At 36.2% G+C, this 60948-nt stretch overlaps 3 protein-coding genes and 3 long non-coding RNA genes across 13 annotated transcripts; 1 reads left to right on the top strand and 5 right to left on the bottom strand.

Moving 5' to 3' along the window:
• Positions 1-553: 553 nt before the first annotated feature.
• On the bottom strand, positions 554-1990 carry LOC130742734 (uncharacterized). The gene is made up of 2 exons (XR_009021257.1): positions 1721-1990; positions 554-825 (listed from the first exon to the last, which is right to left on the bottom strand). It is a non-coding gene; the product is annotated as an uncharacterized LOC130742734 (long non-coding RNA).
• Positions 1991-16442: 14452 nt separating this feature from the next.
• On the bottom strand, positions 16443-19903 carry LOC130746238 (uncharacterized). Of its 5 annotated transcripts, none has more exons than XR_009022065.1 (5): positions 19773-19903; positions 18018-19635; positions 17628-17712; positions 16925-17080; positions 16443-16738 (listed from the first exon to the last, which is right to left on the bottom strand). It is a non-coding gene; the product is annotated as an uncharacterized LOC130746238 (long non-coding RNA). The 5 variants fall into 5 exon arrangements; XR_009022063.1 differs by having other exon boundaries at positions 18018-18149; positions 18239-19828; XR_009022066.1 differs by having other exon boundaries at positions 18018-18149; positions 19439-19827.
• Positions 19904-21695: 1792 nt separating this feature from the next.
• Positions 21696-23695, top strand: LOC130746237 (uncharacterized). The gene is made up of 2 exons (XR_009022062.1): positions 21696-21948; positions 23402-23695. It is a non-coding gene; the product is annotated as an uncharacterized LOC130746237 (long non-coding RNA).
• A 973-nt stretch (positions 23696-24668) lies between these two features.
• LOC130746236 (protein trichome birefringence-like 25) lies at positions 24669-27475 on the bottom strand. The gene is made up of 3 exons (XM_057598795.1): positions 27059-27475; positions 26538-26815; positions 24669-25654 (listed from the first exon to the last, which is right to left on the bottom strand). The coding sequence occupies exons 1-3, from the start codon at positions 27330-27332 to the stop codon at positions 24881-24883; spliced, it is 1326 nt and encodes a 441-aa protein (XP_057454778.1). The 5' UTR covers positions 27333-27475; the 3' UTR covers positions 24669-24880.
• A 3520-nt stretch (positions 27476-30995) lies between these two features.
• Positions 30996-35996, bottom strand: LOC130746234 (uncharacterized). The gene is made up of 5 exons (XM_057598794.1): positions 35503-35996; positions 32999-35240; positions 32696-32756; positions 32382-32605; positions 30996-31370 (listed from the first exon to the last, which is right to left on the bottom strand). Exons 1-5 carry the CDS (start codon positions 35615-35617, stop codon positions 31316-31318), a joined length of 2697 nt encoding a protein of 898 aa, XP_057454777.1. The 5' UTR covers positions 35618-35996; the 3' UTR covers positions 30996-31315.
• Positions 35997-48679: 12683 nt separating this feature from the next.
• Positions 48680-53430, bottom strand: LOC130746233 (jasmonoyl--L-amino acid synthetase JAR4). Of its 4 annotated transcripts, none has more exons than XM_057598790.1 (5): positions 53271-53430; positions 51640-51954; positions 51294-51395; positions 50281-51089; positions 48680-49252 (listed from the first exon to the last, which is right to left on the bottom strand). In XM_057598790.1, exons 2-5 carry the CDS (start codon positions 51945-51947, stop codon positions 48711-48713), a joined length of 1761 nt encoding a protein of 586 aa, XP_057454773.1. In that variant the 5' UTR covers positions 51948-51954; positions 53271-53430; the 3' UTR covers positions 48680-48710. The 4 variants fall into 4 exon arrangements, with proteins under 4 accessions (XP_057454773.1, XP_057454774.1, XP_057454775.1 ...); XM_057598791.1 differs by having other exon boundaries at positions 51640-51951; XM_057598792.1 differs by lacking the exon at positions 53271-53430 and adding an exon at positions 53099-53247.
• Positions 53431-60948: the final 7518 nt, after the last annotated feature.

The following is a 60948-nucleotide window of genomic DNA, read 5'->3' as shown; positions in this document are numbered from 1 at the left end:
TGGTTGAGCTAAGGGTAATTGTAAGTGAAGGGACCCTGAGGAGAGATAATTTATACTAATTTACTAACAACTAATTAGATTTAGTTTTTTTTTTTGTTACAACAAGAAAATTATTAGATTTAGTTTGGGGACTATATATTTTAAATTTGTTTTTTCATATTTACCATTATTATAGATTTTCCTATTCTTATGCAATACCCCTTATGGTTCTTAACTTCTTACACCTCTGTTCTTATTTAATTATCCAAGGAGAGAAGAAACACACATATTAAGGAGCTCAATTAATAATATGGGTTAAATAATTTTTTCGTCCCTGAACTATAGCGAGTTTTTGGTTTCCGTCCCTCAATTAAAATTTTGATGGTTTTCATCCTTTAACTTAGTGAACCGTTTGATTTTCGTCCTTTGATCATGTTGACCGCTGATGTGTGCTGTGTAACGCTCCAATTTCTCAAGTGAGGAGTCACATTAGTAACCTAACAAAGTTTAAGGACTATTTCGTAATCCTAAGAAAACACGATAATTTTTTTCTTTTCAAAACAACTAAACACAGTTTAATACATAACATAGTCTTAATTAAACAACCCGTTCCCGACATATAATAATAGTGTCTTACAATAGCATAAGCAAGTTTCCAAAATAAGTACGCACACTTAAACAGTGGCGAAAACAGGGTTTTAGTAACAAAGTTTTCAGATAACAAAGAAGACTCAAGCATAAACTACTAAGAGGAAAACTATACAGCTTCTTCCATCCTTGCTCCGTCGGTTACTATCCCTCCTCCATCTCAGCATGGCTAAGCATCGCCAGAAGACTCTTCATCGCCTAATAGCGTTAAGCGCCCAAATAACAAGTAGCAAATAGAAATGGTTAACTCCATGCAGCTACCACATATAAAGGAGAAAATCATGCTATTCAAATTTAATTACCTAGCATGGTAAATAAACTAACAACTTAAGTTAATCCAGATATCAACAAAACCTGCAATATAACTAAACTCATATATCAACAACTTAACATAGATTAGCTCAGATAATAATAACCTCAACAATATAACATCAAATCAAATATCAATAAACCAATAACTAAAATCCAACAACATAGGGTCAGGTGTTAGTTCCCTATAATGCAACTATATGCTGCTACCAAAATGGATCGATCAATAACGTCTCACAAGACGGGACAATCACGCGGGACCACACCCACCTCATGGCCACTTTAGAACATCTCGAAAGATGGGACAATCGCGTGGGATCACACCCACCTCATCGCCACTTTAGAACATCTCGAAAGATGGAACAATCACGCGGGACCACACCCACCTCATTGCCACTTTATAACGCCTCGAAAGACGGGACAATCACGCGGGACCACACCCACCTCATTGCCACTTTCCCTATATGCCAAGTCAGTCAACGATAATTTCCAAACCAATAATCAATTCAGAATAACCTTATGTTATTCATAATTTCAACAATAATCAATGGCCGAAGCCCCAGAAAACGGAGACGCATGCCTCTATTGTTTAACAACAGCCTTAGCCTCATAAAATATTTGGCACAAGTCTCAGAAAGCATTCCAAATAAGCAAGTATACAACATAGCAAGCATACCAATATTTCAATTAATTGTCAATCAAATTAAACACATTCATCTCAAACGCATGCAGTGCGATAAAAGCATGCAAGACTCAAAGACACTCTATACTGAGTTACCCTTACCTTCGTGAGTAGTAGTGCATAGAAGTTGCGAACCTCGTGATCTTTCAGATCTCAAAAACTAATCGTTGTAGAAAATACTAAGCTTCAAGATCCTAGCTTCCGCTCTAAAACTCAAGAATCTCCTCACACTCAAGATAAAAACTCAAGAATCTTCACCAAAATCTAACTCACTCAAGTAGCATTTACTCAAAAGCTAATTCTATTGAATATTGTGTGAGAGTACAACCTAGTGCGTGTGTTGCATAGATGATGAATTGCCATCAAAACTCACTACTTCTCTTGCCTTTTATAGGCTTCAAAAAATAAAAAAATAATGGTACTTCATTGTGAAGAAATCTGAAACGGGAATGCATGTGAGGGAAACAGAAATTGAGCTGTGTGGATCATGAAAGCTAGAGTTGGAGGTGTCAAATGGTGATAGATAGTGGAGTATGTGTTGTCAATAGAATGGAAAATGATTCAGCAATTTGATTCATGTGCCATGCTTGAATAGGTAGATGATTCACCATTTGAATTGAAGAGTCATGCTCTAGGACACTTAGTGGACGTGGTTCTCTGCCACGCTAGGGAAATGAAAAAGCTGAAGTTATATAATATATTTGTGGTATGAGATGATTTTGGTAGTGCAGGATTTAACTCATAGAGCTAAAGAAAAATATTAGGAAGATGAAACATTATCCTAAAAATGATTAGGAACTCTATGATATAATTTAAGATCAATTTGAGCAAGTTTAAGTGATCAAGAAACAAGGTATTAACAAGTTATATATACACATATACAAATCACATAAACATTTTCTTCAATTCGTTACTTTCTTCTTTATCTTTTTTTTTTTTCATTTAAGTCACTTTCGTGACTTTCTTTCTTTCATTTTTTTTTCTGTTAACTAAATTTTAAATTTTCTTTTATTTCAATTCAAGTAAGAAAATAATAATACTTAATTATACAATAATTTTTACATAAACACAGAAGACACAATAAATACATCAACTTAAACTTAATAGCGCTTATCGCTATTTAAATAATAAATAACTAGTTAATTAATCGCATAAATTATCCGGGTCTTACATGCTGCCAGCATGTAGGTAAATGGTGACGTGTTATTTTTTTTCTAGTTTTCATATATTTTTAATTACACCTGGGATAACTTTATCATTTCTAATTTTTTTTTAATTTCACTTGAGATATTACTTTCCCCCAAATTGTACCAAAAAAAAATTACTTTCCCCCAAATCATTCTAGGAGGTTACCGGCGTCGAAGGAGAGGTAGAACAAGAAGAGGACAGGAGGCGCCGGCCAGAACGATGGCAAGCCGCTCACTGTCGAGCCAAAACCCCACATCCATCGTTAGCTACCAAGCTTGAAATTCTTCCTCTTAAACAAATAGCAAACCCCCACTGCAGCAACCTTCGCGAACTCACCATTGACCTCCGTTAAGAGCCGCCGCATCCTTCATCTTCCAATCTTTGATCTCACTCTCTCGATCGAGATGCTCTGTTGTGGTGAGGGTTGAGAGATGGTGGTTCTCTCTATCGAGGTGCTCTCTTGATATTCAGTTTGTGTGTGTGAGGCAAGGGTGGCTGGGGTTTGGGGTTATTGGGATTTTAGGGATTTAGGGATTTTAACTTGGGGTTTGGGATGAAGCAACCTGTTAGTGTTTTTGCTTTGTCCCTTAGTGTTTGCTTCATCTGCCAAAAACAATCAAAGGGATGAAGCAAGACAGATTAAAGGCGTTAGTTTTTGCTTCGTCCCTTGATTAACTGGCTTGTTTCCCTCTCTTGTTAGCGGTATGGTTTTCAATATATCCTAATTATGCAGTTAAAATATGTAGGCAACTTATGATTATGCGCAATTCCTAGTATTAGAACACACTTGCATCGTAGTTTATTTTTAAGTTTAATCTGTCTTGCTTCATCCCTTTGATTGTTTTTTATTTTCTAAAGGACCATATCCAAATTCATCTGATGGTAAAAAATAAAGGAAATATGGAATAAAAAAATAAATTAGTAATTTCCTTCATGTAATTAAAAAAAAACCGGCTAAACCTATTAATTTACTGACACGTCAGTAGTCATCTACATGCTGGCAACACACATCAACGGTCAACATGGTCAAAGGACGGAAATCAAACGGTTTACTAAGTTGAGGGATGGAAACCATCAAAATTTTAATTGAGGGACGGAAGCCAAAATTTTGCTATAGTCTAGGGACGAAAAACTTATTTAACCCTAATAATATTAACTCATATATTTTTGCTACATGCACTATTAATAGAGTGATGTTGATTTTCAATCACCGTGGCGATCTTAGTGTAGAACGCGAGGAATCGTTGGATCATAACACAGGACGTCCTCAATCGTACCACATTATATGACCTAAATGAACTCCCTGGTTGGTGTTAATATGTTTTCTCTATCACGTAAAAGGTTATAGACCATTCTCATATAAAATATCTTCAATGACCAAGTGAGAATTAGAGCACGTTTGATATGTTGTATAGTATAACGCCTTATATTATAAGATCTGATAGTATTAGGCCTGATAGTGTGAGGCCTGATAAAATTTTAACACTATACAACGTTTGGTTACACACTGTATAGCTTATCATTTCGAAAATTATTATAAACTTATGTTTTGTGAAATATTGAACAATGATATATATTATAAAATGAAGCTGGTGTTAGTGGGTGGTAAAGATGGCGGTGGCGGCCAAGGTAGTTGCGGTAATGATGATGGAGGGTGGTGGTTGTTGAGGTGGCAGTAGTGATGCTGAGTGGTGGTTAGGGTGGCGACGACTGTTGTGTTGGAAGTGATGGTGGTGGTGGCGGCAATGGTGGAGGGTTGTGGTAGCAATAGTGGTTTAGGTGGTGGCAGCGGCGGCGTTGGTGTTAGAAGTGATGTTGATGATGGCAGTGGTGGTGGCGGCAGCGACAGAGGGAGGTGGTTGCGGCGGTAGTGGTGGTGCGGGGTCAATGTGGTATGTAGTGGTAGCAGCGATGACAATGGCGATTGAGGTGGTGGAGGCGGCGGTGGTGGTGGAAGGTGATGGCGATGATAATGGTGGTAGTGGTGGGCGGTGGCAGTGGCGATAATGCTTACGACAACGACGATGGTGAGTGGTTACAGTTGTGGTGGCAGCGACGATTGCGATGGTGTCGGCGGCTGAGGGAGGTGGTTGTAGCGGTAGTGGTGGTGCTGGGTCAAGGCAGTATGGAGTGGTTGCAGCGATGACAATGGCGATTGAGGTGGTGGTGGTGGTGGAATGGGATGGTGGTGGAAGGTGATGGTGGTGACGGTGGTGGGTGGGTGGGTGGTGGTAGCAGTGGCAGTGGTGATAGCGCTGGCGACAATGACAGTGGTGGCAGCAGTGGTGGCAATGGTAGTTGTGGAGGGCGGTGGTGGAGAGTGGTTGTAGCAATAGTGGATGGTGGAGGGTTGTGGTTGTGGTTTATACACATTGTTATCATGCCTAATCCATCATCCATAAGATAGATTAAATAATCTGTCATTTTAATGTATAAGAGGAGATTAATGTATAAGTTTATAGAATACAATGTTAGCACCAAACAATGAATAAGTTCATAATGTATTACTAGTGTTTTTACCCGTGCGCTGCACGGCGAAAAATGATCATAAATTTCTTACATTATTAACAACATCGTTTCGATAATGAAAATAAAAACTTAAGATTTGAACTACATCATATTTGTTTTGTTGAACAGAAAATACAATTGAACCAAATTGAAACAAAAAATTTAAATATGATCTCAATTGAATCCAACAAAAGACCAATATTACAGCAATATAATTCAACAATAAGAAGACCCAATTACAGTATTACAGTTGTTGCTTGTTCTCCCTCATTGTACCTGCAATAATTTGAAAAATTATTAATAAAGACAGAAAAAAACAGAATGCTAATTACGATGCGCATGATACAAAGAATTATAAAATCTAAGATAAAGAATCTAACCATTCATATGTTCTGGAATACTTCTTCGTACACGACATTCCGAGTGCAATTAAAGACTACCCCTTTGCCATCCACAATAAGTATTTTCAACATTTTTCTAGATTTAACTCTCTATAGGGCTACATATAGCTGACCGTGCGTGAATACAGACCTAGGAAGATAAAATCCAACATGTGATAAAGAATGGTCTTAGCTCTTATTTATAGTCATAGCAAAACACACAGTTATAGGGAACTGTCTTCTTGAGAACTTGAATGGAAAGCTAGTGTCAGAAGGAGTTAAGCTCAATCTAAGAAAACAAACCGGTTTACCTGATTTTGTATCTGATAGTGCTGTAGCAACCATAATATACAGCGTCAAAGCAGTAACCATCAATCGAGTGCCATTACACAATCCAGCAGTCTGATCTAAATTATGAATCAGCATGATAGGAACCCCAACTTTTAATACAACTTGGTGGTTTGGAATACCAGAGCATTTACTATCATTTAGAAATTCAGAAGTGAACCATTCATCATCTATATCAGAATCTTCATCCGATCTACATGGAGTATCATAACTCAAATATTGTGTTTCCTCTCCTGGAATCATAGACATCTAATGTTTTTGCCCGTGCGCTGCACGACGAAGTTTACTATTTTATTTGATACATCAATAAATATTTTAATTATAAACAATTTAAGACACTAAAAAATGAAAGAACAATCGTAATAAAGATGTAGATATTCAAAAAACATAAACTCAGACACTCAATTATAGTGTTTTGTACTCGATCATACACGATTTAACAGATATAATATTTTTGGAAAAAACTAAACTAATTAGCCAAAATCTTCAATTCTACACATGTGGTGTATAAATGATTTCTGCCTGAAAGATGAAAATACATAAATTTGGATCTATTAGGTTTGGAACTTACAAAGTGATTCCAAAACACATAGCTAATTTGAAAATAAAATTTTCAAATAAAATAATGCACTTAAAATTATTTTAAAATTATGAGCAGCGCACTTAAATAATTTGAAAATAAATTTATCTATTATCTTTAACATGAAAGTGTTTTCATGTAGAATTTTACTACCCTGCACGGTGGATTTTGCTCTTATTATTTAGGCATGTATCAATACAATGATTCAAAACAAAATTGATATACCAAAATCAATATTTGCCGATTTTTTTAGCAGCTAGAATGAAGAAATTAAAAAAAAGATGACCATTCAACAAAACAAAACCACACCGAATATCATCCAACCTGCAAAATTTCACACAACTTATATATATATATTTATATATATATATATATTTATATATATATATTTATATATATATATATTTACTCTTAAAATTATTTAAAATGTTAAGAAAATATCTTTTAATTATGGTTAAATTTGATTTTCTATTAGCTCTAACATGATAGTATTTTATTGTTAAAATGTTGATCCCGTAGGAGAATATTACCTTAGAAAATTGAATTAAAAATGAGAGTAGACTATATAATTATGTTGTACAATTTAGCATGAAAGTATATTGTAAACCAGGAAAACTTATTAAACTTTATTTGTATATTAATTTGTATGTAAAAGAATTTTCATTCAAAATGTTCTTTTCCGTCTCAGTCATTAATCTAGTAATTGAAATATAAATTATATATGCATTAATGTCTTCTAATCTCGGTTTTAAAAAAGTCGCATTTTATTGCGTGACATATTTCCATCATCAAATTATCATACTCATACATAATTATAAAATTATGAAAAGTACTAAAATTGTATTAGAAATTATTATTAAATTAATTTTGACATATATTTATTTTCATGTAAAATATTCCTCCCGTGAAATTTTTTTATCATGTAATTTAAACAAAAACAATTGTGAATATATACATATTTTAAGAAGTATCAAATTTCCATATTTTAAGTATCGAATTACTACTTTCTAATCTCTGTAAGACATATTTAAGTATCAAAGTTCCATATCAAGTCCATTATTAATCTGTTGCAAGGAAGCAAACTAAAGTTTGATAACTTAATGCAAACTTATGATAATGTTTTTCAGGTACCCAAAAAAAAATCTCATCTTTCTTGCTTTCACATGTTCTCAATTGAGCTCTAAGTGTGAAGCAAGCACTCACAATTTATATCCCAGGAAGTTCACTTTTTGAAGCTACAGAGCAAAATGAGCGTTAGCCCTTTAGTTGCACTTGGTAATGTTCAAAGAAGGGACTAATTGGAAATGGCCTTGCATCAAACATTCTTAAGACTAAGATCCCTAATAACTAAATTTGTTGCCAAATTCTACTTGTTAATGGGATTCAACAAATTAGAATAGCTAATGCAACAAAAAATTAGCATGAAAGTATATTGTAAACCAGGGAAAACTTATTAAAATTTATTTGTATATTAATTTTTATGTGAAAGTATTTTCATTCAAAATGTTCTTCTTCGTGGGAGTCATTAATCTTGTAATTGAAATATAAATTATATATGCATTCATGTCTTCTAATCTCGGTTTAATCTCGGTTTAAAAAAAAGTCGCATTTTATTGCGCGACATATTTCCATCATCAAATTATCATACTTATACTTAATTATAAAATTATGAAAAGTACTAAAACTGTATTAGAATTTATTTTTAAATTAATTTTGACATATATTTATTTTCATGTAAAATATTCCTCCCGTGAATTAATTTTTTTATCATATAATTTAAACATAAACAATTGTGAATATATACATATTTTAAGAAGTATCAAATTACTACTTTCTAATCTCTGTAAGACATATTTAAGTATCAAAATTCCATATCAAGTCCATTATTAATATGTTGCAAGGAAGCAAACTAAAGTTTGATAACTTAATGCAAACTTATGATAATGTTTTTCAGGTACCCAAAAAAAAACTCATCTTTCTTGCTTTCACATGTTCTCAATTGAGCTCTACGTGTGAAGCAAACACTCACAATTTATATCCCAGGAAACTCACTTTTTGAAGCTACTGAGCAAAATGAGCGTTAACCCTTTAGTTGCACTTGGTAATGTTCAAAGAAGGGACTAATTGGAAATGGTCTTGCATCAAACATTCTTAAGACTAAAATCCCTAATAACTAAATTTGTTGCCAAATTCTACTTGTTAATGAGATTCAACAAATTAGAATAGCTAATGCAACAACAATTTAGCATGAAAGTATATTGTACACCAGGGAAAACTTATTAAAATTTATTTGTATATTAAGTTTTATGTGAAAGTATTTTCTTTCAAAATGTTCTTCTCTATGGGAGTCATTAATCTTGTAATTGAAATATAAATTATATATGCATTAATGTCTTCTAATCTCGGTTTAAAAAAGTCGCATTTTATTGCGCGACATATTTTCATCATCAAATTATCATACTTATAAATAATTATAAAATTATGAAAAGTACTAAAACTGTATTATAATTTATTTTTAAATTAATTTTGACATATATTTATGTTCATGTAAAATATTCCTCATGTGAAAACTTTTTATCATGTAATTTAAACATAAAATAGTGAATATATACATATTTTAAGTATATTTTATGAAGTATCAAATTTCCATATTTTAAGTATCAAATTAAAGAATCAAATTACTACTTTCTAATCTGCGCAAGACATATTTTAAGTATCAAAATTCCATATCAAGTCCAAAATTAATATGTTGTAAGGAAGCAAACTAAGTTTGATAACTTAATGCACACTTATGATAATGTTTTTTAGGTACAAAAAAAACTCATCTTTCATGCTTTCACATGTTCTCAATTGAGCTCTAAGTGTGAACCAAGCACTCACAATTTATATCCCAGGAAACTCACTTTTTGAAGCAACTGAGAAAAATGAGTGTTAGCCCTTTAATTGCACTTGGTAATGTTCAAAGAAGGGACTAATTGGAAATGGCCTTGCATCAAACATTCTTAAGACTAAGATCCCTAATGACTAAATTTGTAGCCAAATTCTACTTGTTAATGGGATTCAACGAATTAGAATAGCTAATGCAACAACAATATGATTAAATACTCCTTGTTGATTGATGCCAAATCATCTATCTCACTTCTTCTCATATAGAACCAAAGGCCACCAAAGTTTACTCGTTTAAGGCTTTCATCCATTCAAACTCCTATAAAATTCAAGAAATTTGTGAATGCTTTCATTCATTCACACTCCTATAAATTTTCACCTTATTTTAACCTCGCTTTTTATCTACTCGTCTTCTTTTATTCTCTTCTAATCACATAACTCATCACATATTTTACATACTCACTCTTTTCTTTCTATCGCCCTCCTCTCCTCTCAACCTACACTTATTTTAGTACCTTCTCTTACATATAGAAATTTATTCATAAACTACATATGTCTAATTAATTGCAGCGTTGAAATTATACACTAAAGGGTGACCATTTGGTAATATTTTAGGTATAAATTATACACTAATAAGGGACCACAAAAAAAAATTAGCATAAGCTAGGATGCCATAGCATTTACGTCTTGAAACATTTTAAAACAAATTTTAGAAAATGAACCGCGAACAAAGACAAAAGACAGCTAGCAGATCGATCCTAAAACATGTTCCACGACAAATAGGAATAAAAATACACTGCATACTGGACCACGCGTACCAGATTGCAGCATGAGGAGTGTTTAGCAAACTTGGTAAAAGTAATGAAATGCAAATAAAAGTTAATAATACATTTAGATCAACTCAGGACCATTTCAAGTGAAGTTACTGCTGAAGTTTACATGCGTGCGTGTATCATAATAAGCACTTGAAAAACCTTCCTCCCTTGTATCATCAATAAAGAATTTTGAATTAAAAAAAGGGAAAAAAGAAGTATACCATGTTTCCATTATATATCTGTATATTTTACATTGAAACAGACAAAATTTACACTTGCTTAAGAAGTTCTTATATATGTAGCCTCTTCTACTTGTTGGGGTTTACTTGACTTGAGAGGAAGATAAATTTTTTAATAAAGCATCCTTGTCAAACTGCACATAAAACAATGGATATACAAAAAGTATCATGATAACAATGGACACACATTTTATATCCACAAAGGACCTGTAAAGAATCAAGAAGGTTCCATTTTAGAAACACACATAAGAAAAACTACATGAGTAGAGCATGAATGCAATGTAAGTATATATTTTTTCTTATTTTTCTTAAAGTCTCGAGTGAACATACAACTTAACTGTATATAACATCAAAGATATTTCAGCTCTTAATAACTGTAATAAATCCTAATAACTTCAGTCTCAAAAAACTCAAGTATACAAATGCTTGAGACTGAAACAGGAGTAGAAATGCTAGAACTTACATGAAAAATAGACCATAAGGAATATCAAATTAGAATTCAGACTTCATTATGAACTTATCTAATAAAATTATTATAGTCTTTTATTTTCTACTTTGTCAATGACTCCATGTCCTTCACCTAAGCATGAAATTTACCAATTCTGAACTAAGAAATCTTGAAAACGAACCTCCAGTTCATTATCTGTTTCCCTTGTAACAATGAATGACATTAAAAACCTCTTCCTTGCAAAGAGAAATGAAAATAAAAGATAGAATAGAGTAAAAAAGCGGGGGAAAATGAGAGCTTCTACCTAATTTAAGAATTTGTTAGAGATAACTAGGCATAATATCCTATAGGATATTCTCTTTATTTATTATTTTCTTTATTTTGTAATATGCCTTAGAATATTCTTAGCATATTCTGTACCTTTATTATTATAAATAATATTGTCTACCTCACACACAATTTGTGGTGAGAGTTAACCAATCTTACATGGTATCAGGTTTTAGGTTCTAAATCCTAGCCTCCAAACCTTGTGCCGCCACCGTTCTTTCTCTCTTTCATTTTCTGTTCTAATTGTTGCTGCCGCCAGCCGCCATTAATTTTTTGTGCCGCCGGTGTATTCTTATGTGCTTGTGCAGCCGTTGAATTTTTTCGATCCCATTGACTTCCGTATTGCTGCGTTCTCATTTTCTGCACAAAGTCTCTTGCTGCACCCGCACACTTTTCTGCTACTGGAATCCTCCTTGACGTCATCACTTTTTGCTCCCTGTGTAGTCGCCATTCCCATATTGAAGTGCTACTACAAGATTATTATTATATTACTTTTGTTTTTGGGATTTTCGTCAGTTTTGATTTTCTTTTGCAGCACCATTGATCTTTGACTAAGGATACTTTTGAGTCAAAGTTGAATTAATCTTTTTGGCAGAATTGATATTTACCCGGCTAATTGACTTTTCTCACCAGTTGCTTTTTTTTTTCTTTTTCCCTATGGCTTCTGATGCTACTCCTTCGTCTCTGTCATTTTCCACCATGGTGCACATGATCACAGTGAAGCTCAAACCTGATAATTTTCTTCTCTGGCGTAAACAAGTTACTGCTCTTCTTCAGAATCATAACTTATTTGACATTGTTGATACTACAGTTGATCCACCGGCGGAGTTTGTGTCACGGATCATTTCTCCAGGTTTGCGCAATGGTGTTCCTATTCCAAATCCTGCTTTTGCTCAGTGGCAGGCTCGTGATCGCAATGTCAACAGTCTCATTCTTTCCTCTTTGACTGAGGAGGCCTTATCTGAGACTCTTAGTGCAGTCACTGCTCGTGATGTTTGGATTGCTCTCCACTCTGCTTATGCTTCACGAAGTAAAGCTCGTGAACTCCATCTTCGTGATGAGCTTCTACTCACGCGTCGTGGTTCCCTTTCTGTTTCTCAGTATGGGAGCAAATTTCGCACCATTTGTGATCAGCTAGCAGCTATTGGTGCTCCTGTGGCTAATGATGACAAAGTTCACTGGTTTCTTCGAGGTCTTGGCCCCTCATATGCGACTTTTTCCACAGGTCAACTTGATCAGGTACCTTTACCTCTCTTTTCTGACATTCTTTGTAAGGTCGAGAGTCATGCTATTTTTCAGGCCTCTCTTGAGGAATCCATGACCCCTCTTCCTGCTGCCTTCAATGCGAGCACTCAGACCCGTTCTTCTGGATATCAGTCTTCAAATGGAGGCCACCATGGTAATTCTAGTGGTGGCTCTCGTCAGCGTCGCAACAATGGTTGCTCTGGTAGTCATGGCTCTTATACTCCTCATTGTCAAATTTGTCGTGAGCAGGGTCACTATGCTGATAAATGTCCGGTTCGCTGGAATCGTCTTTCTGAGTCTGCCAGTTTGGCACAGTCATTTGCTGCAGGTTGTTCGTTGGACAACTCCAACCGTTCCGAATGGTATATGGATACAGGTGCTACCTCACATATGACTCATTCTCTATCTCAGCTGACAGATTCTCATGCTTACTCTGGTCATGATCGTGTTCTTGTTGGTAATGGAGCTGGTTTACATATTTCTCATATTGGTTCCCGTTCTGTTTCAGACTCTGTTCCTTTATCTAATGTCTTGGTTGTGCCTCGGCTAACCAACAATCTTGTCTCTGTTAGCAAATTGACTCGTGATCATAATGCTCGAGCTATTTTTTGGATGATTCCTTTGTTATTCAGAACCGACAGACAGGTGTCGTTATGGGAAAGGGTCGATGTGATAAAGGGCTTTATGTGCTTGACCAAGGATCGCATGCTCTGCTTACTACTACTTCTCCATTACCTCGTGCCTCCTTTGAGTTGTGGCACTCACGGTTAGGGCATGTTAATTTTGACATTATTCAACACTTGCATAAAATTGGTTGTTTCAGTGTTTCCTCTATTTTTCCTAAGCCTATCTGCTGTACTTCCTGTCAGATGGCTAAGAGTAAGCGTTTAGTCTACTATGATAATCATAAACGCGCTTCTGCAGTTTTAGACCTCATCCATTGTGATTTGTGGGGACCGTCTCCCGTTGCTTCTGTTGATGGTTTTTCTTACTTTGTTATTTTTGTGGATGACTTTTCCCGGTTTACTTGGTTTTATCCATTGAAGCGCAAGTCTGATCTTTATGATCTCCTTGTTCGATTCAAAGCATTTGTGGAAAACCAATTCTCCCGGTCGATCAAAATTTTTCAAAGTGATAATGGCACCGAGTTCACTAATAACAAAGTCCAGGATTTATTTGCTTCTTCTGGTGTGCTTCATCGATTTTCATGCCCTCATACTCAGGCACAGAATGGTCGGGCTGAACGGAAACATAGACATGTTCTTGAGCTCGGTCTTGCTATGTTGTATCACTCGCATGTCCCTACTAGCTATTGGGTTGAGGCTTTCAGTACTGCAATATATATTATTAATCGTGTCCCTTCTAAGGTCCTTTCTAATCAGATTCCATTTCAGCTCCTGTTTCAGGTTGCGCCTACTTATGCTAATTTTCATCCTTTTGGATGTCGAGTGTTTCCGTGCTTGCGTCCCTACATGAAAAATAAGTTTAGCCCTCGAAGTACTCCTTGCATATTTTTGGGATACAGCGGTCACCACAAGGGATTCAAATGCTTTGATCCGGCTACTTCTCGGACTTATGTGTCCCGTCATGCTCAATTTGATGAATTGTGCTTCCCTTTTGCAGGTTCCCACTCTTCACACAAGGACTTGGTAGTTTCTACATTTTATGAACCAGTTGCAGGATCTCTTACATCTCTACAACCTGTTCTCCCTGTCATTCCGGAGAGTTCACCGCCTACTGGTTCTCTACCTTGTCCATCTTGTGATGACTCAGATGCCCTACTAGCTCCGCCGGTTCTTCCTGCTGATGCACCACCTTCGCCGGCTCCTGCTTCCCCATCACCGCCGGCCACTCCTACTGTTGTGGCTCCGGCTACGCCTGCTTCGCCGCCGGCTATTTCTCCTGCTGAGGCTACAATACCCCTTGCCCCTGTTGTTCCTCGCCCGCAGACTCGATCTCAAAATGGTATTTTTCGACCGAATCCCCGTTATGCATTGGTTCATGCTCAGCCTACTGGACTTCTCACTGCTTTGCATACTGTCACCGAGCCTAAGGGATTCAAATCTGCTATGAAACATCCTCACTGGTTGGCAGCCATGGAGGATGAACTTTCTGCTCTTCATAGGAATTGCACTTGGACTTTGGTTCCTCGTCCTTCCACTACAAATGTTGTTGGCAGTAAATGGGTTTTCCGCACTAAATTCAAAAGTGACGGCACTGTTGAGCGCTTAAAAGCGCGTTTGGTAGCTCAGGGTTTCACGCAGATTCCGAGTTTTGATTACTCTCTTACTTTCAGTCCTGTTGTCAAAGCTACTACTGTACGCCTTATTTTATCTCTTGCCGTGCTTAATAATTGGCAGCTTCATCAGTTGGATGTCAAAAATGCTTTCCTCCATGGTCATCTAACTGAAACTGTTTATATGGAACAACCTCCTGGGTTTGTTGATCCTCGTTTTCCGACTCATGTGTGTCGTTTGAACAAAGCCCTTTACGGCCTCAAACAAGCGCCTCGTGCTTGGTTTCAGCGCTTGAGCTCGTTTCTCACGAGCAATGGTTTTATGTGCAGTCGGGCTGATCCATCCTTGTTCTTCTTCTATAAAGGACGTATCACTCTCTATCTTCTTGTGTATGTGGATGACATCATTCTTACTGGTAGTGATCCCTCTCTTTTGACTCAGTTTATTGCCCGTCTCAATGCTGAGTTCGCCATTAAATATCTGGGTAAGCTTGGCTACTTCCTTGGTCTTGAGATCACTTATACCGCCGATGGCTTGTTCTTGGGACAGGCTAAATATGCTCATGATTTACTTTCTCGTGCTATGATGCTTGAGGCCAGTCATGTTTCGACACCCTTGGCTGCTGGTTCTCATCTTGTCAGCTCTGATGATGCTTACTCAGATCCTACGCACTACCGCTCTTTGGTTGGGGCCTTGCAGTATTTGACCATTACTCGTCCTGACTTATCGTATGCTGTTAATACTGTGAGTCAGTTCCTACAGGCTCCGACTGTGGATCATTTTCAGGCTGTCAAACGAATTCTCCGTTATGTCTGTGGCACGCAACATTTCGGTCTTACTTTTCGTCGTACCTCTTCCCCCGCTATTCTTGGTTATAGTGATGCTGATTGGGCTAGATGCACGGACACTCGCCGCTCTACTTATGGCTACGCCATTTTTCTTGGTGATAATCTGTTGTCTTGGAGTGCCAAGAAACAACCTACTGTTGCTCGCTCTAGTTGTGAATCTGAGTATCGAGCCATGGCTAATACTGCTTCTGAGCTAGTTTGGTTGCTTAATCTTCTTCATGAGCTTCGTGTTAGGTTATCGACGACTCCTCTTCTTCTCAGTGACAACCAAAGCGCTTTGTTTATGGCTCAGAATCCTGTTGCTCATAAGCATGCCAAACACATTGACTTGGACTGTCACTTTGTTCGTGAGCTGGTTGCTTCTGGTCGATTAGCTGTTCGCCATGTGCCTACTTCTCTCCAGCTTGCTGATATTTTCACTAAGGCGTTGCCTCGTCCATTGTTTGAACTTTTTAGATCCAAGCTTCGAGTTGGTCTCAATCCAACGCTAAGCTTGAGGGGGGGTGTTAGAGATAACTAGGCATAATATCCTATAGGATATTCTCTTTATTTATTATTTTCTTTATTTTGTAATATGCCTTAGAATATTTTTAGCATATTCTGTACCTTTATTATTATAAATAATATTGTCTACCTCACACACAATTTGTGGTGAGAGTTAACCAATCTTACAGAATTAAATGAAAATAAAGTTAAACTTCCAAACTTTCTTATCAAAGATTCTATAATAGAAGCAAAAAATTTCCATCCTTGATATAAAAAGAAAATAGTTCGATTTTAGCATGAAATTGTTCTTTTTTCTGGTGGATAAATAGATAGTCAAAGAGAATTAAAAGCATGTTGTTCTCATGCTAACAGTGACACCTTGCATAATAACAAAGCATAGAATCAGTTTACACAAATCTTTTGATCTGCAGCCAGATTCAAAATATTTTCCAGCCAAGTTGCTACAAATGTTTCCAGCCAAGTTGCATCATAAATTGTTGTGTATATTACGTTAATAGCTCTATCCATGCTCTGCCTCTTCCCCGACGTTGCCCTGCCTGGAATCTTGATTATCTAACATTGTCCCTGTCAGCATCAGTGAATTAGCATGCCTACTAAATTGCATAAAACAATTATCTGTAAAAATCTCCCATCTAATAAGATTTCCTTTACTCTTATCTGAAGCATCAATGTTCTTTTGGTGTAACTACTACAGTTGAAATTAGTCATCAAATATAACAGATATAATTTTATTCAACTAATTTCACATACCAAAAATTTTGTAGGTTATGCCTAGTAGCAGAGATCCCCACAGCAAGTTCAAAATCAGAACCTGACCTTCAACATCTATCCAATTTCCACAGTAGACTGCGTAGACACCTTTTGGATAAAGCTTCCTCAACATATTTCAGTATTTCTGTGTCCAGACTGCATCAGCAATTGCAAGCATAAGGAATGAGAAAGATATAGAATAGCCATACTCAAGCATAAGGTATGAGAAAGATAAAACATAGTCACTAAATATATATAAAAGTAATCACAAAGAAGCAACATCACAAAGATCACCATTGTATAATAGAACACTGATAGGTAGATTGTACAACTCCAATTCTCAATCAGGATTCAAGTATGTAAATGCTACATCTGCTACCTTTTTCCCGTCTCTCAATTTTCCATAATAAAGTATGTAGTAACTTCATCCATTACATTTCCACCCCAATCAAATGATGCTAGCATGTTTTTTAGGGATAGTTCAAACTTCTAACTTCTAGTCTCTACTTATGAGAATTTTTTTATTCAGTTGGAAAATAAGTAAGAGGTAACCCAAAAAACATGCTAGCATCTAAGCTGAATGATAAAAAAAGCATGCTAGCATCTAAACTAAATGATAGAGATAACCTTATAAGGTTAAAGCTTTAAATATTCCTTTAAACCGAATATAAGATAATAACTAAAATATGAGCATGAAATTTACCAATTCTGAACTAAAATTCTGAAAATAAACCTCCAGTCCAGTATCTGTTTCCTTGTAGCATTGGATGACTTTACAAACCATTTCCCTATAGAGAGAAATGAAAACAAATTACAACAAAAGATAGGATAGAGTTAAAAAGTGGGGGAAAAGGAGAGCTTCCAACTAATTTAAAAATTAAATGAAAATGAACTAAAAATTTCAAAGTGTCATCACCTTCATATCCATTCTAAATGTAAAGAACCACCAAACAAAGAAGAAACTGAGAAGTGGCAACATCAATTAAAAATACTACTTGATAATAAGTTCAATCGAGCAACACCAAAAATATGTGAAAATTCTAGCTTGAGTATAAAAAGACAACTAATGTAAAAGAGAAAGTATGTTGGTTACCTATTGCAACGCCAAAAAATCATCTAGCAGCACCCAAAATGCTAAAACCGTTGTCTAACCATGACTCATTCTGAAAACAGCTGATGTAATCGAATTTCAATATATGATAAATTAAATGTAATACAGATTCTTCTGCAATAAAACAAATAGAGCAATATCAGATCAGATGATCAAATAAAAAATAGTTCTGTCATTTAATTGACTACAATCAGTACACTTACGGTGACAAACGTTTTCATAAACTAAATGTAACACGCTTTCAAGTTGTTGGAGAAAGTGACTGCAATGCATCTCATTAGAATTGAAACCTATTCATTAATCTTTGCAAACTTTGACTAAATTGGCTCACCATCTATTTACCAAAATGCCAAGAAAAGAAAAGGATTGAAGAGAAAGAGGAAAAGTTTAAGAGAATAAATAAAAAAGATACACTAAGTTGCTCCTCTCTCGAGTTCCAAGAGTGAATTCAGGTGAAGAAAAAAAAATTCACTCAATTAATCCACTTGCTATATTACAGAGAATTTATAGAAAAAAAAATTCTCAACTCTGTTGGAATTTCCATGAGAAAATACATGCATTTGGGAAGCTTTCAAATGTCATTCAAGAGTTAAAACAGATCCCAGTATGAAGAAATTCAATAAGATAATGAGAATAAGAATGCAGAAAAATGGATTTTTGGAATGGGATGAGTTTAGGGTCCTCCACACTATAAAACTTACAATCACGGTAGTTAAAAACTTAAAATTAGAATTATAATATAGTCATATTAAGAACTCACTTGAAGATCAATGATAAAAGAGAAAATTCTCTTTTCTAACGCAACCTATATAGGCACCCATAGATTAAATCAGGATAGAGAAGCAAGCATAAGAGAAAAATGAAACATGTAGAAGGAAGGAAAACATGATAAATCACAACCACATAAAGCAGTGAAATAAATGTATAAATACATATAGCGGAAGAATTCATCTCCTCCTCCTTCTTGCAGATATTCACATGCAACAAATCAAGGAGATGCAATAATAGTTTGCACAAAGTTGAACCCACAAAAGAAGAAAAGATATTATAATAAGTTCTGTAATTATAGTTTGCAGAAAAGTTCTGCAGTCCTTCTCTTAGTTTTCTACATGATCAAATTAAAATAAGTTCTGTAATTAGAAAACTATCTCTTGAAGCCTTCCACAGAAAGCATAATAGTGGAGATGATTAGGAAGTGAGGTTAGTGGCATAGACAACTATATTCCTGCATGAAAGGTTAATATGAATTTGGGGAGTCAATAAATGAAACCACTGAAGACAGAGAAGGAGGTCAGAAAAGGGACATGTGAAATGATTTCATTTTTGCTAAATCACTTAAACATAGAATGTCCCAGATCACAAAATCAAATATGAAATATCATACATTAGAAAAGAGGACATACCTTAAGTCTTGAGAAAATGCACCCTTTGACTCACTAAACTATGTAAAAAAAGGTACAGTAGGAACCTCTTTTTTCTTTTCATCGGGGCTGGGGTTTTCTTGCTCTTTAGAATTTTTCTCCTCCTCCGCCAGTAGCCTTTGATCAAAGGGAGGAAAAAAGGAACCACCTTGTGAGCCTCACAATCAGTGAATATATATCTGCAATGAAAGCACAATTTGAGTAAAGTAATAAATCATCACTCCTTTCCATTTTCCAAATCATGTTCTTATTTGTGCTACTAATCACACAATGGTAAAGCCAATATCAGATGAGTGGTTGTATTAAAGGGAATAACCTCATAGCCTAGCATAAGAATCAATTAAAACAACTTTTTCTACAGGTTTTTAAAGAGCAACACAAATGATCGAAGGGATATATAAAGTAGTTCAAATTGATTTCTCTTTATCCACCCCCTTTTCTTTGTAAATAGAATTGGTCAAATCTACAAATGATGACATGTCACATTTTCAAAAAGATGCTCTTACGTTGGAAGGATAATGCTTACTTAAGGACACCACATACCAAACATTATATATATATATATATATGTATATATATATATATGTATATATATATATATTTCATTTTTTGGATGGAATGAACTAAAAAAACTAAAAATAAAAGAATGGGCGAGGGAAGGCCAGGATGGGCGGTGGAGCCATATAGATTACATGAATCATCAATTCAGCATGAAGAATTTGAAAGAGTTTCATGGAATAAAGTTTGAAAATGAGGAATTTAGTTAGAGGAAAAGGGAATAAGTCAGAGAAAAGGAAGGAAACAAAAATTAATTGCACATTGAAAAAAGAAAGAATTAACATTCAGAATAGAGAATTAATGAGGCAGGCTGAATGGGGGAGGAAAAGAGTGATGGAGATAGTGGAGAAGAGGGAGAAGGAAGAAAGGATATAAAGGTGTAAAATAACATAAATAGGCACATATATAAGGTTTTGGATATACTCAAGGAGGGAAGGAATGTATCATCTGAACTCTGAAGAACTACGAATTATTAAAATATGCAACTGATTTGAAAGGAATCTATGTTATATTTTGTTGCCAGGTTAATTGATGATAATGAAACACGTCCTACACCATCAATGGAGACCGAAGAATTTGAAATTTTTTTCAGAGAATAATAAAGTAAGATTCGGATATATTAAGGAGAAAAAATAATAGGAGAAAGGGGAGGAATATGAGTAGAGAATTGTTAAGAAAATACATTGGAGAGAGAAAAGGAATGAAATGAGAGTTAATTGCGAAAACAAAACAGATAGTATTAAACACTCAGAATAAATAGTTGAGGAGGCCGAGAAAATGGGGGAGAGAAAAAAGGATGGAGATAGTGGGGGAAGAGGAGAAGGAAGAATGGATGAATAAATCTGAATATAATAATCCAAATGGGACACGTGTCGAGTTGTGGTGCAAAGGAAAGGGAATAAAATATTGCAAAATATTCAGGAGCTGAGGTTTTTGATAATGACATGCTTGGAATGTTACTGCTTTAATATATATATATATATAGATATATAGATATAGATATAGATAGATACTCCCTCCGGTCCCTTTTATAAGAAAAACTTGGATAAAATCACACAAACCAAGGAAACTACTCCCTCCGTTCCTAATCTTTTGTTGTTTTAACTTTTGGCCTAAATTCCAAAACTTTTGTTGTTTTACAAATCCAATGCATTTTTTCTCAATTTATTCCATGTTTACCCTAATTTAATATTATATCTCTCACCTACCACCACTTATTTTCACCAATCAAAACCATAACAAATTTTTTAACCAATAACTATCATTCTCTCTCTTCACTCTAACTCAACATTAAATAGGGGCGTTTATGTCAGCAAATATATCAATAATTGCACTCTTAAACAATGTGCATAACCTTAAACAACAAAAGATCAGGAACGGAGGGAGTAATATTTTTTAAAATTAACTACTATGCTAATTCCATTGATGTTTTTTTCCTTTTTACAAGAACAATCATGCTAATTACCATAAATGTTGATCATACCTATTGGGTGCTAGCAATTTCCCTCCATATTTTTGTATTGGGAATAAGTCCCTTTGCATTGATATTGATTATTTGACTTAATTTTATAAGAGTGTTTTTTATAAAAAGGACCAAGAAAAATCTCCAAAGTGTTTCTTATAAAAAGGACCGGAGGGAGTATAAGTTTATACTATCATGTCTAATACAATATATCAAATAAGTCCTTTTTTTCATAAAACTTGGCCCATAGAAAATAATATGGGCTAGCTTATTGGGTCACATAAATTATGATTTCATTTTTTTGAGTCCAAAATTAAATTGCTTTCATTTGGGAGAAAGAGAAACCTGAAAGGGGAAGAAGAAGAAGAAGAAGATGATCCATCGCAAGTGGAGTCTCCTTACAGGCCCGGTCACCATCCTCGGCGGCGTAGTCGCGGCCATTGCCGCCGCTAATTTAATCTTCGTTAAGAATGTATGTTTCTTCCTCTCTCTCTGTCTTCTTGTCCCCGTTTGTGCATTCAATCCACCCGTTCTAGATTTGTTCAAAAATTTGCGATTTTGATTGAATTTTCTGGATTTACGTGCTGATTTATGATATGGGTTTTCACAAGTTTTATCAGTTTCATAGGGAGAAGGGGTTTGGAGATTTTTTTTTCTGCGTTTCCGCTATATTATCTGCGATTAATTTATGATTCATTTTATTATTTTGATTTGTCAGTAAAACTGAAATTTCAGTCTTAATTGATTATTTTTGGTTCTTCCGTATGGATCATGGATGTTAATTTGTTTGTTCTGAGGGCTAGAAATTCCTCAAAAGAAGAATTAAAATTCTGTTATCAATAGCTGGGTTTGGATGAAGTAGCTTGTTTTTTAGTGATTGATTTAGAGTTTGCACGGAGATTGTTAATCATGAATGTCCTTGCGGAAGTGCTTGTTTGGCTACACTAGATTTTCACATTAGAAGGAAAATTGATTTTGGGAGAAGCTACTCCTAGACCCTAGTAGCTTTTTATGTGGCAGAATTGATTCTGGAAGATCAGAATGTGATTCAAACATGCTAGAAGTATTAATGACCATAGAGCTTTACTCTTTTGAAATGGATAGAGTAATTTACTCCTTAATGGAATTGATTACCAGAAATGATTAATTATTTTGCCTTCACACCCTTGGACTTCGGGGGTCCTATCATAGATGTAGTGTGTGTGTGTGTGTTCTTTGGTGACTGTTGTGTTGGTGTGTCATCCGTGTGAGTCATATTTACTCGTTGAAATGTTTAGGATTTCCCAAATCAACTATCACTTGTTGAAAAAAAGGGCATTTAGGATGTGTGTGGGTAAACAACTTGAATAAGCGCTTATCGCATAAGCCCCTATTCATATGCTAATTTGAGAACTTTATTGAAATAAGCTGAAAATAGGTTATAGCTAAGCATAAGCTCTTGTTTATAAGGTAATCGGACAACTTATGAATAAGTTCAAAACAGTTTATAGGTAGGTGATAAGCTATTTACATAAGCTCTCTCAAATACTTGCATAAGCGTTTATGTTATAAGCCTATAAGATGAACTCAAATAAACTCTTTCAAACGGGGCCTTTCTCTATTACTTTGTACTTGTAGTTATAGTATCTTCTGCTCAATCATATTTTTACTCCACATTGCGATCGGCTGAACAATAGGCTATTAATTTGCAGTGACAACAACAGTAACAGTTATGTGGTATACAAGTATCAAGACTATTGTGCTCTATCAAAAACAAAATTCTAATAGAAGTACAAAACCATTTGTAAAAACTAATTTTTAAACGGTTTATGCTAATTTTTTAGGTTATGTCCCTCACACTCACTTATGTTGCGTGTTGCTAGGTGTTGTTATAAGTTAGTTAAATTTGTTGGTTGATTGTAATTTACTTCTATTGTATTTTGCAGGATCCATTCACTAAACCACAACAGCTGAAGTTTGAAAATCAACCCGCAACCAAGTAGGAGAAAAGATGTAACAGTAGTTTGCATTTTTATGTCATCCAAACTTTGATTTATGAGCACTGTTTGCTATACATGCTCTCTAGTTAATAATACTGAGACCTTGGATGATGTATGGACTCTGGAGCAATGAACCTTATATTAGAACTAACCTAAAGTTCTAGAAAACTGGTTCACATTTCAGAGATCCTTGCTTCTCTTTTCTGTACAATGTCAAGAAATGTGTATTGTGGTTTCTAATTTTTCTTTTCTTTTCTTTTCTTGTTTCCTTATCAATTTGCTCTTAAAGGTTGCCGCTTTGGATTATTATGCTGAAATTCTCACTTTTCTCTGGTTAGTACCTGTGCTGGCTGATTCTTATATCTCATAGAAATGGCTTAGAAAATTTAAATATGTGCAAGATATTTTAGTGTCTCGCATATCTGATGAACTTAGCTTCAGACATACAGAAGTCTTACCCCCCCAAAAAAGCTACATATTTTTTTTTATATTGGGCAATTAGAGTGGCAGTAAGCTACAACTGGTTCAGCTAAATGTTTTATTTACAAATTGGATGTCACTCAATGGTGTAGCGCAAAATTACAGGTTCAAAATCCAGTTTGCAATGAGACAATAAGTATGTGTTTTTTTATTGCCTTAAACAAGAAGTCCATTTCGTTCGTATTTTGTGGTGTATTTGGAAACTCATCCAAGAACCACATGGAAGCCAAAATCATGAAGAACAGATGCAACTTCCTCTAGGTTAACTTCCTTTAGCTTCTGTAAGTGTAGAATCGATTCTATGTATCTACATGCTAAACTAAATATACACTTATTTCCATGAGTATGAAATTTGTCATATGTCCAGAACCTTTTTATTTCTTTCTCAACTCCTATGTACTTAGATGTTATCACTGTTTGCAAGAATGGTGGCTATGAAACTTGAATTGTGAGATTTGGACTGGGTGTGTGCACTTTACCCAGCGCAACAACTGCAGCATCATTCAATACCAGACTTTCTTTATCTAAGTGTAAAAGAAAATAGGCATGTTCTGTAGAAAGACTATGATGTAAAGGACGTGAGTTTAGAATCAAGTGCTGCGGTTTACACCTTTGTTCTGTAACACAACAATTTGTTGTGTCCTCATTAGTGCTTTACAAGCCTTGCTTATGCTATACAATTCCGTGCATTGAATGGAGCTCAACTTAATGGACTTGGATGAAGAAACTACTCTATAGCAAAGAATCGTGAACTTTAAATTATCATTGTTGTAAACAATGGTGATCTATTGACAAATTATTCTCATCATGAATTTCTAACATTACTAAATGCATGTTTGGGTACACGGCGGAAAACCATAGTGAACTAAAATCACAGTGGACTGGACACTTCTCTTAACTTAGTGGCTGTCCACTGTAACTTTTCATCGTGTATTCCAACGTACACTAAGAATTGACTAGCATTTCCATTACTATGTCATTCCATGAGTCAATTGGTCCCGGCAAACACCAATGTAGACAATCATTTTGAACTTTAGCATTCTTATCTTTTGCAAATGGCTGGAACTGCCGGTAAGGTCCTGGGTGTCCATCCGGTCTTAACAATGAAAGATGAGTTGTGTCCAAGAGTTTCAACTTCACCCCTTGTTCAGATCCTTGCGAATTCGCCTTCTCAAATTCTTCTACTTCGATACCTCGCATGATGGAATCTACATCAACCATATCTATCTGACCCTCTTTGAAGGGCACGGTTCTATTACAATACCCTCCACTAAACCACTCCCCATTCTCAAAGTGGTCAGGTGTGGTGGTTCTGAAGAAAACAGTGGCTTTGTGATCAGAGCTTGTGAAGAAGTTGAAAACAAGTTCTAGTGCTTTGCGGTATGCGTAGTCGAATCCTAGCTCTGTTAGATTCTTCCCAGGACAGTAATGGCAGCCTGTGACTGTGTTGTTTTCATGGTATATTGCAGTCTTGAGAAACCATTTTCCCCCACCAATTACCGCATAATCGAAATTCTTATATTGATTGGTCCATAAGGTGTCGAGATTGTCAAGAGAAAGCTGAATCTCTGAAGAGGTTACCCCATTCATGTCTTCAAATATAGCTGCTTTGATAAGGAAAGGGGTCCAAATTACTGAGAGTGTGAAGTTGTGAGAGGGGAATTTCCATATCTTTGATCTATATTCCTTGTCATGGTAGACCTCAACAGCTGGTTCCACCTGTAGAATGAAATCATTAGAATATGAATATATGATCTAATACTCAATTTGTAGGACCAAAATAATTAATGATTAACCACAGAAAATGCACCATGCCACAAAAAATCAACAGAAAATGCTTGGCAAAAGACAACGAGCCTCTATTTGGTTTACCATTAGAAAGTATGAATATAAGAAAATAACACATTTCGAAACACTATTTTTTTTATCAATGTAGCAAACAAATAATCAACAGAAAATGCTTGGCAAAGAACCTAAGAGTTTGTTTGATTTACCATTAGATAGTATGAAAATGAGAAATAACACATCCCAAGGCAAATTTTTTTTTGAAATAACAACTTGCTACTTCAACAAAAGTGCCATGAAATATGTTATTTTCCTGTTTCCATACTTTTTAGAAGCTAAATTATTTGAAGACAATGGACCAACCATATGATATAATGCACCAACTGTCTTCCACCAATGAAATGGCGTGCAATTTAATCTGTTGAATCTTAATGCTCATAACTCACAAGTCATAATCTGAAAACAACTCTTACATGATTGATTTTCACTACGCTTCATGATCAATGGACAAGAAACTCCATAAACAATGTATGTGCCTCATATCATACAATCAAATGGCCTCATGAGTCATTTTAAATTCTTGGAATCTGTTTTTACTATATTTAAATTCAAAAAAAAAACCCCAACAAAGATCTTGTCATACTGATATATTTCTAAAAAATTGGCAAGCCATAGAAAGTGGAGTGAAGCAAAAGCAAAAAAAAAAAAAAAAGAGTAGGCCAACTCACACTAATCAAGAAAAGAATCTTTCAAACCAAAAAGCTATGCATATTATCAAAGTTGTGAATTGGTTAGCAGACAGAGAAATTCACCATACCTGTGAGAGAATGCAAAGTAGGGACTGCACATGGTTCCTGGAGATGGAATCACCAACAAATGCCATTGCTTTATTTCTCATAAAATTGAGAAAATTCTTTGGATTGAACTTTGGTAACTCACAGTGTCGTGGCTTCCACCTCCAGTAAAGGTACCCTGAATCAGTGCGTCCATTCTTCATGCAGTTTTGATGGTGTTCAATCACTTGGCAACTCTCATTGGTGTAAACTGGACCAGATAGATCTGGTACCCAATCTCCCACAAAAAGATCACATTTCTCTGCAAGAAAAATATTTTTAACTCACATTAGTCCATGAAGATTTGCAGTTCATGCAGTTTTAAATTGCGATCACGGTTGCCGCTGTGTCACGGAATTGCAAACAAATGCTGGTTGATGCGACCTTAATTGCAATCCTAATAGCAATGCAGTAACTCCAAAATCAGTCTGCAGTTTGAAACCATATGCATGTCTCCATTGAAATTTTTATTCACCTCAAGCACATAAAAAAAAATGTTTCTTACCATCCTGAGAGGTTTGGCTCTGGTTGTATCCTGGAAATTCAACAAAATCAGATGCCTGAAGAGGTAAAGAAAAAACAGGGGACTCTGCTTTTGCTTCTGCAAGAGGAGGTGGTAGTGTCTTCTTCACTAGTGATGATGAGAAGCTGAATGAATCCCACAAGAGAAGGCGAAAAGCGAGACCCACCAAGAAAAATGATGCTGCAAACTTGGCACATACATGGTTGTGCTTTTGCAGGGAAAATGGGCCCAAATCAGACCTCATTTTCTTCACCATCTGGTATTAGAAGCAGAGTGACCAACACAACCACTTAGAGGAAACAAAAGTTGTAGGCTTGTAGCAGAAGAAACAACTAAGTTACTTTCACAGGACAAACCAAGGTTGGTGTTATGATAGGGAAATGGGAGCAATTATGATAAAAGTGTTAGTTCTTGCTATGCTAACCAGAACTTTTTTTGTAAAGTATTGATTAAGAAATTAATAAAGAAAAAATATTTATTTAAAAGAGTAATGTTAAATACATAAATAATTAATTACTATTTGTTGTGAATATGTATTATTTTGAAAAGTCTTAACTGATACCCTTAATGATTATTAATTGGCTTGAAATAAAATGTAACCTGTTTTCTGCATGTTTCTTGTTGGAATAATTAATTGAGGTGATGCCAAAATAGAGTGCATGACATGTATCATGTAGGAGGCATAAATAATGAAAATAAAACCATAGATAAACCTAATGGAAATATTGAAAAAGAAAAGAACTTTGCAATGGGTATGTCCCTAGTGAACTTCTCTTAACAGTGAAGAATGTGTGTCATTTGGTCTAACTTTCTAACACAATACTCAGATTTCTTTATTCCTTTGTCCAAATGAGAGTTGATCCATGTCCACCACTAGCATCTTCATGTGCGCTGTTTATATATATTTACCTATGTTAATGAAATCCTACTTTATTAATCAAAGATATGAACTTTTTACTTCTTAAGTTTTCACAGTGTATATCCTACTATACATTATTTGGAAGCTTCTTGTGTCCTTTTGCTTTTTAAGACACATTCTTTCACTGGAGTTATGAAACAAACATTATCACATGTGGTCTGATATTAAAATAGTTACCTACTTTTTAATAGATACTAATATATTTTAACCAATTCAATATATCAACAAGTTATGAAAATACTCAAAATAGTTAGTTTCAAGTGGTACATGTTGCTTAAGTAAAATTGGGGTCTGAGTTTTGTAATTGAATTTTTTTTATTAGGAGTGCTAGCTTTACTAGAGTATAAATATTTTTGGTTCAAACATGATTAAAAACAAGTTAAGGAATACTCCTTAGAAGCAATTCCTTGTACCTTCGAGTCAAAATTGTGGTTTATGCAACAAATTTGGCAGCTACGTATGAGATCACAACTACTTTGTGTCAGATTCTACAAAGTATTCTTAGGATGACAAAAATAACAAAGCCCAAAATTAGGAAAGGGGTCAGAAGTAAACAAAACTCCAAGGTTTGCAAGCTACATCTAGATTGAGGTGGGTTTAATTGAAGAGTTTGGTGTGATTTAATTATGATTAATGGCCTGCATTTAGTTGAGTCCCTTAGTGGGGACCGAGTAAGTGTGTTCCTTGCCTTATCTTTAATAATAGATGATCCTATCCCTATCCCACTCCACATTTATTTTCTTCTGCTGTGCTGTAAACTGTATCAAATCAAAGCTATATATAGCTCATACATCCCTTTCGTCTTTAATTCTTTAAAAAGAAAAATAACAAAAAAAAGGTGAAAGTACATGGGCATCTCACATTTATAATTCTGTTTAACAATTTTTAACAATTCCATTTCTTATCCGGCAAATGACTGGAATTTGTATATAAGTTATTCCCACCCCCTTTACCAAAATCTAACATTTTTTTAATTTTTTGTTGGGACAGATAACATTTTTGAATTTAGTGCATGCTTGACAAGTGTTTTAGACACTAAGAAGTCTAATATAACACCGCTTGTCCTGATCGGATCAACCTTGCATGTATTTTTTTTTTACTGTTCTAGTCACTTAACACTCAATTTTAAGTGAAAATTGAGTTGGGAGAAAAGAGTGATATGAAGAAAAATAGTGAACGTAAGAGATGTGATTGAAAGATAATAAATGCATAGGAATTGAAGTGAAAATAGAGTGAAAAATGTTGCGAGTGTGAATGAATCATAGCTCTTATTTAAAAGTGGGGTGTTCCAGTCACTTAAGCTGTGATATGACAAATATAGAGCCACATTATCGTTGACACATTAAAATAATAATGTATTGTGACAATCACTCTCACAAGTCATCGCCTATGTCATACAGTTTTGGATGAAAGATATGATATATTATCCGCTTGTGTCTCTTGTTCTTAGTCTAATGTAGAGATCTTTCAGAGTTTTATGCATCTTGTGGCTCAACAATGGTATTAGAGCTGATGGTTGATGCGACCATGGCGACAGCTCCTCGAAAGTCTTCCTAACAATGTGGAGTTCAAGCAGCATGTCTCATTTATGACCAAGACCAATGGTGGTGCAAGTATATGGAGGCTTTACTTGAGATGAACTCACACTTGAGGAGAAGATTGTTAGGATGCTAAATGTGACCAAGAAATTTCACATTGAAAGAAAAAGAAGATGTTGAACACTTTATAAGTGAGAGGTCTTATACGCTCAATACCTCAAGGTTTTGGGTAAAATATGTGATGTCTAAATTCACGTATATTGTTTGCTCTTAGCTCAATGTGGAGATTTCCAAGTGTTTTATGCATCTCGAGGCCCAATAGTTGTACTAGATGGTTGACGCGACCAAAGGCTTCTCGACAATGTAGAGTCTAGGTAGCATGTATCGTTTATGACCAAAGCCCTACCATGGTGCATGTATGTGGTGCATGCATGCGGAGACTTTCGTTTGAGATAGACTCATACTTAATGAGAAAATTGTTAGAATACTAAGTTTGAGTTAGAAATCTCGTATGGATTGAAAAAGAAAGTGTTAAACACTTATAAATGAGATGACATATATACCCAACGTCTTAAGGGAAAGAATGAACTAGAAAGATATAGAGATTATCAATGTACATGTTTGTTTCCATAAAGGGTATGACTCATGAGTAAAGCAAAAGAAAACTTGTCTGTTTGATTTTCAGTTAGAAAGTCTGTTTGAAGCATTGAAATTCGAGATCACAATTTCTAATGCACATTCACCCAACGAAATGCACTTGTTGGATTGAGTGAATGTGCTTTCACATTCACCCAACGAAAATCCAAACAGTCACTCAAGAGTCCACCTACAAAGTACTAGAGCTGCCAAGTTACGAAACACACAAAGATAAATTATTCATTTTGTGTCTTGTGGGGCTAATTATATTATTCCCTCCAAAACCACTGAGAAGCTTGTCTAGGTGCTTTTGGACCTCATTCCTCAATCATTGGTGTGTAAAATTAGTTCATTTTGTACCCAGTGAAAAACTACAATCCGATCAAAATTATAATCAACAGTCGTAAAAAATAAGAGAAGTTACTCATATTCACCGTGAATTTTGACAATATAACCAAACATGCCACTCTGCACCACTTAATTCCTGGCCCCACGGATGATTTATCTGCCGTCTCAATTTTGTTTATATCATTTCTATGCTTTGGCCTTTTCTTATGATGTAGAATGAAAAATTGAATAATAGCTTACAAGACCACAATCACCAAGTGTCTCTCGATGAATAACTTTGACATAAGCTCGATCTAGCTACCGATGAAATTTAGATGCCAATGTTGGATTTGATATAAAAATTAAATCTTGATATTTATTCATTCATTTCAGTTACAAGAGAGAACTATGAAAAAGTTTCATGTAGATAGAGGAAATAAAAAACGGCAAATGGTAGAGTTGAAAAGATAAGAAGTCAGGAGCTGCCAACAGTGAAAAGTTAACATTTCAACTCTAGAACTGCTCATCGAATATAATAATAGATAATAGATTGTTTAACAAGATGCAACACTGTGTGGCACACAATTATTTATGTCCTGTTTTAACCATACAAGAATGAAAAATTTACAAATATAATATAAATGCAAGCCATGTGCAAAATCACTGCAGCAGTCAGCAGACAAATGAATTTCAACTAATTTTGCAAACATTTCAGAAAAAATTCCCTGTGATCTGATACTAAAATAATGTGTCGTAGCCAAGGATGTAACAAAAGTCTACTTCTCAAACCTTTATAGAATCTTTATTTCTCCACTTAGATTATGCAGCTGCCTTGGGTACTCTCATGCCAAATCCTTTCTTTGCTTTCTCCACCCTGTCATATTGTCAATACAAGAGGCTTAACAACTAAAGATTAATACATTAAGTATTTCAAAATTTAAATTATGCAATAATTCATCTGCCAAAGAAGGTCTGCATAGGCTTAAGACTATTAAATGAAAGAAAATAACATATACAATTTTGTGGCTTTGAAGATTTATGAATTCTTCTTTTGAACCCTCATACAAAAATATGTTGAATCATCAAACTGTTGTCCTGAATTAAGTAATGCTAAGGTTTCATCTAACTACTGTAAAAATTTAATAGATGTTCATGTGCAATGCAAGCACTAGATATAACAAATAACAAGTGATTGATCATTATATGATAAAACTTAAAAATGTATGTAAGACTATCGTGCTACAGAACTTGTTCCCAAAACCCCAACTTTTCAGCAGTTTTAAGTTTTTCATCATCCTTAAAATCTTCAATAAATAGTATGATCGAAAAACAACAGCCGAAGCATATTCTTCCTTACATCACACCAAAGTGATGCAAAATCCCTTGTGGCTGCCTTATAAGTTCATGGTTTTGATCTAACACAGGTATTTCCATGGGATCCTGTTCGAGCCTTGGACATCCCACATCCTTTGTAAGGCTAGCTCTCCCAGCGGAGTATTTTCCATACACAAGACTCGAACTTGGGACCTTGGTTAAGAGGAATAAAACATGTAACACTCGAACCAATCACCCATTGATATTGATATTGATTTGCAAAACTTACTGTTTTCTTTCTAACCTAGATGCCAAGTCAAAATATACAATCCCTCCCTTCCCCTCCTCTCCCCTCATTTGGAAGAGACAAACAATTATATCTAGAGCAAAAGATGACAAATAACAGTCAATATATTCATGGCTAGGATAAAACAAACATGGTTATTTACCAATAAGTAACCAGCTTTTTAGTATCTCAGGAGTAAAAAATAGAAAAACAAGGGCATTAAAACAAGAGAGGTAATCAGTCATTATATAAATGGAACAGAATCATCAGAAACTCAGCACTTACGTTGGTGCAAGTTTACCAAGGCTGTCAAGCTCTTCCCCTGTGTCTTCATCCAGGACTCTCCCAGAAATTTCAATGATATAAGATCTATCTCTATTATTAGGAAGTCCTCTACGAGAAAGCAAATCTAAATCTTTTTTATGAAGTTCCCTACCATTCACAAAAACGCCAGTATTTCCAGCAGCACATTTATCTGGCATGGGATAATTGAACTCTTCTATGTGTGACTGCAAGAGAAATCACCTTATTCATTAATATTGATCACACCATAATCACATGACCTTGTAATGTACCAGAACCAGAATAGCATAACTTACTGGAATTATTCCAAGACACGGTTCACCCATGACACCCCAAAATCCAGCCCGAAAATCATACCTAAAGAAGCAACAGTATAAAGGCAAATCAATTACTACTGCACTATATAAGAAAATTTAATGTCATTTTTCCAATGAACACATTGCAGTTGACAAGACCTTAACTGAGTCTACTAATAAAGAATTTGACATATTTTATTAGACAGGCAATTTCAGAAAACTTTGAGGACTTATTCTCAAAAGCTTATTTGATTTGATATATGTGATTTCCTTTGGTGTCCTTTGATTGGTCAGCATACTAACCAGTAATTTCCTGGCTGGATTGGCCCAGCTAGCTTTTCAGCTTTCTTAATCGCATGATCTGATATGGGTCGTCCATTCACAGTAACATTACATTTTTCAGGATCATCTATTTTGTTAGATTGGGAGAAATCCCAGAAGCCTTTCTTGATAATGTTTGCAAAAAACGATTCACCTCCTTTGTTATGGTCATGTTCTTGGCTTGCATCACGAGAAACCTGTGAGACTCCGATGTTAGAATAATCATGGACATCCATCTCACTTGCAAGCACTACCTGTTTCAAAGAATTCTGCCTTGAGGTATTCTTTTCTATTTTTGCCTTCTCTTGATCTAAGCGACTACTTCTGTTGCCTTTTCCAAACCGATTCACTGCATGGTAAATATTACTAGAACAATCAACATTCTCTTGAAGAGGTGAGCCGGGGGGTGAAGGCGACAGAGAGGCTTCAATTGGCTGATGAACGGACTTAGTGACTTCGCCTGGTGCAATCAAAACTTCTGGACTATTTACATCTTCAGAGGTACTGTGAGATGAAGAATGGAATTTTTGCATCTCCTGGGACTTGCTAGAGCTCAAGCTTGGATCTGCAGCCAGCACAGGAGATTCTCTATCTACTGAATGAAAATCATAACCAGAATAATCATCAGATGAGAAGTTAACACCACTCGCGTTTACATGACCATGTGAATGTGACACACAACTATTCACAACCTCAATAGAGCTATCATCAATCCTTGTGGCAGTTTCCTCCATTTCTGGATGAAAAGAAACAACTAGCTTCTTATTGATGACAGAAAAATTAATTTCTGTTGAACAAGCCCCACATTTCACTTTCTGCTGATGATTTTTCCCCATAACCAGTGCTTTTTTAGGCAGTTGCAGTAGCTCAAAACAGTTATAACATGTGATGAAAGGAGAACCACCAGCTATAGGATGGCAAGGCCGCCTACTAGCTGGCATTACTTTTCTAGGAGAGTTTCGGACAAATCCACCCATCTCAGAATTGAAGTCGCCAGGCCGTCTTGTATGCAATTGCTTTTCTTGAAAACCAACTGCAGGAATGGAAGTTCTAGAATTATGAATCTGTGGACCAACAGCCCCCGGGATCTCATGATGGTATACCATAGGATCATTCGTGCCACGAGCGAATCTGCTGTTAATGACTCCAGCAGGTGGTGCTGGCACTGAACCTCTTCTTTTGTTTTCATAGCAATGAAAACAAGAGCAAGAATGCGGGTGAGGCATAGCACGATGTGCATATGGTCCATATGAATCTGGACCATCAGCATAATGGCCGGGAAAGTAGGGATGAATTGGCTGTTGCCGGAACTGATGTGGTAACGGATGCGGACCTCTCATCATTGGCGACATGAAAGGATCCCCATATCCAGGAATAAAACTTGGGTTAGGGATTGAAGGATGGAAGTCAAACATGGCTCTTTCATGACCATTTGTATTATAAGCATATGGATCATGATAGTAATTGAAATCAGGGGAATTTGCCATATGTTTATTAGGGTCAATGAATTGCCTTGAGGTCCTGTTCAACCCTGACGGTCCATCTCGAAACCAAGCATCAGGGCCATTGTAAGGACCTGGAGGAACCACCTTTCCATCCGGAAGAACCTTTTCTTTAGGTTTATTAACCATTTCAGAAGACTTGTTCAGATGCATGGATAACTCTTCCAGCTTCCTTAGAAGATCAGCTCTATCTTGCTCAAGGTGCTGAACCTTGCTCACTCCATCCATGTCTTTATAATCCCTCCATTGTTCCCCATACTTGTAAGAAGAACTGGAATAGCCATTTGAAGTTCCTTCATCAGGATAGTTCAAATTGGAAAATCTCACACCTTCCATATCAGCTGATGGCTTTCTCCAAAATTCCTCCACCTCACGTCTCTCAGACCTTCTCACGGAGAATTTGGACCCTCCCATTCGAGAATTGTGTTCTTGCTGCTCTTTTCCTAATGATTTACCCCATCTATCTTGGTTCCTATTAACATCAAATCCATTCTCCAAAACCCCTTCCTCATCACCATCCTCAAAATGATTCAGAATCCTTACATGTCCATTATTTTGTTTCCCTGACGAACCACCATTTGACTTAACATCAATATCTGAATTATCACTCAAATCAACTACCCCTTTCCCCAAGGATTTTCCTGATTTAGCAAGACCTCCTCCACCCTGTCCCTCATCTGAAATCTCCCACAAGCTACCATTTCCATAACCATTAAGCCCCGCTGCAAAATAAAACAAAAGTGGAAACCACAATAAGAAACCATAACCTCCAACCCCTTCTCATCCTTTTGTCCTAAAAGTACAAAGGATCCTAAAGTATTGACTGAATATGTAAAAAGGTAAACAAAATGAAAAAGGGCAAATATTGATCCATAATTTCACTTCATAAAACAGACCAAATAGTTCATACACATAAACATTTTTGAACCATACTAAATCAAACCATAAATTAAGGTAAGAATGAGGATTATAAAGAAAGGTTACCTCTAAGAACAGCACCACAACCACCACATTTGTAAACAGAGTAATCAGCAAGCTCAGGAAGGAGGTTTTGACAATTGGGGCACCGCACCAATCGGAGCTTGGCTGAGTCCTCCATTGCTGAACTCAAAAGGGTCTCTAACCAAACACCATTACCAGACAAAGAGGAAGCAGAACCCCAAAAACTCAGATATTATCTTTGTAAGAACTTTCACAAACAAAAGAAAAAGTCAAAGGGCCAAAAGTGAATGCTTGACTTGTTAGACAACAACAATGTTAGAAAATGAAATGACCAAGGTGGTGGGAGAAGAGACCAAGGATAGAGAGAGAGAGAAAGTGTTCTGCTTTTTTGCTTCTGAATTATCTTTGTTATGGGTCTTACTTGGTTTTTTCTTAGAATCCAAACAACAAAAGACCAAAAATCATGAAAAGGAGATATCTGATCTGATGCACAGTGGGGACATATTTTCCTCTGGGGAATCTTAGAACTTAGCAAAATTCATTGTCCAAGGGTTAATGAAACTTTATACTACTATTGTGCATTAGAGCATCTTCAATGGAGTCCTTATTTTGGGATCTTAAAATAAGATCCGGATCTTATTAGATCCCACCATTGGAGCTATCCTAGGTGGCATGAGATCTTAGTTTTTGCTAAGATCCGTGTCTTAGCTCATGTACTCTCAAATGTGGGATCTTAAATAAAATAATATTTTTTCTCTCTCTCCTTCAATACAAAAACCAAAGTGAAAAATAAGGAGAGAAATAAATAATATAAATATATTTGGTATTGTGGGTCCAGCCAAAAGTAAAATAAGATCTCAACCACTAGAGTGAAATGTGCATAGGGACCTTATGAGTGTCTTAAATCCTATGTGGCAATCTGGGCCCACAAAAAGTGAGTTAAGTCCCAAAATAAGATCTCACCATTGGAGATGCTCTTAGGTTTGAGAAACAGTAAAATAGGAACATGGTCCAAATTCAACTCATAGCCGAGCATGAGTAAGATAAAAGAGAAAGAGATTTAAATAGTAAGTGACATGATAAGAAATGATAAGAAATGCAGAGATAGAGCAATGATGTAAATCCAGAAATAGATAGGAAAAGAATGTAAGTGAAAATGAGATAGAAAAGAAAGTGTTTGTGAATGATTACAAGCATATTTGGTTTTCAGTTTAGTGAATGTGAAACCACATTCACTCAACTCAATAAGTGCATTCCGTTGGTTAAATGTGCATTGGAAATCGTGATCTTGAATTCTAATGCTTCAAACGGACTTCCTAACTGAAAACCAAACAGACATACTGATAGAATAAAATATTCTTATATTATAATTATGATTTAGCATTTATTATTAGTCAACTATGTAATTGTATAAATAGAGGTTTACTCATCAATAATATTCACGAAATACAATTCATTCACATACGTTTTCATAAAAGTTAGGGTAGGTTCAACTCTTGTTACTACCACAAGTTAAGGCATGTCTTGAAACTAACGACATGCCGATCATCCATCAATACAACCCTCACATAAGTAATGAGATTAAATATACAATTTTATAAAAGAAAGTAATTCATCTTTACCAACGGAACTAATACATGTTTTTTTTAACCCAATATGCGTTGTAGAATGAAATATGAATGATTACTATTCCAAGGTTGTACGGAGTGGTTTTTGTTAGGCCACGGGGAGAAAAGCAGCAGCACCATAATCGAATAATTATGTTGTGTTGTGAGTGTGTGGAGTGAAGCGACGCCGTTGTGAGGAAGGAATCTATGTTTTGGGCAGCACTGCATGCACTTGCAGTAATTTTATGCAGAAATTCATTACCATTTCCATGCCACGGAATGGTCTCTGAACTGAAACCGCAGCAGCTTCCATGCTTGATTTCATGACAGTGCTTCCAGAATGCGCCTACAATGACATCACTTAACAAGTTTCTTTTATGTAAAATGAACCTTCCTCCAAATGTTAAACGCGTTTGAGTTGAATCAATCAACGTTTCCAGAACTTCTTTTGTTAACAAACAAAAAACAAATTCGATTGACGTTCGATAAATTCCATTAATTAATAAATTATTGGTTTTTTTTTAAGGTATTATTGGTTATATGCAAAACAACAATAATAATGACTCTCATACATAAACAACCTGTGACTAGGCCGACTCAAGGGCCAAGCCACCCAGGCAAGGGATTAGACCTTCAAATTTTTATTTTTTTTACTAAGTAAGAAAGGTCTCAAAAAATATTTTTATTAAGTAAACAAGGCCCCAATTGTTTTAATAAATAAATATTTCTTTAAGTAAAATGACATCGTTTTAAAATTTGTTATACTTCATTTAGTGTTGGGCCGACCCTGCCGGTGACATACTTAGCAGATTGTGGTGGGCGGGCATTGAGTATTAAAAGAGATGATTGCGGGTTCCAAACTAGTTCATGATCTTCTTAGAGTGTGGCGGAGTGCGGCCAAACGTTGCCATGAGAATGCAATGGTGATATTGTCGGTCCTAGATGAGAGATGAGTTATGATAAGACATTTCAACTTTCAAGTTTGTATAAGAGCAAGGATAAGATTTCAAAGTCTTACTTTCAAAAAAAAAAAAGATTTCAAAGTCTTAGATGAACTTAAGGGAATACTATAATCAATAGCATGTTATATGTAAAATGGACGTTCACATATGTATTCATAGATTTAGAGTTTATGTTGGTTGTTTCTGCAGATGTTGGGGAGTCTTTTAAGTGGAATTTCCGAGCACATGGTCAGCTTTAGGCTTCTTAGCTTTGTTCGTTGTATCTTAGCTTTTATGAGGATGCTTAAACATGAGCTGCTGGGCCAAAATCACCAAAATGTTCATTCGTTAAGTCATTTAGTCTGTCCTTATGACATTTACTTAAGTGCAAGTCTTTTAGATCGTCCAAGATGCTTTTGAACTTAGAAGCCTGCCAAAACACTATCGGACCGCCATAAAATTCCTCCCTGAAAATTATGCAATTTCTTTGGGGTTTGTTGAGAAACACAACTTTTTATAGTTGTTGTACAAGTTGTAAAAGTTAAAAATTGTCACAAACATTATATATCAATTGTCACAACCCACTAAGTTCAGTTCACACCTCTATTCACAATAGAGTAATTAGCTGAAAATTAGTTAGAAAAAAATTTTATTGTAACTTTTTGACAACCATCCGTTAGATACGCCGTTGATATTAATGCAAATATACATCACCACTATTTTGGGATAAAATGTGAAAAACACTCATCTTATAAATTGAGATAAAATTTCATTCAAAGTTAAAGTAATTGATACCCGAATATTGAAATACCACACGTAATGGTTGACAAGCCGTGACTAGTTCTTCATGATTCCTCTAGTCTTCTCTCCGACCTCCATCGTAATTGCATTGTGAAATATTTGTGACCCACCATACAGCTGGCTATTAGTCATTATTTCTTCGTTTGTGTTGCTTCCTAATGCTATGTCTTTTGTCAAGCCTTTCCATCACCATTGCCAAATGTAAGCTTCTACTTTTTATATCACCCACATGTGTTTGACCTTTGGTTTGGGATATGGGGCTCATTTTTCCGGCCGATATAGGCTATGTTTGGCATGTTTAGCTGATAAGCTAGTTGAAAGCTGAAAAACTAGCTGAAAGCTTATAAGCTAGCTGATAGCTGAAAGCTGATAAGCTAGCTGAAAGCTGATAGCTGAAAGCTGAAAAGCTACGTGATTAAAACAAAAGTGTTTGGTAAAACTAGCTGTTAAACAAGCTGAAATTGTAAAAGGACATAAAAGGACATATTTATATACATATTTTTATATTTAACATTACTTTATTTTCATATTAATATTAAAATTATTATCACTTTAAATATTTTTATTAACTCAAGTTATTTATCATCTTAAAAATATAATATTGATTCATACTTATTTTTATTAATATAATATTTTTAATACCTATCGTGCGCAGCGGTGTGGCGGGAACTGCATACGTAAGTGTGAGGGGAAAATATGTTTAGTATTTTTATAAATATATAAGGGTAATGGTGGAATTTTAATAAAATAATAAGGATAAAAATGAGAGTAAATTTAATAAGCTTTAAGCTATAAGCTACTTGAGATAGCTTATAGCTTAAAGCTTTAAGCTACTGAAATAAGCTCATTCACCAAACACTTTTGAAGAGCTTTTAAGCTAGTCAAATAAGTTTTAAGCTAGTCAAATAAGCTATAAGCTAGCTGAAATGGCATGCCAAACATAGCCATAATTAATAAATAATGATAATGACTGAAACTGATTGTTTTATTTAAAATTTAAATAACAAAATAGAAAGATATATTTCAATACACTTCTTTTAAAGCTTGTTACTGGTTAGGCTTGAGAAAATATTCTTATTTTTATTCTTCATTTTCATTTTTAAAAAATAATTTTAATTTATTTTAATTTAGAAACCATGTTTATTTTATCTTTTTATTTTCATTTTGAGTGTCGTCATCATCCGCCACAATCACTATTGCTAACATCATCACAATTACCACCTCCAACTCCAGGGCTTCACCGCCGCTATCACCGCGACCATCACTAAAACAATTCTCATAGGTTAAGAATAGTTTTTCTTTAATTATGGATGAAACTCAAAGCTCTTTTGTCCCTAAGCGTTTTATTAGTAATAATGTTATGCTTGTCATCGAGTGTTTAATTTTCTATACGAAGAAGAAAATTACTGGGAGGAAATGTGTTATGGTTCTAAAGTTAGATATGTGAAAGGCTTATGATAAGGTTGAGTGTGAGTTTCTTAGAAAAACCTTGGTTCATATGTGAAAGGCTTATGTCAAGTGATTGCGGGGTTTCTAACCATTACAAAGAGCGCCATAAATTGGGGAGAAGGGTGGTGAGCTAAGGGAAATGAAGGCATTTACAAGGTGAAGGGTTAGGGTTTGTTTGGTTGGGTGGAATGAAAGAGGGAGGAAAGAAAACACGGAAATCGATGCATGAATTTAGACTAACCTAGTCTAAATTCATGCATCGATTTCCGTGTTTTCTTTCCTCCCTCTTTCTTTCCACCCAACCAAACATAGCATTAGGGTTCAAACCTTGGTGAAGGAATTAATTTACTAATAATTAACAACTAACATTTGTCTGTAAAAAAATCAAAATCGCCATAAATTCCTGTGTGAAAATTATTCAATTCCTAACAGTGTTTAAGGGCTTCAAATCATCAGAAATATAAATTTTCTATGAGAAATGTTAGAAACACTTTTCGCATGACACTCACTTTATCGTTGGTTAAAATTCATGTATGTCCCATCAAATTGGGAGAAGGGCCCATATAATTTAGTGTGTCTACATAAAATGTTAGAAAAATAGTATTAAAGAGAGTGTTGCTGGTATTTCTCTTTTTCTATTATTGTGTAGGTTGCGGAGGTCAAAACTCTCCTCAAAGTCCATACCTCGATTATATGTCCCATCCCCTTGGGGTTCAGTTCACGTATCGGGACTCTAGTCACAATTAATTAAAAGTAATTTAGAAAATAAAAATTAATTGTGTGGCTCATGCCAACTATCCTTTAGATACACCTGTACATGCAAATAGACATTAACACTACTTCGAGATAAAATATGAATAAAACTCTTCTCAAAAGTTGAGATGAAAGTTCGTTTAAGTTGGATTCAATTGATATTTAAACATACACCGATAAAAATCTCCCATGGCTACTACTTACTACAAGTAGTAAGGATATTACAACCTTAAATTCAAAAACAAAAGTAAAGTTCTGCTTGAATTTTTGACAACATACCGAGCTATATCTCTTTTCATTTCATTGTTCTTCTTTCTGCTTCCTTCATTACCTTTCTCTTCCTCATCCTGACCAAAAATTTACTCAAGCTTGTGACCATGAAAGACCTTTTGGATTTCTCTGTGGAACCATTTGTCTGTGCCATCATAGAATCTATCTCTTGGGCCTGATGGGTGAATGTGGTTACTATGGGCTTTGATCCATGGAGAGATGTGAATGCCATTAGATGCCTCTCAATAAGATGATTAAGGGAGGCCAATTCATGAGAATCATATAATGGGCTGCCACAATCCCACATGGCTTTTTCTTCTTTCTCGGCTTCTTTTCCCTTCAATGTTGCTGAGTTCATCACGGTTTGAATTTTCCAGGCTTCTTCTTCTTCATTTTCTTTTTCACTCATGTTTTCATCCCTTCTTGGTTTTCTTCAGCAGCCTTTATTTGATTGGTGTGGATGGAGATTCCTATAAACGCCACCAAGCCTTTATTTGACTTCTGAAGTTTTTGCAAGCCATCACAATATAACTAATGATGGGACAACCAACCTCCCCAAAATTTTCTTCATAATGTATCATTTTATTAAGAGATTCATATGTACAATATATAATGTTTTGACTTAAAATAAAATAACGCAAGTAGCTTTTACTAATTCATATATTTGTTGAGAAACTGAAATTATAATAGAAATAATATTGATTAAAATTGTAAACGATGGTAGGTAACGAGTGGCATATACCATGTATCAAACTATGCCTCCCGCTCATGACTTACCAACCAATTTGGAATTAGGAATATTGAGCGGTCATGATTAAAATTGTATATATGAAATTAGAAATTTTGAGTAGGTTGTAAATGTATGAAAGTTATTGAGCACATTGTATGATTATAAAAAATATGAAATTATGATAAGTGAGCATGTTTCATATGTATGAAATTAGGAATAAAATTCAACATGTTGTATGATTAGAAATATTGAGCAAGTTATGAAATGTTGGAAATTAGGAACAAGAATAGTAGACATATTTTTTTTTAACACCGGAAATATTAATTACATCCTTCAAGGATCGATCTCTAGATCTTTCCCTCCCAACCCATACGCCCCAACTCATACCACTTGAGCTATCATTCAAGGACTTCAAGGATCGATCTCTAGATCTTTCCCTCCCAACCCTTACGCCCCAACATGTTGTATGCGTTAATTTTGTTAATTGAGATTGCATGATTAAATTTAATTTATAAAGTTTAGGAATGTTTGACATGCATGATGGATGATAAATTTTATTTTATTTCATTAATTTTAATTTTAGTATTATTATTAAATCTTGGTATGCAGTATCTATGAAATTTGATAGGCGGTTGGTTCAAGTGGTACATATTTGATTCCGCTTAAGTATGGTTTCATATTCGAGTCTTGTAGATGAGAAAAAACCTCTACTATGAGAGATAACATCACCATAACGTGGGTCTTCCTGATTTTGCTTTAGTACAAGCCTAGACAAAGTAAGTTGAACAAGACAAGTCGAGTTAGACTTGAGAGGGAGTGTTGAAACAAGAAGTCCCACGTGAATGGCTGGACCACTTCATACCCAATCTATAGCCCGACACTCTCTCAGTCTTGAAGAATTCTTTTGGGTCAGCGCTTCCAGCTCAACAAGTGATATTAGAATCCAAATGGCTCAACAACCCAAGATATGAAGGAAAAAGCCCAAAAAATAACCCACCAACAAAAAGGGTCTTAGTAAAAGGGAAAAAGAAGCCTTTGACCAAAAAAAAAAAGGGAAAAAAAAGCTATAAACCAAATTTAATATTATGGACCGCTGAAACTTATGTTTAGATAAAAAGAGCACAAGCTACACCAACACAACCTCTAAAATTTTGCTTGAGTACAATCTCAAACCAAGCAAATCCAACAATGCAAGTTCAAATGGACTTGAGGGAGAGCGTTGAAACTAGAAGTCTCACATGGGTAAATTAAAGACAAAAACATTGTATATATGCAGAGATGTTAGAAGTTCAAAATGTTTAGAGGTATTTTTGGACCACTCCACACCAAATTTATTGTGAGCACTCTTCCACACTTGAAGAACTATTTTGGGTTTATGCTCAGCCCAACAGATGGTATCAGAACCCAAATGCCTCATGGCTAGGGATGGCACCCGCGGGGGTGGAGGCGGGGAGTGCCTCCCCAGTCCCCGTCCCCCCAAAAAATGGGGGAAATATGAAAAAAGAATGAGCTAAGTGAGAAAATAAACTATCAACGAAGATGATAAATTATGAGCCTCTGAGACTTAGGTTAATACGAAAGGAGCACAAGTCCACATGCGATTCTAAAGTTCCGCTTAAACACAAGCTCAGATATGAGCAATTGCATGAAAACTAGTTCAATTGGACTTGAGGCGGAGTGTTGAATCTAAGTTGCACATTAAATTGTTGCATAAAATTGGGTATTTTAAATCAAAATGCCATAAGATTTTTAGATGACACACCACACCTGTTTTACCCCATCACACTCATCATTAATAAACTAGAGAAACATTTTGACAGGGAAAGGAAACAGAGTATTTGGATCTATAAAACTATCTCATTAAAAAATATGATGATATTATATAAAACAATTTCAAGGATCAAAAGACACTGAAGCAATATACATCACTTTTATGCGATAGATTAAAAGCAATACATTAGAAGAATGAAATGTAAACACATTCTCATCACCTCTTTTTTTCATGTGAGGATACTGTTTCCTCCACAAAGCAATCGACAATAAATGCCAGAAAACCCAATCTTTATTTTCTTTTGCTCCTTTCCCTTACCCTGATCTCTAGTCACCTTCCTCTTCCACATGATGATCTTCTCCAACAATTCACTCAAGCTGGTCAACTTGGAAGACCCTTTGGCTGAAATAATGACTTCATCAGGATAAGAGAGGTGGGTGATGCTCTGTTTTGATCCAGGAACATATGATGGACACACCATCATGTGCCTCTCAATTATATGAGAAAGTGAGACCAATTCACATGAGTCATATAATGGGCTGCCACAGTCCCATATCTGAAAAGCTCTTGCCTCTTTCTCATCTTCAAATTCCTTAAAAGCTGTACTCATATTGGTCTTAGCCTCTTAGGGGACTTTGCCTCAGAGACTAATCTGCATTCTTTGGACCTCTCCAAATGCTTTATATTATGGTGCTAAATTAAGCTGCTCTTGTTAACGAATTAAAATACCATGCTTATTTGAGAAATTTAAATTCAAAGATTCTTAACAGAACATGTGCATGAAGAGGATCATTATCTTACAAGCATCTGCACTGATCTAAAAGGGGTTTCCAATACAAATAATTGGCTCAAGTTTGTCCAAGAAAATGCCAGATCCATTTATTTAAATATTTGGTTACCATTGTTTGTGTCAAATGTGGTCTCACATTTACAATAACCCAACAAAAATCCAGTTAAGCATGTTGATACGTAATCAAAAACTCAAATTTCTTTTTATTTTGGTAAAAAAAAAAAAACTATACATGAACTGTAGAACTCTTTTGTTTTTTCTTTTTGGTTACATGAGGAAAAATAAAGACTAAAAGCAAACTACACTAGAGCGTCCAAATAGAATGACGCATACAAAACAGAAGGTGGTTGGCTCCAAGTTATCCTTGGCGTCCCCTCCCGAAAAGCATTCCTTACTAGGAAATCAGCGGCATTATTTATTTATTTTTTTCAGCGGCATTATCTTTTGTTTTATTACACTTGGAAAATTGTTGTATAAAAGAAAAAAAAAAAAGAAAAAATGTATGACTCTTTTATGAACGGTAGAAGTAGAACTCTTTAATTTAATTGTTTTTTTAATATGTCTGCAATATTATTAAATTTGGACTGACACAGAGGCCAAAACATCCGTAGTTACAAAAGGAACCACTAGAGGGGGAACCTTCTCAATCCATACTAAACCGGCGAACGAGGAGGTCGATTGGGCTAGCAAATCCGCAACTAAATTGTCTGAGCTGCGAACAAAAGAAAGAGACGCAAAGTCAAAAGTGCGACAAAGAAAAATACATTCCCTAACAATAGAGGACAAATAGGAAGCACCGTCTTGAGGCTTCTTCCATCTTTGAAACAACTGGAGACAATCAGTCTCAAAGCAAACACGTCTAAAGCCTAAATCATGAGCAGACCCAATCGACCATCGGAGCGCCAAGGCCTCTGCCAACACTGGGTAAGAAGCCATCATGGGGAAGTTCGCAACCGAAGCAAGAGCAAGGCCATCATGATCTTGTGCCACCATACCAGCTCCAACCCTCGCGGATGACTCAAATGAAGCATCAAAGTTCAATTTCACAAGACCATCAATTTTTCTAGTGTAATCAGAAAATGGTTGCTATTTGTGACAACTTTGACTTATAGCACTCACTGTTTCTACTAATTTTGTTTTTTTATTATTAGTTTCAATCTTATAGGGCAAAATGATTATTGCTGACACTAATTTTACCGGTCAAGTTGAATTGACACTACAATAAAAGTTTGTTTTTAACTAAAAGAATTAACGAATCACTATCGGGCTGACGCTAATTTTGACCATTTTGGTTTTGTTGATGTAAGACCTAAAAATTGTTGGTAAAAGTTATTGATGAGCCCAATATCAACGAATAGTTGCTCATTTGTAAGATTGTTTTACCAATAGTTTTTAGCGGTTACCGATGGCTTTTGACTAACGGCAATAAATATTTTTCTTGTAGCAGAGGGGATGAAGGTAGCGGAGGAGGAGGACAGTGGCGGAGTAGGATGACTCAATCTGAGGGTTTCAGGGAGTGGCAGAGAAAAAAGGCTTATAAGGAAGGATGGAGAAATCACTAAAGATTATCGTCAGCTAGGACGATGCTAAGTGCTAACCTTTGGAATGGGGAAAAGGGAGAGACTCAGTTAACATTAGCATCGGTCAAAGTCGTTGCTAATTTGGTCGGTGACTTTAGCGTAGACCATAAACCACTGCTAAGTGTGGGAGGTCGCGTCGACCATAAACCACTGCTAAGTGGGGGGGCGGGGGTCAGATGCTTCTTTGGTCGATTATTTTAGAGTCCGATACGACCACGCTAATGGATCGAGAATCGACGTCAAGTGGAGTCGGTTAGGACGATGTTAAAATTAGGTGATTTTTTACGTTTTGCGTCGGTTTATCCGACGTTAAACAAAAACAAAAGGGTAAACATTAGAGTTGATGCTATCTTTTTACACTAAATCAAGTCTTTATTGTACTGAAACCAAACAGATGAATCGGCTCAAGAACTCTATTAATGGTTTTCAAGAGTCGACCACAATAATGAGTTGACATTACATTTTGACATAAAATCTTAAGATAGATGTACTATATTTGAAAGACATATTGACCCCATTTAACCTTTCTTAACTAATATAACTTCATTCTCACCATTAAATTTTCAATGCATTTTTCGTTGTTTTACGAATTAAATTATGCTATGTAGACATAACTACTTTTTGAAAAAAAAAAATGTAGACATAAGTATAGTATTGCAATTCCATAAATGATTTTTAAATGATATGACGCAATTTGATGATGGGATACAAAAATTTCACACCAAATGGGGAGAAAAGATTTCTATCCCCATTCACAAACCCACCATTCCATTATCTTCTTTCATGGTAAGATCCACCCAAATGTTTTCTTTCTGTGCCCCTTTTAGCCTTTTAATCACAGTAAAGAAGTCTCTGTCACTAACAGCAACGTTGTTGATGACGGAGAAAGATTACTTGTCCTTTGCTCTAATGAATATTACACCATGAGGCATCTTGATTAATGTATTCATTAATCACTGTTAAGCCTACCCAACCACAACGAGAAATTCCACACTTTGCCTAGGCAAGCTAATTTTGTCTACCCACTTTGGTCGAGATAAACTTATTAGAAAACTCGTTTTTATACTTAGAAATCCTTTTTTAAACCAAATTTCAAGGCTATAATCATATTCTTCATGGAGAAAAGAAATTATATATGTATATAGTAAAACCTTAACATACATCATGTGGGATAATTAGGGACAACACCACCAAACATAAAAAGTGCGGAATTCTAATTGGCAGTTAAGAGAAAATCCTAATCATCCGATGCTAAGCCTATGAATATTTTAGTATTAAATCATTTTCCTTATGAGATTTACTGAGTGGACCTGATGAATGAGAAAATTACTTGATAAGGAGTGAATGATGATGTAAAAGAATTGACGAGTGTGGACGTCATGCTTCGTGCTCCAATGGCTGGACCGACAACAAGTCATTTATCAAAAGGGTTCTGATGTTCAAGTCAGTATGTGTCTGTCTATTGATAGAAAATGTCATTATCTGGAGGGTTCAAAGTGGCCCTTTATTTATAGCTGATGAAGATCATGTTGTGTTATAACTTATAAAAGATAGAATTGTATTGTTACGATTATTTACAGATAAGTTTCTAAGAGAAAGAGAGCTAGGGTTTAACCAAATCCCTTATCCTATGCTCTCTTAGAATTATAAGAGCTAGTAGTGTGGCTTTTGTCGTTGTAGGGGGCCAAGATCCTTACTTGTCGGACAGAAGCAGAAGCTCCTAGGCCATGCTTTGGCCTAGGTGGCCGGTCTGGAACACGTTTGACATTTAGGGATGACAACGCATTAGGTCGGGGTCAGGTTTTGCCGTTTCCAAACTCAAACCCGAACTCTCATACCCAACCCAAATTCAAACCCATCGAGTTTTGGGTTTACCCATACCTGTTGTAACCTCAAACCCATGTCATAACCTAACTTGATGCATAGATTTTTTTGCAAAACAAAATGTAACTTATATTATTTTGTTGAGAAATGACCGTTTTATATCATCTTATTCAAATATAACCAAATTTTTAACAAATCAAGTTGTTAACATGGTATCTATAAGAGTAGTTTTGTAATTTCATGTATATTGTTCGGATTCGGGTGCGGGTTTCATCAATACCAAACCTAAGCTCAAACTCAATCATATCAAATTTTACCTGTAAAATCGGGTCGACTCGAACGGATACCCAATAGGTTCGGGTAATATTGTCAATTTGTCATCCTCTCAAAAAGCTTGTATTCATGTAGAGTTCAAATTAGATGTGAGTTTAACCAATGTCATGAGCTTATCTAACCATTTTAATTTCTAACTCAATTTTTTATATATATGTTTTGCTCATAGGTACATATTCATATGATCTTTCTGCTTTATTCTCGACAATCATGCCCTTTAGCTCCAATGATATTACACATTTCTGATGTCATTATTACCAACCGAACATGTGGATTTCTATCCATTATCCTAAAACATTGCTTATAATATTGTAACGGATCAGATTCAGCAGAGGTGATGAAGATTGCAGAGGCAGAGAACTTGAAACAATGGAAGAAAAGCAGATCCCACATTTTATATATCAATTGAAAGCAACACTGAAATAGTTGTTCACCACATTGTCACACAATATTTGCCTCACTTTGGTGTTTGCAGGACTAATACACCTTGGAGTCTTGAACTGATTCCCCGTGTTCCCTAATGCTAAGTAATGATCAAGAATCTTCCGAAACGTTCCTCGTCTAACAACTCGGAGCTCGAGCGGGCCAATGCAATTTACTTTGCGAGAACTGGTGTAGCCAGCATCCACAAAGGACTTATCCAAGCAATTGCAGCATTCACCAAGTGCTTCTTCGCTCGCTTCGCCATTGATTTCCCAGAAGATAACATAGTGCCCCGGTTCTTTCGACACATCAACATGACTGGTGTAGTCAACAACTTCCACTTTCTCCTCTGCTAACAATTTGGATGCTGTTTCCACAGCTAATTGTAAATCATTCTCTGTGTTCTTGTCAATGTTGATTGTAAGCAGAAGATTGTTCCTCCGAACAAACTTGAGTTTTGGAGATGAGTTATGGAACCCCATAACCTTGACCACATCTCCTAGCCTATACCGATATAAGCCTGCAAAATTAGCCAAATGATAAGATTAATTACATGTACAAACTAGGATGAATCTTACTCATTGAAGTTAAAAGGAATAAACATACTCAGCATTACTAATTGCATGTAAAAATATGATTAGACAGACTGTCATTATTAGGTAAAATGAACATGCAGACAAGTTAAGGTACAGTGAGTTTCAAGAAACAGGTCCACAATATTACATTAATGTGATTAGGTATGTACTATGGTCCTTTAGAAACCAGTAGGAAAAAATTACTTTCAGTTGGTCCCGTGAAGGTCATATCACAAATCATAAACAAAGACAAAGCAACCGCTTCCCTGCCCCTCCCCCCCCCCCCCCCCCCCCCCCAAAGGCCAAAACCCACAAAAATAATAAAAAGTTAAATAGCTAAAGCAACCCTTACCTGGTAAGCATTGGTTTTATATAAGCATTTTGGCTTAAAGCTTTCTCAGAAAGATAAGTCCCCCCCCCCCAATGAATCATCTTCTCAATTAGCCAATAATTTACCTCAATTTTTTATTACATTCCTAACATGGACCGACTAACACGTGAATCAGCCTCTTGCAAAAATGCAAGGTAAGACTGCCTACATTAGATTCACAAAATAGATCCGGCTCCTTCCTGAATCTCGCAGATAACGGGAGCTTTATAGCACTAGGTTTGGCATTTTTTTCCTCAACATGGACTAACCAGTCAGCATTCTTCCCTTCCAAAATATAATACTCAGAATAATATTCTGAAATTGTTCTTAGTTCATCCTAAACACTTCGGAAATCCTGCATAGCAAAAATCTCAAAACAACATTTACCAATTTAAATTAACCACTATACTATACTTTGGGAAGAGGGGAAAAACAAACAAGAATTAACTGGTCAAATAATTAATGATTTTCTGGGAAGTATTATGCCAGCACCAAAATGTAACATTGTGCAGAAAAGAAAGCAATGGTTGGTGGTTATTAGTCCTTATGCATTAATCAGAACAAGACAAGAGAAAAAGAAAAAATTAGAGGAGAATCTGATACCTGCAGGATTGGTGATAACAATCTCATACTCCTCACCAATTTTCACTTCAGTCAAACCCACTGTTTGAGGATCCACAGAGAGAAAACTAGTATCTCCCTTGGTTTCCTCCAACTCACTCTGAGGGATGAATTCAAAGTAACCAATTTGAGGAAGAACAGCATAAGTGGCCAATTCAGGAGGCACTCTTGGGTTCACATTGGTTGCTATCCACCCTTCAGAAGATCCATAATCAGAAGTCACTAAAGGCAACACTCCTGCATAGTGCCTCAGCTTTTTCAAATAAGGCTCCATTGACCCTGTCATGATCCCATAAACATACTTAGCATTTGGGAAAAGCTCTGGTATCAATCCATACCAGTTGCTCAATCCCAAGCACTTTCTCTTGATCAGGTTCGCGAGTTCAGGGTCCGGTTTAAGCAGTTTAGACATAGCGGTTCGAATCGAGGGGACCACGATGCTCCTGTTAAGAACACCTTCCCTTATATCAGCACAAAGCTCTTCCCAAACTTGCTCAAAGGTTCTGAATGCGTAGATAATGCTGTGCGCGAACGTAGAAGACACCAATTGAACTTCCTCGCGGAAAATTAGGCCACACAAGAGGTGACAATACAGCGATTGGTGAAAATCGGGACCAAATATCACTTCATCTGGGCTGCAACACGAGGACTTAAGCGCCTTCATTGAAGGCTTGAACCCGGGGTTGCGGAACACATTGGTTGTGGCAGTTCCTGCTGTGACACCCCCTTTTGTTTTGAAATGCTTGCTGCTGTAGATAAAGCTTAAGGCCTTGCCATTAATTGGAAACTCTCTGCAGAATAATGGAACTGTGTTACTTCCTAATTCAATCTTGCATGAAAGGTTTGTGGAAAGATCATAGAAATTGGGTTAGGCGGGCATAACTTTACCCAACATGTAGTTTAGGGGTGAGGGTTGCTCTGCCTTTTATAAGTACGATTTTGGTCATATCTTACAACAAAAGAGAAACTAAAGTACATGACATGAAGTTGGATACCTGTTCCTATGGGCAAAAGCGGTGTGATATATCTGCAATGTGGTTTCAAACAATTCATCATTCCATGGTACATATTTTTGCTTCCCAGAAGTAGTGCCAGAACTGCAAGATTACCAATTTTTCAGACTAAGAAATTCTTGAACAGCACATTCAACTGCTTAAAAGAATTGAGACAAAAAAAACTGCTTAAAAGAAAAAGAAGAATTACATGTTTGGATACAGTTGTCAAAATCATGGTGGACAGTCGCAAAAGCTAAGAGAAGTTATCGCTTCTACTTCTGTCTACTGTGATTTATCACTGTGCATCCAAACGTGCACGAAAATATAAAGTCAAAAATGCTCAGACCTTAAAGACATGGCTGTGATGGGTTTTCCAGTGAGAATTGGAGAAGCATCTCCATCAATCATTCTGTTGATAAAAGGCTCCAATTCCTTGTGAGTGACCAGAGGAATACATGACTTGAAACTCTCAGGGTCAGTTCTTCCATTAAGTCCCAAACTCTGCAAGTACTCAGCTGAAGCATTTTCTTCCAATATCCTCTTCAAAGTTTCCCTCTGAACCCCCTCAGCATCCTTGGTAAGCCTCTCAAATTCCTCTATCACTTTGTCCATGTCAAATTCTTCCACTTTCTCCAACATCTTCTTCACAGCCATTCAGCTACTGCAGAAAAAAAAGAAAAAGGAGTCAAGGACCATCCAATTATATTGAGTTTGGAGTTCTCATTATTATTATTGTATGATTTATTATTATTTTTGGTACCTCCATAAATGCTAGTAGTCTAAGGCGGTGAAAGTAAACTGGGGGAACAAAATAATCAATATAGATAAAGAAATATATTTCTGAAAAAGACAAACACTATTGAAGATATCATTGACACAAAACAAAATATGTATAAAGCCAAACCACCCCATCCAATCACAATTTTTTTTAATATAATGTTTCCTTTTTTTTTTCTTTTGCTGTTTTGATCTTCCTTGTTTGTTTTCCTAGTCACCGGCCCCAGAGGAATAAATTTCCAAAACAATGCCAAAAAACTGGACAAATACACGTTCTACAGGTTCTATGAACCATTCAAAAGACCAAAACAGAGGGAAAATTGTAAAATAAAACAGGGGGAAAATGAAAGACAGAAACAGAAACAAGAACAGAAATCACAAAGAAAATTCTGAGATTTGATATTTGGCTTTTGCTTGAATTCCCCCTTATCCAAGCAAGTCAACCAAGTTTTTTTGAGACAATATCTGTGTCAAGCATCAAAATGAAAAATTCTTCATCAATCAAATCAAGTTAACAGAAAAGCAAACCAGAGAAATCTCCAGAACTCAATAGAAATTGTAACTTTGAGTGACCAAAGTACTGTAAGAAGAGAAAAAGCCAAAGAAAAAAAAAAGTCAAAGGGGACCAAAAGTAGTCTTTGAAGAGTAAAAGGACTAGAGAGTCCACAAAAGGGTGCTCATAAAGCCAAGTTTTTGAAATAGATTCATGAATAAAAATTAGTTTTTTGAAATAGATTTTGCAGAGAAACTAACCAGAACTAGAACCAGAATCAAATTCAAAAAGCTTATCAAATATTCAAATAAAAAGAGAGAGAAAAAAAAGTCAACAATAGCTGCATATCCTGTTTGATTCATCTGGGTATTCTGGAACCACAACAAGTTGAAAAACCCAGAAACCAATGAAAGTAAACAAGTAAAAGAAAAGAAAAACAGAGGAAAAAAAGAAGGAAATGGAAAGTAAAGTCTTCTCTTTTTCTTTCTTTCTTCTTGTGGGGTGAGTGAAATAGTTGTAAATGAATAACACCAACCTAGGACAATCTTATCTTTTGTGTTGTGTGTTATAGACTACAGTACTGAGGGGGACAGACAGAGAAAAGGGTCAGAGAAAACAGAAACAGAAACAAATGAAGAAAGAGAGAGAGAGTAATGGATCTGAAGAAGAGAGAGAGAGAGAGAGAGAGAGAGAGAGAGAGGTTTTACTTTGTTTGGAACAAGACAAGAGCAACTGAAGATGCAGATGGTCAGTTCTGAGTGGTGGTGAGTGAGGTCAAGATTCACGTTGAGAGATGCAATATATAGGGCCAAGGCCCAAGGTAGCATCATCATCAATTTCAGTTTCGGCTCTGAAAGAATAAAACAAAAACTCTCTCAGCTCTCAAATATGCATCCATCATTGTGCATGAATTTTGGACGGAATTTACCAGAGTGATTGTGTAAGGTGAAAAATCCAATCAATCCTGCAGTGTTTTATTTCCTCATAACACTTTTTTCTGTACTTTCATTAATTGAGAACTAAACTAACCTTTTTTTTAACAAAGAATTAAACTAACCTTCAACTAGCACTTTTTTTTGAAAGTCTTAAACTACTTCATCTGTTCCAAAACTATTGTAGTTTTAATTTTTTTATTAAGTTTAAAAGTTCATTAATTGATGTTATAATTTGACTGAAACACCCTTATTTAATATGAGTTATATGAAAGAGAAAGAATGAAAACCATTGGTTAACTAATTGGTGAGAATTGTGATTGGTGGAAATAAGAGGTGGTACTTGGGAGATACAATATTAAATGAGGGCATGAATGGAAGATAATGAGATAGAGTGCTTTGAAAATGTAAAACAACAATGGTTTTGGAACAAAACAAAAAAGCTAAAACTATAATAGTTTTGGAACGAAGAGAGTAGCACTTAAAATCAATACTATTAGTATAATTGATGGAAATAACTTTTATGTCCTTCCTTTTTGAGTTGTGCTAATACTCTCACTTTATTCTAGGTAAAGTTAATGTAAAGAATGAGAGAATGATGTAATTAGTAAATTCTCATATATAGATATTTTATATTTAGAGGATGATTATTTTGAAAAAAATTAAAATTATTAGTTATGAGATGTGCTAGAAACATACACTTTAATATTCTATTTTTTCAGCACATTCACATTAATTTATTAATCTATAATTTTACTTTAAAAAAAATTAATCTATAATTTTAATCGATATAGTGGTCCACATAAGATAACTTAAGTGGTAAGAGTTTGGGTGACATATGAGTTATAGAGGTGAAGGTCCCGTGATCAATCCATAGCGGGCTTATCTTATCTTTCTGATGTACTAAAAAATCAATGAGATAGTGTAGAAAATAAAATATAAAAGTGAGGGTCTATTTGGTATATTGTATAGTATAAGGCCTGATAATATAATGCCTGATTGTATGAGGTCTGATAGGATAAGACCTGATAAAATTTTAATACTATACAACGTTTGGTCATGCACTGTATAATTTGGTGGCGATAGTGGTGGTGGATGGTGGTGGTGGTGGCGGCGACAGCAGTGGCAGTGGTGGTGGAGGGTGGTGGACATGGTGGTTGCGAGTATATTTAGTTGTAGCAGTACCGGTGGCGGTGAATGGTGGTGGCGGTAGGATGTTGGTGGTGGTGTCAGCGGTAGCGCAATGGTTAGGGTGGTGTCGACGACGTGGTGGTGGCGACGGTAGGGTGGTAATTGTGATGGTAGTGGAGCAGGATGTACGGCAGTTGTGGTGGCAATAGGGTGTTGGTGACAGTGTTGGTGGCGGTAGGGTGGTGGTGGTGGAGGAGAACGGTGGTTCTGGTGGCGATAGGGTGGTGGTGGTGGTGGTGGTGTCGGTGGCGGTAGGGTGGTGGTGGCGGCAGTGGAAGGGGGTGATGATGGTGACAGTGGTGGTGGAGGATGGATAGTGTAGTAACAGCAGCGATGGCGATGGTGGGGCAGCGGTGGAGGGTGGTGGTGGAGGAGGACAGTGGTCGTGGTGGCGGTAGGGTGGTGGTGTCGGCGATGGTAGTGGTGGTGGAGGGTGGCGGTGGTGGTGGTGGTGGAGGGCGGTGGTTGTGGTGGTCGTAGGGTGGTGGTGTTGGTGGTGATGGTGGTGGCGACAGTGGAGGATAGTGGCGGTCACGGTAGTGGTAGTGGAAGGCGAATGGTGGAAGCAGTGGTGGGTGGTGGTGATGGTGGCTTATACGTCAAATCTTATCAAGTTTTATCCATCACCTACATGGTGGATTAAATAATACATCATTTTCATGTATAGGGGTGGGTTGATGGACAAGCTTATACAATACAATGTTAGCACCAAACAATAAATAAATCCATAATGTATTGTATAAGCTTATACAATCATGTCTAATACGACATATCAAACGAGCCATGAGTGTTAATAACGGTTTACACTAGTTATTCCATCTCCATTTTCAGTCAATTCAGTCACTTGTTTTCTCAGCTCTCAAATTTCCATCATCAATATTGTGCATGAATTTTAGACGGAATTTACCAGTGTTTTATTTCCTCATCTCACTCATTTTTGTACTTTCATTAGTTTGTTTTTTAAACTAATACTTGTCATTTTAGAAGCAAAATGCTTTGTTAACACTTATTTTGAGGTGACAAAAAGTTGAAGAAGGAGAGAGATTGAAATAAAAGAGAAAAAAAATATGAGATTTGATATGTAATATTATTGAAAATAAAGAGATCTCAGATATAAAATTAGGTGGAAATAGAGTGAAAAAAATTAAAGTGTAAATGAATAAAAATTCTTTTTAGAAGAAAGAAAAATCAGTGTATTGGCATATTTGATGGAAAGAACTTTTATGTCCTTCCTTTTTTTAGTTGCATTAATAGTTTTACATTATTTTAGAAGAATGATGTATTTAGTAAATTTATAAATATCCACTAATTTATAAATACTCATATAGTAAAGGATGATATTTTGAAAAAAAAATATTAGTTCTGAGATGTGCTAGAAACATCCACTTTAATATTCTCTTTTGAGCACATTTTCATTAATTTGTTGAAATTTATATCAGTCTCATTATACTGGAAGTGAGATCGATATTTTTAGTTGATCTCATATAAACTTTAACTAATCAATGAGATGATAGTGTTGAAAATAAAATGTAAAAATGAGTGTTAACAATAGTTTACATTAGTTATTCCATCTCTCCATTTTCAGTCAATTTAGTCACTTCTTACAGTGTTCACTAGACATCCCCACAACTGATAATTGTTAGACTAATTGATTGTCTCATTGTCAACGCCCTAAGCAGTAATTAGTCATTCTTATATTGTTATTTTATTCTTCTGCTCAAAGTCTTCAAATTTTACTAGTAAAGTGTTGGACTAGTTACGTTGTAGACAAGTTAGATTTCCGCAAGGGTGAGATCATAAGATCAGACCCCGAAATAGTCATTTGTTGACATGGATTGTCACCGCCTCCTAGACAAGTGAACACTTGCAAAAGAAAAAATAAGTCTTCACAATTTTTATGGTCACAAGAGGAAAACAAGTCTTCACTTAAATTTTTATATTTATTTCACTCAAATCGCCGACCAAAACATTTATTTTCACTTTAATAAACTTGACTATATATCATGGATTAAAATAATTTTTTTTAGTTACCTAATTGAATTTTCAAATTATAAAATATACTTTTGTTTTAAATTAAAAGTTAAAATAAAAAAACTTATTCCTCTTACATAACATATTGTTATTAATTGTCCATGCATGTAAAATTGTTTTACACTTAATTAATGCATCGATCGCAATCAAACTCCTATATTATCACTTGTTTCAAAACAAACAAAATTTGTTATAAGAATTCACACATTTCTCATGACTAGATGGAGAACTCATTCTTCCCATCTATCTAATTAGTAATTAGTCAAGAGATTCTTTGTACTTAACCTTATCTGAATCTCAATATATATCAATTACACGGGACAAATGCCAAACATCCTGTTGGCCCAATATTTTGGCCCAAGAAAAAAGCACATCCGGCCCAAGACACCCAAAGTAGTCGAATTTGGATTAAAGAAAGAAAAAGGAAAAGGCACCAAGTTAAGGAGGCAGCCGAATTCGACACTAGCAATTACTTCTAAGTACAAGCACATGTAACACGTGCCGCATTGACCAAGTCAGATTCTCACCACGTTAGTCGAAAACGTGGCCAGGAAACGGTTGAAGCAGTTGAAGCACACGATCTCCACCACCATGCGCGGAACTTCCGGAGCAAGCATCAGATCGTGGGAGAAACCAGACCCACTAACCTATCCATTGAGGAGGAAAACCGTCAAGGACACACAGAGCATGAAGCTCTCTATAAATAGGAGAATCCAATTCAGAAAGAGGGTTCTCAACTCAAACTCTGAAAAATTCACCAGAAAGCTCTAATGTTCGCATCAATGAGACTCAAGGAGCAAGACGTGATGATGGAGGAGTACGTTGCAGAACCAGCATTTTAGTTTTCTTGCATTTTAGCTTGTCAATTTCCAGTCCCTTTGTGTAGTTTGTTTGTCGAATTCTACGTTTCACGTAGTTTTCATGTTATTTTAATTTACTTGACTTCTTTGTACCTGACTCACGTTTAATGAAATCTAGTTTCACCTGAGTTGCTCGTTGTTGTCGAAAACACACTCATTCACACACAACACTTTGGCAAAGCGTTTTCTCAAAAGGACCCTGAAATCTAAACTTCCTTTAGTCGAACTAAGAGGATATTTGTTTACCAAAAATCAATGTAAACAAATTGGCACACCCAGTGGGACCGTTTTTGTGAAAACTAAGTTTTACATAAGCGTTTTGTGTGTTTATTGTATTGCATGTTACCTGGTATTTGTTACTTGCTTTGCTTGTGATTTACGTGTTATATGCACCTAAGAAGTGGTAAAACTGTGAGTATGGCAAGCAATCGAGGGAGAACTTCCCCCCAAGGGTCTAACGTGGGCAATCAGGGTAGCCCCGGGGGAAGTAGCAGTAATAATAATGAAGAAGTGTCTACTGGGATGGGACCTGGCACCACTATGCCAACCCAGAACGTGGCAATCTCTGCAGTTGCAGAAATGCCTGTATCTACATCAGTGCAGGCACAAATTGTCCCAACTATTACGAGAGGAGACATGCCTTATGGTATGCCTATTTCTGTAATGCAAGGCATACAAGGCACATATTCGACATTCCCTGAGAATGTTCCTCCATTTAGCATACCCCCCTTTGGGGCAAATGGAACAATGTTGAACTTAGGGAGTCAAGTCAGCCCTCCTGGCCCTATCCCTGGGTCCAGTTCACAGATTTATTTGTCTACAGGTATGAACATTGGTTCACTTCAAGCCATTAGGCAGCAAGTAGATGATAGTAACCATGAAATGGTTAACATGTTATCTCGACAGATAGGTGAACTAATTAACCATGTGCTCCAAAATAGTAATGCCAATAATCAGCATTTGGCACGTCAAATGGATCGTTTGGCTACAGCCCTGGGGGCACCAGTCGAAATGCAACCAGCACCAGGGATTAACCAAATCCCATTGCCTAACCATGTCCCTGCCCCTGTGCGCTATCAAGTGAGTTTGAAAGATTTGGCTAGTGTCAAAAGAAAGCCAGCAGAGTCCATTGATGATTATCTAAACAGGTTTAGGATGCTTAAATCTCGATGTTTCACTCATGTCCCTGAACATGAGCTAGTTGTCTTAGCCGCTGGTGGTCTAGAGTATTCTATTAGGAAGAAAATCGATACTCAATATATTCGAGATATGTCCCTACTCGCAGACAGAGTGAGGCACATCGAATTACTAAAGGCTGAGAAATCCGAGGAAAGGGCCAAGACCACTAAGTGGCCAAAGAAGGAGAAAGTAGCGTACATAGACACTGACCCAGTGTGTCAAAGTCCATGTGTCTATCGAGAAATCCCTACGGATGTTGACATAAATGATGTCAATCTGGCTGAACTCCAGCCAGGTGATCCTTATGTGTGTAAAGCATTGAAACCATATGAAAACAAACTTGGGGAAGAAAGCCCCAAGAATACCGTTCCTGCAGTAAAAACTTATACTTTTGATGTGACCAAATGTGATGCAATCTATGATATACTTGTATCTGATGGTTTGCTTGTGGTCCCTAAAGACCAAAAACTTCCTTCTCCTGAGCAAAGGAAAGGGAAGAAATATTGCAAATATCACAACTTTTTTGGTCATTGGACCTCACAGTGTGTTCGTTTCAGGGATCTTGTGCAGGGAGCATTGGATTCAGGAAGACTCAAGTACGATGAAAAAGCCAAAAGCCAAATGAAGATTGACTCCGATCCGCTGCAGGTAGCTGAAGCCAACTATGTGGAACCTTTCTACATTGGCATGGTCGACATTTCTGAGAAGCTAGACCTGGGCCTGACACTTGGGGAGGCAAAGGAGGAAAGCATGGCGGTCGAAGAACCAGAGGTCGAGAAAGAAGTGAGCCTAGAGGAGGTTTACCCCAAGGCCGGAGAAACTCTTGTTGAGTTTTTGTCCCGGAGCAAAGATGGCGAGAAAGAAGTCATGTTGTGCCCTCGATGCAGCGCCGTATTCGACAAATCTGCAGCCAAAGCCTACCAAGATTCTGAAATGAAGAAGCATTACCAGAACAAAATGCCTGTGTCTAGGAGGTTGAAATACCCCCATGAGGAGTGGGTTGAGAGAGGCCAGGAACTCGATGGCCATAAAGGCCAGAAGCCGAGGAATAAAGACAAGACTTACGTCCCTGATGCTGGGTTGCCAAAGAATCAATGGTTCAGGCCAGCACCTCCAAGACCAAAACAACACCAAAAGTGGCAGAAAATCGACTTGGGCCAAGGATCCTCTTACATCAACAACTCCCGTGTGTCGCGAAGCTACTCCTATGGCTCTGGGAACTACTATGCTCCTGAGCAAATGACTAGGACTCAGTTCAGACGTTTTTTGAGGAAAAGGAAAGCTGAAAGAGAAAGAGGTGGCAAGTTCCGTTCACTATGGGACATAAAGCCAGAAGACGATCCTCGCAATGAACCTAGTGTGGCGTCGATTATCAATCAGCTAGACCACGCCATCAAACAGGGAACAACTGCGCCACCAAACCCAGCCAAAGAAAAGGGGAAAGATGTTGTCGAAGATGAGGATGAAGACATGCTCGAAGATTTCGACGACAGTGATGGAGAAGACCTCAACATCATTTGCATAGTGTCTATCTTACCTGCTGAATTCGATAGAATCTCAGAGGTTACAGAAAGCGAAGAAGATTACTATGTCGAGGAAGAGCCAGATGACAATCCTTTGTGTTATTATGTGATGCAGAGAGGATCTGTCGAGGATGAGAGAGCTATTTTCCAGAGGCCAACCGAGCATATGAAGAGCCATTTGAAGCCACTATTTGTTTGGGCTAAAGTCGAAGAGAAAGGAGTTAATAAAGTCCTTGTCGATGGGGGAGCTGCAATCAACCTGATGCCCGGGTTTATGCTCAAGAGGTTGGGTAAAACTGAAGCAGATCTAATCCCACATGATATGGTACTTTCTGATTATGAAGGAAAGACAGGTTCTTCCCTGGGGGCAATCATGCTGAACATAACCGTAGGAACAGTGGCCCGCTCCACATTGTTCATTGTGGTCCCTTCAAAGGCCAATTACAATTTACTGCTGGGAAGAGAATGGATTCATGGCGTGGGGGCAGTGCCTTCAACTTTACACCAACGTATATCCATTTGGAAGGCTGATGGAGTTGTCGAAAATGTACAAGCAGATCAAAGTTACTATTTAGCAGAGACAGGCTACGTTGGTAAGAAGAATTTCGAGAAGAGTTTAGCCACAATTGCTCCTTTAGACACAGTGGCTAATCAATATTTCAACCCATA

Source organism: Lotus japonicus, chromosome 3 (genome assembly GCF_012489685.1).
Source record: "Lotus japonicus ecotype B-129 chromosome 3, LjGifu_v1.2".
Classification (NCBI taxonomy): Eukaryota; Viridiplantae; Streptophyta; class Magnoliopsida; order Fabales; family Fabaceae; genus Lotus; species Lotus japonicus.
This window is presented reverse-complemented; position numbering and strand designations above follow the sequence as displayed.

Coding starts and splice junctions, on each gene's coding strand:
- LOC130746236 (XM_057598795.1), bottom strand. CDS start 27,332: ATGGTGAAGAAAATGAGGTCTGATTTGGGCCCATTTTCCCTGCAAAAG. Junction 26,816..27,058: donor GAGCCAAACCTCTCAGGATG/GTAAGAAACATT, acceptor TTTTTCTTGCAG/AGAAATGTGATCTTTTTGTG. Junction 25,655..26,537: donor TACTTTGCATTCTCTCACAG/GTATGGTGAATT, acceptor TTCATTCTACAG/GTGGAACCAGCTGTTGAGGT.
- LOC130746234 (XM_057598794.1), bottom strand. CDS start 35,617: ATGGAGGACTCAGCCAAGCTCCGATTGGTGCGGTGCCCCAATTGTCAA. Junction 32,606..32,695: donor CGTGTCTTGGAATAATTCCA/GTAAGTTATGCT, acceptor TTTCTCTTGCAG/TCACACATAGAAGAGTTCAA. Junction 31,371..32,381: donor CTTGGTAAACTTGCACCAAC/GTAAGTGCTGAG, acceptor ACAATATGACAG/GGTGGAGAAAGCAAAGAAAG.
- LOC130746233 (XM_057598790.1), bottom strand. CDS start 51,947: ATGGCTGTGAAGAAGATGTTGGAGAAAGTGGAAGAATTTGACATGGAC. Junction 51,396..51,639: donor ATCACAGCCATGTCTTTAAG/GTCTGAGCATTT, acceptor GTAATCTTGCAG/TTCTGGCACTACTTCTGGGA. Junction 51,090..51,293: donor GCTTTTGCCCATAGGAACAG/GTATCCAACTTC, acceptor ATTATTCTGCAG/AGAGTTTCCAATTAATGGCA.